The sequence below is a fragment of the Urocitellus parryii genome, chromosome 8 (genome assembly GCF_045843805.1).
Source record: "Urocitellus parryii isolate mUroPar1 chromosome 8, mUroPar1.hap1, whole genome shotgun sequence".
In the NCBI taxonomy this organism is placed as follows: domain Eukaryota; kingdom Metazoa; phylum Chordata; class Mammalia; order Rodentia; family Sciuridae; genus Urocitellus; species Urocitellus parryii.
In genome coordinates this window covers 121,365,046-121,433,256 of record NC_135538.1, presented here as the reverse complement: position 1 = coordinate 121,433,256, position 68,211 = coordinate 121,365,046, and the positions used below count along the sequence as shown (strand labels likewise).

At 46.7% G+C, this 68,211-nt stretch overlaps 5 protein-coding genes across 7 annotated transcripts; 1 reads left to right on the top strand and 4 right to left on the bottom strand.

Moving 5' to 3' along the window:
* Positions 1 to 3,118: 3,118 nt before the first annotated feature.
* Positions 3,119 to 7,227, bottom strand: Cdsn (corneodesmosin). Its single transcript, XM_026414334.1, has 2 exons — positions 7,143 to 7,227; positions 3,119 to 4,656 (listed from the first exon to the last, which is right to left on the bottom strand). Exons 1-2 carry the CDS (start codon positions 7,225 to 7,227, stop codon positions 3,119 to 3,121), a joined length of 1,623 nt encoding a protein of 540 aa, XP_026270119.1.
* A 15,450-nt stretch (positions 7,228 to 22,677) lies between these two features.
* Psors1c2 (psoriasis susceptibility 1 candidate 2) lies at positions 22,678 to 23,684 on the bottom strand. Its single transcript, XM_026414288.2, has 2 exons — positions 23,630 to 23,684; positions 22,678 to 23,033 (listed from the first exon to the last, which is right to left on the bottom strand). The coding sequence occupies exons 1-2, from the start codon at positions 23,682 to 23,684 to the stop codon at positions 22,678 to 22,680; spliced, it is 411 nt and encodes a 136-aa protein (XP_026270073.2).
* Positions 23,685 to 25,629: 1,945 nt separating this feature from the next.
* Cchcr1 (coiled-coil alpha-helical rod protein 1) lies at positions 25,630 to 37,409 on the bottom strand. Of its 2 annotated transcripts, none has more exons than XM_026414307.1 (18): positions 37,288 to 37,409; positions 36,206 to 36,272; positions 35,911 to 36,124; positions 33,808 to 34,111; positions 33,119 to 33,282; positions 32,880 to 33,015; positions 32,586 to 32,696; positions 32,318 to 32,467; positions 31,664 to 31,774; positions 31,463 to 31,569; positions 28,538 to 28,650; positions 28,309 to 28,354; positions 27,994 to 28,154; positions 27,693 to 27,881; positions 27,514 to 27,615; positions 26,379 to 26,530; positions 26,100 to 26,265; positions 25,630 to 25,923 (listed from the first exon to the last, which is right to left on the bottom strand). In XM_026414307.1, the coding sequence occupies exons 1-18, from the start codon at positions 37,366 to 37,368 to the stop codon at positions 25,814 to 25,816; spliced, it is 2,484 nt and encodes an 827-aa protein (XP_026270092.1). In that variant the 5' UTR covers positions 37,369 to 37,409; the 3' UTR covers positions 25,630 to 25,813. The 2 variants fall into 2 exon arrangements, with proteins under 2 accessions (XP_026270092.1, XP_026270093.1); XM_026414308.1 differs by having other exon boundaries at positions 26,100 to 26,223.
* A 357-nt stretch (positions 37,410 to 37,766) lies between these two features.
* Tcf19 (transcription factor 19) lies at positions 37,767 to 41,900 on the top strand. Of its 2 annotated transcripts, none has more exons than XM_026414319.2 (4): positions 37,767 to 37,937; positions 38,266 to 38,826; positions 39,703 to 40,252; positions 41,491 to 41,900. In XM_026414319.2, the coding sequence occupies exons 2-4, from the start codon at positions 38,589 to 38,591 to the stop codon at positions 41,498 to 41,500; spliced, it is 798 nt and encodes a 265-aa protein (XP_026270104.1). In that variant the 5' UTR covers positions 37,767 to 37,937; positions 38,266 to 38,588; the 3' UTR covers positions 41,501 to 41,900. The 2 variants fall into 2 exon arrangements, with proteins under 2 accessions (XP_026270104.1, XP_026270103.1); XM_026414318.2 differs by lacking the exon at positions 41,491 to 41,900 and adding an exon at positions 41,137 to 41,419.
* A 1,721-nt stretch (positions 41,901 to 43,621) lies between these two features.
* Pou5f1 (POU class 5 homeobox 1) lies at positions 43,622 to 48,553 on the bottom strand. Its single transcript, XM_077801985.1, has 5 exons — positions 48,149 to 48,553; positions 45,043 to 45,163; positions 44,635 to 44,765; positions 44,061 to 44,219; positions 43,622 to 43,888 (listed from the first exon to the last, which is right to left on the bottom strand). Exons 1-5 carry the CDS (start codon positions 48,551 to 48,553, stop codon positions 43,622 to 43,624), a joined length of 1,083 nt encoding a protein of 360 aa, XP_077658111.1.
* Positions 48,554 to 68,211: the final 19,658 nt, after the last annotated feature.

Here is a 68,211-nt window from a genome sequence, read left to right as displayed (position 1 = left end):
CTATCTTTCCCAAACACCAGGTTCTTCTCACACTGTATCAAGTGTCTTCCTTTTGCCTCCCATATGCACTTTTTAAAACCTGTGATTATATTGGATCCACCCAAATAATCCAGGATAATCCCCTTAAATCAAGGTAGAATGACTAACAACCTTAACTCCATACACAACCTTATTTTTCTTTGCCATGTAATATGACATATTCACAGGTTCCAATGATGAGAACATGGACATCTTTGGTGGTGTTGGGGGTGTTGGGCATATGGTCAGATATGTTCATAAAATGTATGAAATACTGAGAGAGAGCAGCTGTTTCCAAGGAACAATAGAGCTGGACATTTAAATGCTATTGTCAAATGGCCATGACTTGCAGCAGAGCGGTGGGAGAATAGGGTCTGTTAACTCTTTGTCCATTTTTAAATATTGCTGTTTTACATATGGTTTGAATGTGTCCCCCACAGGTTCGTATACTGAAGCATGGTCCCTAGTGTGGCAGTATTGAGAGTGGTAAACTTTTTAGAGGCGAGGCCTAATGGAAAGCAATTAGGTCATTGGGATGATCAATGTTGGACTCTTGGAGTGAATTAGTTCCCACTAATTCACTAATGGGTGCTTTAAAAAAAGAGTGAGCCAGACCATGGAATTTTCTGGCATCCTGTCTTGCCATGTGATCTCTCCCTCTCACATGCAATTCTGACATGTTGGGATACAGTCAAGGGGTGGGGGGGGTCCTCACCAGAGCCTAGCAGTTGCTAGTTCCATGCTCTTGAACCTAGTTAAATGAACCTCTATTCACTGTACATTACTTAAAGTTAAGTATTTTGTTATGGCACAGAAAGTTGGCTGTGAAATACAAATATTTTTTAAATGTTTAAATAAAAAGTTAAGGGCTGGCCTATAGCTCAGTGGGAGAAATACACTGAGCCCTGGATTCAGTCATCAGGAACACACATACACACACACAAATGCCTTTGTTCTCTTCATTTCTTCTAGGAAACCGCCCCCCCCAACACACACACACACACACACATTAGATAGGCTCACTGGTTGCCTGAGGAAAAATGTGAGCTGTTACACAATTTTATTGATCTGGTCTCATCCTCTGACCCTGTGGGCTAGGTACTGGAAGAGTGACAGAATTCTATAGTACAGGGAGCACAGTACCCCTTTTGGGAAACATCCAGCAATTTTGCAAAACTTTTAACCTGATCCACTTCAGAAACTAGAGTCGCCATATCACAGGGCCTATCTCCCCTACTTTTCCCATCTAGAGAACTTCTGAGGGCCTTTAATCCTGCCATTGACTGAAGTTTGGGGACCAGGTGCTGAACCAAGGGTGACTCTACAGTAATGACAGAAATAGGACTGTTTTGGAGCCCTACTTTGTCTCCAATCAACCCTGAAGTTTGGTTCAGCTGCCCTAAGTCATTTCTAGTCAATGTAACATATTGCTGCTGGTTCTGAACTTGGAACTTCAGCAGTTCTAAATTCAGTACAAGCCTACTCCACTTTGAAAGGAGGAGAAAGGTTAGATCCTAGGATAGGGGTGGATTTCTTTGCAGCAAAGCAGGGGCTCTGAGAAGTGGCCAATGAGGCCTTTCTACGGGGACACATAGTGCCCCCCGCCCTCCTTGGAATGTAAGAGCATCCTCAACCTCAGCTTCTCCTCTGCCATCTCAGGATGTAGATTACATGACCCCGTCCATACTCTCTACTTTCTCTCTCTTTTCCATGAAGGCTACCTTCCCTTCTGCACTTGAGCACTCTAACCTCTTAACCGACCACAGCTCTCACTCTGGATCCACAGCAGAGGCAGCAAGTGTATGGAAGCAGAGAGGACACTGTTGGCTCTGGTCTGCATGGGCTGGGATCTCGTTAAGTGAGTCAACGTGCTTGGCTGCACTTCCTGCCAGCCTCCTATCTTGTCTCACCCTCTCCGCCCCCAGCTCCCAGAACAACCAGGCTCTTATTCATTCACAAGGAATCTGGTCTGAGTTGTTGTATCTAAGCTTCCCAGAGTTCCAGGTGTTCCAGAAACCCAGGAAGTCATCAACGCTGGGGACTCCCAGAGAGGATGGCGTCTAGAAGGTGAGGCACGCTAATGGTAGAGGAGACAGAACTTGGGTGGAGAGGGGAAGGAAATAATGAGGATTTTATATAAGGGAGAAAAGGACTCCAGTGTGAATGGGGAGTAGAGAGACTGGATCTCCTGGAGCCAAGAGAGAGGGGGAAGGTGGATGGAAGGGTCTGGGAAACCAGGCAACTTCTGCTTTCAGTTCAACAAATATTTATTGTTTTCCTTCTTTGTGGGAGTAGCTGTAAGGCATGAGAGAAATACTGGGCCAACTTATGAATGGAAACAGCGACATGGAGACCTCTAGAGGCACAGGAGGTTCACCACCCATGTCCTAGGAGGAGACCCAGGACTCTAAGAAGGCAAAAATTCTGCATCGAGTTCACACAGTTTATTGAGCCATGTCCAGGATCCAGAGAAAGCAGGGAGATGGCTCCATTCTCAGCAGGTGCCCTGGTGTCTCACAAAGGGCAGCATCTCAGCATTGAGAGAAGCGACAGCCAGGGAGAGGGCTGGCTTTTTGATGCAAGAGTGTGTTGGAAACAGCATCCGGTGGTATAGAGGTTTGGTTGAGCAGATGGTGAAGATAGGTCAGTGAAACATGATCATTATCTTCGGGTAACAATTTGGACTTTGCTTTATCTGGCAAAGGAAGGAATAACTTGTTCAGGCATCAGAGATCAGGGGTTTCCTAGTCAAGAACTTGAGTAGGTGGGTTTTGTTAATGGACTATCTCAAAGAAATACCCAAGGAAATTTTAAGGGGTGGTGTTCTGGTAGAAATGGCACTGCAGTAGAATGGGATCTAAGATGTAGGAGAGAATGGGGAAAGGGATTTGGAGTCTACCATCTGGGCCAGTGAGTGATAGGAGATGAAGAAAGAAGAGGTAATAAGGGAGAGTTTGCAACACTGGAATACTGGAGGAGGCAGAGCAGCTCTTCTAGGAGAGGATATGAGCTAACCCCATGTCTGGGCCCCTGGATGTCTCCCAACTGGGAGATGGCATGTGTATATGTGTGTGCCCGTGCATGTGTACAAAAAGCTGACTTATGGACTGTCAAGTGACTCTCCCTGGGGTAGGAAAACTTCAGGGTCAGCTAGCTGGGGCCCTAGAGGCTTCACTTTGGTCAGGATGTCCCGGATAGAGCGGCAAGGGATCCTTCCAGGGCTGCTGAGGCCACAGGGCTTGGCACCAGCAGAGGGATCAGGCTGAGGAGAGCCATCGGGACCCCCACTCAATGTCGAGGAGGAAACAGAAATGCAAGGTTGACCAGAAGAGCTGGACTTGATGCTGCAGGGCTGAAGGATGATTTTGCCACTGGATAGGGAGCTGGAGCTGGAGCTGGAGCTGGAGCTGCCTCCTAAGGAGCCAGTGCCTGGTGGGGAGCAGGGACCCTGGGAAACACCACTGCAGGGGTGGTAGGATGAACCGGAATTGCTGGATATGCTAGAACTGATGTGTACTCCAGAGCCAGAAGGGGAGCAGGGTCCCTTAGGTCCTGTGAAGCCGACTCCACAGGGCTGGACCCCACCAGAGCCCACAGGCTGGAATGCAATGGCTGAGGAGGCTCCTGACTGGTATATGTTGGAACTAGATGAGCTGTGGCTGGGGATGATGGGATTGCTGGAAAAGTATTTTCCCTCTGAGATGGGGGGCCCAGCTGCAAAGGACGGGGACCCTGGAGACCCCTTGACAGGGTTATCTTTGGTGAAGTAGCCCACAGGGTAGATTTTACCCTTGCTATAGGTCATGCCTGGGACCAGATAGCTGTCAGAGGAGCCACCTACCACCTCATAGCCACCATAGGATTGCTGTACAGATGTGATGGGGGGGCAGGGCTTGCCTGGGAGGCCACCATTGTTACAGGGGCTACCTTGAATCACTCCAGGGCCACCAGAGCCATGCTGCTCCACCACCACTACTACGGGCCTCTGCCCCCCTGACACAGAGTGGGAACTGGAGATGTAGGGGCCAGAATGTGAGACAATGGGTCCCCCACTGCAGGGAGAGTCAGGGACATCTGAGCTACAGGGACGCAGGTTGGAGCTGCTGCTTTGACTACTGCTGCTGGACATCTGAGAGGTTTGGGAAAAGGAAGAGCTTCCTCCAGACATGTGAGACTTATCATTGACCGGTAGAGCAGAGCCATCCCCTGTTCCTTTGGGATATCCTGATCCTGGTTTAAATAATGCAGATCCTGCAGAACCACCCTGGTAGAAACTGGATCCACTGGAGCCACCACTGGAGATACTATAACCACTGGAACCACCGCTGGTGCCACCACTGGAGATACTATAACCGCTGGAGCCACCACTGGAGCCACCTCTGGAGCCACCACTGGAACCACCACTGGAGATACTAGAACTGCTGGATCCACCACTGGAGCCACCACTGGAGCCACCACTGGAGCCACCACTGGAGCCACCGGAACTGGAAATGGAGTTGCTGAAGCTGCTGGAGCCACTTTGGCTACTGAAGCTGCTGGAGCCACCCTTTCCAGTGAGACATGGGTTGTTCGGAGAAGTGATTCGTGTGGGGTCCTTACAGGGATCTGAGAGGGTCCCGATGCTCTTAGCCAAAGTTCCTGGGGAGGAAAGTAGCCGTCAGTAAGGGCCAGAGAGGAGCCTGGCTTTCTCTCTTACCTTTCAGACCAATCCCAAGTCCTCCTCCATGCTGATTTCTCCAGAGTGGAGCCTATGAGATTTTTTTTGAGGGCGGGGATACTGGGGATTGAACTCAAGGGCACTCGACCACTGAGCCACATCCCCAGCCCTATTTTGTATTTTATTTAGAGACAGGGTCTCACTGAATTGCTTAGTGCCTTGCTAAATTGCTGAGGCTGGCTTTGAACTCGCAATCCTCCTGCCTCAGCCTCCCACGACGCTGGGATGACAGGTAAGCCACATGAGATTTTGACAGCAGAAGAAAAGGGAGGGAGAAGTGGTTGTTGTCTCTAAAGGATATCAGGATGGCAGAATAAGGGCAGTTTCATTGTTCTGGGAATGTGGTGTTGGGTGGGGAAGAAGTTCAACATTTACTAGAGAAGTAGCCAGCCTCCAAAGGGGGAGGCATTGGAGGAGTAAGCGGCAGAGAGTGAAGAATGTGAACAGACAGGTCCAGGAACAACTAGGTCAAAAAGAAGACAGTGGCAAGGCTGAAACCCTGAGAGGTAGGGAAATCTGGAGGAGAAAAATCCCGGGCCAGACCTTGGGACCAAACAGAAAGAAAAGATAGAAGGCGAAACAATAGAAGGCCAAAAAGGGAAGAGAAAATACAAAAAAATAGTAATAATAATAATAATAATAATGGGAAAAGAGACACCCAGTGGCAGAGGGACCAACACAAAGAAGAGGGTAACACTTGGTCACCAGCTCCCTCCTAGAGAACAGGCTGAGGGGAGGATGGAACTCCTGATTCCTGTCTCAGTGCTGACCATGCCAGTGAAGCTGGGTGGGGGAACGGATGTGGGGGCACTCACCTGTTGCTTCAGAACCTGCTGGTACCAGTGTGACAGGACACCGCGCCCTAAGCCACCCCTGCTCTCACTGGCCCAGCCTAGGGACACCAGCATGAAACCCTCCTTGGAGGCACGTGACCATTATCAGCTTTCCCTGCTCCCCACCCAGCCTTCACACATGTGCACCTGCTGTCCCCACCCAGCCCTGTATCTGACTCCTGCTGCCTTTATTTGCCTCAACTGTGGAATCACTTCTTCTTTAACCAATCCTCTGCTCCTAACCCCCAGGCTCAGCTTACCCCAGTTTGTCTTCACCACTCTCTATTACCTAAATGTCTTCTGCCCACCTTTGTCCTTTTGGGTCCTAGATGGCATGGACAGAGCCCACACTAGCAGATCATTAAACTTTTCTGAGTTTCACACACACGGGGAGGCCAAATCTGTCCTGCCTTCCTTACAGCATTATTATGAGACTGAGTGAGATCACCTACTTTCAAAAACAGAAATCGTTAGACATTATGATTCATTATTTACTGCTACTCATCCTTGAGCTCTCCACCAGCAACCAGACCTCGAGTCTGCAGCATCCCTGGTCTCTCCTCAAAAAGAAATCCCCTCTATGCACCAGCTCTGCCACTGCCCCTCACTCCACGTGAAATCATCTAGCATTCCCCGCCTCCTCCATTGCTCCCCCAGACGCTGTGCACCCTGCTCTCCACCTGCCCACCCGACCAAGGGGGGAAGGTCACAGAAAAGCCTCAAGGGCCATAAACACCTGATGGTCAACAGTACAGGCCCCAAAACTACCCAGCCTGGGGTTTGAATCCTGGCTGAACTGCTTCTAACCATGATCCTGAGCCAGTTTCCTAATCTCTGGGAGCCTTGGTGTCACCTCTAAAAAGGGAACTGTAAATCTTCTCTTATTGTTTTTATTATAATCAAAAATGCTACTATATTTGAAGTGCTAGAACAGTGTCTGACACATTAAAAATAATTCCAAAACAGAACTTGGGGGCACATATCTGTGATCCCAGCAGCTTGGGGAATCCCAAGTTCAAAGCCAGCTCAGCAGTGTAGTGAGGCCCTGAGCAATTTAGCAAGACCCTGTCTCAAAATAAAAAATAAAAAGGGCTGGGGATGTGGCTCAGTCGTTAAGCACCCCTGGGTTCAATCTGCAGTACGGAAAAACAGAAACGAGAACCTCCAAAAATGGTAGCAATTCTTTTTACTACAAAATATCCAATCTTCACCTACTAGTGTTCCATAATGACAACCACAACATTGATACAGCCCTCTAGAGCTTCCAAAACACTTGTCACACACATTAGCTAATTTGAGACACAAGGGAAAATTAGTACTAGGTGTTATTTTAAACCCCACCTTAGAGTGTCAGAAACCAAGGCAAGTTTAAGAAACTTGCCTGAGGTAACAAAGTAATGAAGAGCAGCCCCTAGACTCAAAGGTCAGATTCCAAAGCCCCTGCCTTTCTTCCTCGCTAGGTTCTCTCCTAGACCCTCCTCAGGCACTGGATTCCCCCAGCCTTCCCTGCCCCTGGGTCTGTGTTCCTCCTCTCCCACCCTACCCTCCCACCCCCAGGGCCCCCAGCCTCCTACCTGGCAGGAGGAGACCAGCCAGCAACAATGCCATCATCCCTTGCCCTCCCACACACCCCATCTTGGGTGCCCGAGAGGAGCCCATCTCAGATGGCGTGGCCTTCTGACTGACAGCAACTCGTGGACACCCAGGGCCTTTATGTTAGGGCTGGACATTCTCTGGGCAGGAGTCACTATGGAGAGGGGAGGAGGGGCGGAAGGGGTGGGTGCCTGGGGGCAGTTGGTGTGGCCCGAGGAGCTGAAGTAATCAGCCAGGGCATCTGCCTACTCAGCAACAGCGGTGGCTACAGTGTGGGGGACCCATGGCCACTGGGCCCCAGATCCTGCAGCCCGACCGGCCTGCCCTGGCTCCTCATTGCTTAACCTGGAACCAGGTGCTCTGCCCTATGGCTACCCACTCTGGTGCCACCACTCTCACCCTGGGACCCAGTCTCCGGTTCCTTCACTCGCTGCCTCCCAGGTTGGCCTGTCCGACTGCCATCCTCCCATCCTCCCTCCCCTCGAAGATGTGGGCATTTCAGCTTTCCCTTTGGTGCCTGGGAAGTACCCCACCCCTGCTCCAGCCCCCACCTCACCCTGCTGCATGGTTCTGGCCCCACTGGGTTCCCATCCACAGCCCTAGGTCTGTCCATTTCCTTGGGCTCCTGTTACTCAGCTTCTACTTCCCTTCTTCAGATATGAAGATCTGCCCCCACACCTCTGTCTCTTGCTGCTGCTGCTGCTCAAGTGCCTGCTTGTCACTTACCCATTATGTGTCCTATCAGTGAGTGAACCTTTTCCCTCTCACATCCACATTCTGAAAGCCAGCTCATTGGCATCTCCCTTCTGAGGGGGGTTCCAAGGACAGTATAAGGGGCACTGGGTGACAGGACTCAGCCTGGGAAGAGGCCTGGGCTGGGGACCCCTGTCATAGCTGGGCCTCAGTTACTCACAAGCCACTCACAGCCTCTCCCCCAAGGTGGTGACCTAGACTTCTCAGGGTGAGCAAGAGGCTAATAAGGCTAATTGGAAAGGTGGTGGCCTGGCAGCCCATTAGCTGGCTCTCTGGCCTGAATGAGTGAACAGGAAGCAGTAGCTAGCCATGTCTTAGTGGGATAAAGGAGGCCCAGGTAGTCTCCTGAGTTCATGAAAGACAGAAGGCAAAGAGCCCTGGGATCTGCTGGGAGGTGGTGGTTTCTCCTCCACTGCATCTCCCTCCCTCCTGCTCTGGTCCTGGCCCCACCCTGACCAATTTCTCACCGTTGTTGCCGAGAGTAGAGAGTAGGGGAGTATCAGTATCAAAGGGAGGGGCCCAGGAGGCTGTCCTCCTACCCAGTCTCCTCAAACAGCCACCAGCCCCGTGAAGTCCTCCTCCCCTCACCTGAACCCATTTCTAGAACTTCTTGTCTCCTCACAAAGGTAGCTCTGTCCTTGGAGCCCTTTGGTTGGTCTATCCTGTTCTCTCTGCCTCCTGACCTGCCTTGGATTTGTGGCCAGCATGGCGATGGAAATGTCCTGTATCTGTGCTGTCTGATGCTAAAGCCACTAGGCACGTGGGACTACTGAACTCTTGGAATTCACTGAGGAATTTCACTTAACTCTAATTAATGCCTGCCTTGGAAGGTTTTTGTAAAGATCATATAGGGAATTATCAGAAAGAATGATACAAGGGCACAGTCCCCCTGGCATGGGTACTCAGGAAATGGAGCCCCACTGCTGCTCCTGCCTGCATCCTCCCTTTGGGGGAAAACAAATAGTAGAAGGGTTTACCCACAGCCCAGGCTCTCTCCAGCCCATCCCCCCCTGGGAGATTCTCCTCTACTCCCGTCCCACCTCTGGACATCAGTACCCCTCCCTAGACTCTCAGGCCCCATCTAGGATCTAGGGAAGGGGAAAGGGTGTGGAGCAGGGACAGGAGTGGCAGGGAGAAGAGGGGAAAGGAGCCTTATGGAGGAGAGCAGCTGGGCTGTTCCCACGTGGGTGGGGAGAAGGCAGGAGAATGCAGGGACTCTGGGTCGTTCTTTTCCAGCACATGCTTCCCCTGAGCAGCCAGAGTCTTGTTTTCTTCTTCACATTCCTCCTGGCTGCTGTCAGCCTTTGGCCAGGACAGTCGCTGGAGGAGGCTGTCTCTCTCGGCCTCCAGGCAAGTCTCCAACCACCCACACGGGCATTCCTTGGAGGGCTGCTCCCCTCCTGTTCTATTTCCACTCTTCCTCTCATCCTGCCACCCTGGGCTGCCCAGGTCCCCAACTGTCCTGCCTACATCTGGGCTCTGGAGCTCCAGTCAGCCCTCCCTGAAGTCCTATCAGCTCCCTTGTGCAGTGGTCCCTGTCCCCCATCCATAGTTTCACTTTTCAGTTGCTTTGGGTGGGTAAATATAAAATTCCAGAAATAAACAAGTCGTAAGTTTTAAATAACTTTTATCATAAAATATAGTTATAATTATTCTATTTTATTGTTGTTAATCTTCCTGTGCCTAATGTATAAATTAATCTTTATCATAGATATGTATAGACAGGAAAAATCATAGTATAGTACACATAGGGTCAGGTACCAGCCACTGTTTCAGTCATCACTGGGGGTCTTGGACTGTGTCCCTTGCAATTAGGGGGCGTAGCTCTATTTTACTCTGCTGTGTTCCTTGTCCTTGCCATTAGCCTTTCTCTCAGCTCAGGCAGTGAAACCCTGAAGTTAACGGGCTAAGGAAGGGAAGGGACATTGGTTGAGTGCCCACATAGGGCAGGGTCATCCTGTGGGGAGCTGGTCAGTCTGGGGATGTCCGCAGTAGTACAGGTAGTTCAGCTGGATTCCACAGTGAGACTGTACTGACTCCAGCAGAAGGACCCAGAGCAGAGGGAGGCTGGGTGAGAAAGTGTGGGTAGAATGAGCATCCCCCTCCCCCAGAAGGAAAATCAAGTTCAAAGTGGTGCCTTCTGCAGACAAGAGATGGGGGTCCCTGCCTGGCATCTGTGAGGAAATGTGGGAGACCAACCTTACACGTAACTAGGTCACACTCCCCAGCTGGGTGCTGAGGCGCTCAGTCACAGAAATGTGGTCGGTGAATGGGTGTATCTTGCTACAGCCCCATGGGTGAAGCTATGCTCACCTGTTCCATTGTAATATAACCCCTTGCCCTGTTTAGGATAGACTCTTCCATGGAAGTGCCTTGTATGTGTCCCCTTCTCTTACTGTGCCCTTGGGTGTGGCCTACCCAGGTGTCAGTCAACCTGCTGACAGTGGACATCATGAAGATAGACTCAGCCCCCTGAAACCTGACCCCTGGTCTCATTTAAATAACTTCTATTGGGAAAAGGTATAAAAACCCCAACATGGCGCCCGAGGAGCTTCTCTTCCTGCTTTCCCCTTTTTCCACTGGTGCGAAAAGTTCCCACAGGCATGAACTCTCCCACCGACGCCAATATTTCAAATCTCGCTGGCAGGGAACCTTAGCCCCAATAAGAACTAATTTTGTGTGCTCCAGAACTGATATCTGGAAGAACTTGCCAATAAACAGGTGGCCCGCCATTTATCTAAGCCCTGCCATCTCTCCTTAGATCTATATAAGCACACAGCCTTTTGCAATAAAGTGGAACTTTCTCCGGTGGATTGTCTCGAGTGGCTGCTTCTTTCAACTTCTCCTCGATAAAAGGGGTCAGTGTGTGCTCTCGCTCTCTCTCTTTCTGCGGACCTTTAAGGTCAGAGGAGCCGTCACAGCGACCCCAAAGAAAAAGGTATTTGTGTCTCTTGTGTGGTTATTTCGTGCAGCCCAGTTAGCCCAGTTGAACTGGAGTGACCCTGAGCCTTTTAGTCCTGAGAACAGAAACCCAGCAAGGAAGAAGGTGGCTGTCCACTCCAGTCTCCTCTCTACCAGGAACTGGCTCACCACACCTGTGCTTTGGAAGTTCAATGAAGAGGAAGATGGATTATTCCTTGCCCTGAAGGAGCTGCAGACCAGTCGGCGACATGCAGCACAGAGAGAAGCCTTGAGTGGAAAAGACAGGTCCTTGGCTTTGAGTAGTGACAGAATTTCCCTGCGCCTTGAGGAGTGATGAAAAGAGCAGGAAGCTCAGACCCAGGGCCTGGTGGTGGATCTGTGGGGTGTACTGAGAATGAGTGGATGACGGGGCACATGCACAGGAACAGTAGGATGGATGGACAGCCAGCCTGTTAGCACCAGGCAAAATAAATTTGGATTTTATAGAAAATGGAGTAAATATAGAGAACACAGGGAACCAAAGGCTTTTGAATAGACTTGTATGGTCAAAGAGGAAGCCAGGGGAGGAGAGCCCCATTGATTGACTGCCCAACTTGGTACTGGATCTTTATTGTCACGTTGAATCTTCACTATGGTTCCTTGGGGTAAACGCTTCTCTCCCTTTTTCCCAAAGGAGGAAACTGAGTTTAAACAATATGTCTGAGCCAGCTGCTAAAAAGCAAAAAAAGAAGTCTGGAAAAGACTCCAACCCAAGCCTGCGGGGCCTCCAAGCCCACCGAGATCCCTCCACTCTGCACCCCAGCGCTGTGCCCCATGCTATGGCAATGCTTCACAGACAGGCTTCAGAGCTTCCTCACACCCTGTAAGCATGTGTGCGAAATTCCTCATGCATGTCTCTTTCTAGAGAGAAGGTTCCTGCTTCTCTCCAAGTCTCAGAAGTTAAGGACCTTTAAGCCAAGGAATAAGGGGCACACGAGGTCCCTCCCATGTAGCTTTTCTCCCTTCCATTTCACCAGTGGGTCTAAATGTCAGGGCAGAGTTCTAGAACAAGGATTCCATGGAGGGAAACATTGTAGACTTGGGATAGGCTGGGAAAAAGGAAATGGAGTAGACAAAGATGAGGGAAAGCTTGAAAACAGATATAATTTGTGACAGGAGAGGTGGACAGAGGACACCCAGAGTCCCTCGGAAGCCCAGGACCCAGGCTCCTCCCTGCCTCTGCTCCTCTCAGCTCAGGCAGAAGGCCTTTCCCCCTCCTCCCCTCTCTTTCTCCATCACCTGTGTCACCTGTGTGGACTCATCTCCAGTCACAACACCCACCTCTCCCTCGAGTGGGAGCTGACACTCTTGGCCCACTCCCGCTGGGAATGTCCTCTGAGTTGTTTTTCCTGTAGTGAGGACGGGTGGCCCTGAGTCATCTACGTGCTTCACTTGGCTACTCTCGTGACCAAAAGGGCAGAGAAGGAGAGGACTCATCTGCATGTGGAGTTCCTGCTGGTCTGTGCAGGATGAGGCAGACCCCACCTGTGCTGCCCCATGTGACCAGGGGAACAGCTCCCCTCAGTCCTGTCTCTTAATTCTCTGCCTCCCTCTGGGGAGCACCCCTCTGCCCTCTGTAGGAGTGGACCATGGTAGACGGGCAAGGGTGAACCATTTGGCGCTCTCCCTGGCCCTGACTCCTACATCCTCTTTTCAAATAGATTCTACGGCATGTAATTTAGACTTCAAAATGTGGCAGAAACCACTTCTCTTCACCCGGAGGGTTTCTGAACAGTGAGCACAGCACCCTTTGTTCCTTGAGCTCCCTGATCTCAGCTGTGATAGGTACTTGGTGATTTTTTGGAATGAAAGAATAAACAAATGTGTCCAGGCTAACTTTCCTCTTTCCACCTTACTCAGGAAAAAGTTTCCCTCCTTTCTGGCTTCTTTGTCCTCTCCCCTAAACACATTCACCATGTGCAAAGACCCCAAAGGTACTGGGGTGGGGGTGGGATACACTATGGCAGTAGCCAGGCCCTACCTCCAGGAGAGCCCTGTGTGGGAAGCAAGGAGACTGATTTGTGCACCTGGCTCTAAAACAGAGCCATTCACCAACTCCCTGTGTTCTCTCTGTCTGTCCAGCCCTCATTCCTCATGAGTGACTAACTCCCCTGAACCACTCTTCTCTCTACTGGATTTTTTTTTTTTTTAAGACGCAACAAACTTCCATTAACAAATAGCAGCGTTCACATGGCTGTGATGAGGAAGTGCAGGGATTTCCCCTTGGACAAGGCATTCATCTTGTGCTGGGGGTGGGGTAGGACAGTGCTGGGTATTTTAACAATTCCCTAGGGAGTTCTGCTAGGGGTCCCCACCCAGGTAACATGTTGCCCCTGGCTAAGAATCACTGCTCAGAGGAGCAGCCTAACCCCTCAATCCTTCTCCTTCAGAATATCCAGTGGTATGGCTCAATCCTTCCTTCCTTTTTCCCTGTCTCCCTCTCTGTCCCTCTTACCTCCAGAACTGCTCTCCTGAGTTTGGCCTAGTCAGCCTCCCTTTTCCCTACCCCATCCCCTGTTCTCATCCTCTTGGCAGGACCCAGGGCCCATGGGAGTAAGGACTGGGATCAGAGTCAGGTGCATCTTCAGGCTTAACTCCTGAAAGAGGAGGAATTGACAAGTGAGGATCCTGCCCATCAGGCTATCTGCACCCCCATCTTTTTAAAAATATTTTTTAGTTGTAAATAGATCTTTTATTTTATTTTATTTTATTTATATGTGGTGCTGAGGATCGAATCCAGGGCCTCACACATGCCAGGCAAGTGATCTACCACTGAGCCAAAACCCCAGCCCCTGCACCCTCCATCTTATCCCTTCACCCCTCCTTCCCCAAAGCAGCAGGGAGTCAGCTAAGGGTCAGTCATGCTCCCCGAGCTCAAGACTTCATGGCCCTGTTTAAGTGACATCTAATTTGGCCACCACCCCACTCATCCTGTGAGGAGATGCAGATAGAGGCTGTGATTAGCTCTCAGAGTAACAAAATATTTTTCCCTTCTCTGTTCTGTGGAGCCAGCATCAGGGAAACCAGTGCTCCTTGTCTGCGCATCGTGTACATCTATTAAATAGTCCTTCTTTCCACTTACTAATGCTTTTTATTGTTATTGGTCACCCAGAATTACAGATCCAGTTCCCTTCCCCATGGAGGAGAAACTTGCAGGAGAGGAAGAGAGAGGCCCTGGGCACAGCCTGACTGTGGTCTCATGGTCTAGGGAGAGGTTGGGGGACTTGTACCAGGAGAGGGACTTTTAGGCCAGGGACTGGACTTCTGTGCTGTCTTCTAACCTGTCTGAGCACCTCTGGCCAAGGGTTCCTCATGAACAGCTTCTCCAATTGGCTTCCCCAATTCCCCAGTTCCCCTGGTACCTGATATACCACTCAGCGCACAGAGGTGACCAGTAAGCATGGACTCCTATTGGAGAGGCTGATCCCAGGACTACACCATCTGCACCAGAGAACAGCTCTGATTCCTGGACAGTGCAAGACATTTAGTTCATTACTAACATTTTCTTGTGCAGGATTTATCAAGAGTCTCTCATGATACGAGTTATTATCTGTCCTTTGGACAAATAAGTTCAAGGAATTAAGCATGATGCCTACTACCAGTAGCTGGGGTTCTGCATCCTGATGCTGCATTCTACAAGCTGTTTTTTTGTTTGTTTGTTTGGTTGGTTGGTTTTTTTTTTTTTTTCTTTGCCTCTTCTCCCCAGATATTCCCATAAGCCTGGTTTGCTTGCTTATTTCACTCAGTTCTTGTTATCTGTCATCTCCTTAGGTACATCCTCCGTGATTTTTCGTTTTTTTAAAACTTTTTTTATACTGACAATTGAATTCAGGAGTGTTTTACCACTAAGCTATACCACTGGTCCTTTTATTTTATTTTGAGAAAGGTCTCCCTAATTTGTTGAGAGCCTTCCTAAAGTGCTGAGGTTGGCCTTGAACTTGCCATCCCCCAGTCTCAGTCTCTCAACTCACTGGGATTACAGGTATGCACCACTGCTCCCTGTCCTCCATGAATTTTCCACTTTAAAGTATGACCCAGCCCCACACACAAACCATCATTCTCCTTCCTCTGCCTTACTGTGTTTTATAGTATTTATCACTACACAACCTCGTATTACAGATACCCTGTATGCCTATTGAGCCTTCACTTCCCCCACTGGGAGGTAAGTCCTGTGAGCATAGTAACCCCATTCCTTTGCCTCATAGCGGCTTCCACACCCCTAGAGCACCTGCTTTTGAAGGAACTCAATAAATAATATATGAAGGCTGAGGATATAGCTCAGTTGGTAGAGTGCTTGCCTTGCATGCACAAGGCCCTGAGTTTGATCCCCAATACCACAAATAAATAATATATGAGAGAAAGAATCAATAGTGATTGTTGGACCACTGGCCAAGCAATCTGAGGGCTGCATTTTACTGGGGGCTCCTGAGACTGCCTCACCTCACTTTAGGTGTCTGGCTGACCTTGAGGGGTCACTTGGTGACTAAGAAGATTCTTGTGTGTGCTGACAATGGCCAGGATCGCAAGATATTAATAAGACCAACAACTGGCAAGGAGGGAGAGCCAAGAGAAACACCTGAGAGGAGCCTCTAGGCTGCCCTCTGGTGGCAGACTGAGAAACACCCACGCAGAGAAACCAAGCATGCACGCGGCCCGGGTTCGATCCTCGGCACCACATACCAACAAAGATGTTGTGTCTGCCGAAAACTAAGAAATAAAATGTTAAAATTCTCTCTCTCTCTCTCTCTCTCTCTCTCTCTCTCTCTCTCTCTCCTCACTCTCTCTTTAAAAAAAAAAAAAAAAAAATTAGAAGCCATGGGGAAGGGAATGTAGCTCAGTGGTAGAGTAGTTGCTTAGTATGCACAAGGCCCTGGGTTCCATCCCCAATGCAACACACACACACACACACACACACACACACACATACAAGAGAGAGAGAGAGAGAGAGAGAGAGAGAGGAATCAGGAGCCAGCTATGGTAATGCACACCTTGCACACCTGCCATCTGAGTCTTAGCTACTTGGGAAGCTAAGGAGAGAGGATCACTTGATCCTGTGAGTTCAGGAGCATTCTGGGTAACATAGCAAGACCCCATTTCAAAATAATAAAATAAAATAAGGGGAGGTGATACTGGGAGTGTGACTCAGTGCATAAGGTCCTGGGTTCCATCCCCAGCATCATGGAGAAAAAAAGAGAGAAAGAAAATAATGTACATCAAGAGAGCTTAAATTTATACCAAAACAAATCTTTTTTGGTCAAATGAATTCCAAACATAAAACTGGCAGAGGACTTGGGACTTCTCTCCTGGGCTCTTGCCTCAGATGTGCCCTCTTTTATCCCATCTTATTGCCATGATAGACATGCTTGTTTCCTCCCTAGAGCCAGAGCTCCTTGAGGGCAGGGAGGACTGAAACTGCTTCCTGGGATTGTCACCGTGACCCAGCATCCCACACAGCAGAAGCTCAATAAATGCTGGATGTATGGACAAATGAGGAAACAAATGGATGGTTTGGAGTTTCCCTGTCTGGAGATCTTCAAAGCAGGGCAGACAACCATCTCCTCTGTCTAGTCCAAAGACATGATTCTCCTGCCCAAAGGCTGAGGGCTGTGCCCGATGCTTTCTCAGGGTAACTTGGCTTCTGTAATTAGACTATAGCAGGACACTAGTTCTAGATTCTTTTCTTTCATTGGCAAACATTTATTGACTATCTGCCGTGTTCAAAGTAACTATGCTATTGTTCTGTAGATCTGTGATCCTATTCTATTATTTAATTCCATGACTCCTTGTTGACATAAGATGTGAAGCTGTCCCCACTGCATTCACTCCCAGGTGAGGTCAGCCAAGGAAGACAAAGAGCAATTGGCATTGTCTAACCTGATGGATAAGGTGACACAATGGGTTTCCCTGTGTTAATACTCCATACCATCCAGTCTCAGTCTCCCCAGCTAATAAACATGGCATGTTTGAGTGCCAATACCCACTGCTATTAATAGGTACTAAAATCCCTAATGACCTCATGCTTCCTCCTTCTCTCTCCCTTTCAACCCACCTGTTATATCAAACTGAGAATTGATTTGAAGCCAGGCAGTCTGACTTTGGCACATGTAATATGTCTTGCACAGGTGAGTTGCCTCTGTTAGTACTTAGTGAAGTTTCTTATTTTTTTCTATTATCTTTTATTTATTTATTTATTTTTGATGGTACGAGATGATGATTTAACAGAAGGGCACTTTAGCCAGGCACTGTGGTGCATGTCTGTAATCCCATCGGTTCGGGAGCCTGAGGCAGGAGGGTAGCAAGTTCAAAGCCAGCTTCAGCACATTAGCAAGGCCCTAAGCAACTCAGGGAGACTGTCTCTAAATAAAATACAAAAAGCGTTGGGATTGTGGCTCAGTAATTAGGTGTCCCTGGGTTCAATCCCTGGTACCAAAAGGAGAACACTTTACTACAGAGCTACATTCCTAATCCTGTTTTGTTGTTGTTATTGTTTGTTTGTTTGTTTTGTTTTGTTTTATTTATTTGTGTGTTTTTTGGTTTTTTTGAGACAGGGTCTCAATAAATTACTGAGACTGACCTCAAACATGCCATCATCCTGCCTCAGCCTCCTGAGTTCCTGGGGTTACAGGGTTGTATCACTGTGCCTGTCTAGCATAGTTTCCTAATCTGTGAAATAAGGCTAAGAATTTGTTTTATTGAACATCTTCTGGACCAGAGACTAGGAGAAAAGTAAGGGATACAAAAACAGCTCCCAGTCTCTGCTCTCTTTCTCTCTTTACAAGGAGAGAAAGACATGGAAACCAACATAATGTTGAAGAATTAAATAAAGTAGCAGGATGTTGCTAGGGATGGTGGCCCACACCTATAATCCTAGTGATTTGGAAGGCTGGGGAAGGAGGCCAGCCTGGGAAATTAAGTGAGACCCTGTCTCAAAATTTTAAAAAAGACTGGGTACAGTAGTGTATGCCTGTAATCCCAGTAACTCTGGAGTCTGAGGTAGAAGGATCACAAGTTCAAGGCCAGCCTCAGCAATTTAGTGAGACCCTTCTCAAAATAAAATAAAAATAAATAAATAAAATAAAAGGAGCTAGGAATGTATCTCAGTGGCAAAATGTCCCTGGGTTCAATCCCCAGTTATGAAGGAAAAAAAAAAAAAGGAGTAGCAGAATGTTAAGAACTGCAGATGTAGCTGGGTACAGTGGCATATGCCTGTAATCCCAGCAGCTTGGGAGGCTGAGGCAGGAGGTTCATGAGTTCAAAGCCAGGCTCAGCAAAAGTGAAGTGCTAAGCAACTCAGTGAGACCCTGTCTGTAAATAAAATACAACATAGATCTGGGGATGTGGCTCAATAATCAAGTGCCCCTTATTTCAATCCCTCATAACCTTCCATCCCCCCCCCAACAAAAAGGTACATTAAAAAGTGATGAGAGCCTGGCTAGATATGATGGCACATGCAGCTCAGGAGGCTGAGGCAGGAGGATCCCAAGTTCAAAGACAGTCTTAGCAACTGAGCAAGACCCTGTTTCAAAATGGAAAATAAAGTGGTCTGGGGATGTGGTTCAGTGGTTTAGCGCTATTGGGTTCAATTCCTGGTACAAAAAAAAAAAAAAAAAAAAAAAAAAGAAAGAAAAAGAAAAGTAAAAGAAACAAAGAAAGTAAAGAAAGTGATGGAGCTAGGGCAAGCCTGATGCCTGTAATCCCAGCAAATCAGGAGGCCGAGGCAAGAGGATGGCAAGAGGAGGCCAACCTGGCCAATTTAACAGAGACCCTATCTCAAAACAAAAATTAAAAAGGGCTGGGGATGTAGCCTGACAGTAAGAGCTCTTCTGGGTTCAATCCACAGTACTGTGTGTATGGGGACTGGAGGGGTGGGGGAGGTTTGAAAGTGGGACCTGGAAGGGAAGGAGGCCAAGCAAATGAGTAAAACCATTGGAAGTCTCAGGGAGGGCAACTTTGGTACAGGGGACTGAAGTACTGATGCCTTTATATCGTCAGTTATTCACATTGTCCCCTGGAGTGGGAGTGGGAGTGGGTGTGGTTGTGTGGGAGGATGTGGAGGGAAACTTCCAGCAGGAGGCACCAGGCAAAGTTCCCCTGCAACCCAGCCAGAGGCATGGGTAGGGCTACTGGGAATGATACAGCACACTGGGAATCAGTCACTAGGCACTAAAATGGTGGAGTCTACAAAGAAGAAATGTACCAGTGTGTGTGTGTGTGTGTGTGTGTGTGTGTGTGTACCCTGGTGCAGTAAAGCCTCCCCAGAGGGGGAACAACTGGTTGGGGAAAGGGCTAGGGGAGGAAGTCCTGATCTTCCAAACAGAGGAAAGGCACTTGCACAGGCAGAGGCCTGCAATTGCCTGGCCACCCAGGCTCCTGGGTCCTTCTGCCGCTTGCTTAGCCTGCTAGCCCTGAGCTGCCCTGTGAGCACCAGCTGGCAGCTTCCTCCTGCCACAGCCTGCCTTTCCTCCAGGTTCTGCAAGGGAAGTACTTATAGGAGTCTCCTCTGACTATTCCTACCACGGTGGTGACTCTAAACTCATAGTGTTTACTGCCAAAGCCACTACTTTGGTTCTTATTCACATACTTAGTTATAACTCAGCGGTAGAGTGTTCACCTAGCACGCGGGAGGCGATGGGTTAGCTCCTCAGCATCACACACACACAAAAATAAACAAATAAATTTAATTTATTTTATATAATAATTTAAATTTATTTAATTTAATTTAATAAAGGTGTTGTGTCCAACTACAACTAAAAAAAATTAAAATAAATAAATGAATCCTGTCTCTCTTGGCTTCGTTTTAAATTTCCTTGAGAAGAAAGTACAAATTTTTATTGTTTATATTCTTATAATCTCCCATGGCTCCAGGAATTGGAGGACATATTAAGGGTGTAAGATAATAAGTGAATGGGTAAATTTGATCTATTTGGGGGACTATTGAATCCTACTAGGGTCCGGGGCAGGTGGCACACTCCTGTACTCCTAGAGACTGGGAAGGCTGAGGCAAGAGAATCTCAAGTTAGAGGCCAGCCTGTTAGCGAGATTTGTCTCAAAGTAAAAAAACAGAAAGGACTAGGGATATAGTTGGGTGGTAGAGAATCTCTGGGTCCAGTCCAGAGTAATCATCCTCCACCCGATGTCAAAAAAAAAAAAAAATCCTCTCAGGCTTACCCTTATAATTCTTTTATGTTATAAAATTATTACTAAACCCTAAGCTTATTTTTTATTTTTTTATTTGGGTCATCTGTAGGTTTCAATGGGAGTTACCACATAAGCAAACGGGATACTAAGGGGTAAGTTTAAGGTCATGTACCTCAATTTCTTTTAACCCCTCCTCAACCCTCACCCTGGTCAGCCACTTGATTAACACTAGAGTTAAGAATTTGGGGTCTCTGAACCCCTGCCTTTTAAAGTAACTATTTCATAAAAGAATTTTGAAAAACTATGTACTCCTTACACATTTTTAAGACAACATCTAACAGTTTAAATATGAAACTAAATTTCAAAGGATATACTTTCCAGGGATTTGAAAGTACTTCCCTTTGAAAAATCACTTCACTCTTTTAAATGTAGCAGATGGAATATAATACCATAGGCTTTCATATCTATTTAAGAAATACATGAAGAAGCCCTTGTAGTGGCACCCCCTTTCTCTACAAAAAATCTTAACTGGGCTTCTCCACAAATCTTTACCATGGTTGATTTTAGGAGTGTCAGCAAAAGAGTCTCTACAAAAAAGTTCAATGTAGTTAAACTTCCTATTTTCCTGTTGCTCTATTTTACTTGGCCATTGGCCAGGAAGAAATCAGCACTTCAGGTGCTGAAAGCCCCTTTACTTGTTTTTCACAAACTTGTATCCAGTATAGTAGTTTGTAGAAGTGTGTTTGCAAATGAAAGATGTGATTTTAAAAAAGGACAAATCCTTTAACAAGGCCTCTGGCCTTGAGCTGGAGCTTCACAGAGATGTCTACATTTCTATGATAAGACAAGTTACCAATTGGGCTCCGTGGTAACAGCTAACAGGGGAAGGAAAGAAAGGGGAGAAGAAATTCTCCCCTTCTTAGGTGTTGTCCTTGAAGGGTTAACTTGCCCAGAACAGTGAAAGAAAGAGCTGCTTTTATGTGAACTTCCACAGACTATGAACTTCTGAACCCCTCCCTTTACATGCTGGGTATAAAATTCTGAAACTACCTGAACTCGGGGTTCAGGGAATTGATTAATTATAGTAAAAGCTGTGCCCTCTGAACCTAGCTGCAGCCAAATAAAACTGTTTCCTGCTGTCTTTGATGCCTTGCCTCGTCTGTCCCTACAACACTCTTTATTTAACCAAATAGAAATTTGCCTTGTTCCTTTTTCTCTTTAGTTCCTTTTCCAGTCTCCTTTTCCTATAGAATCTCCCCTAATAAAATTTATTTTTTATTGTAGATCTCCTTTATATTTTGTTGTATACCTTTTTTACTAAGTCTTTTATTATATATCTCTGACAAAATGTGCATATAAATTGAAATTTATTTCTTACAATCAAAAGACTCTGTTAAATGGTTCTTCTTTACTGGGTTATTGTAAGACAATTGGTCAAAATAACAAATATGGCAATATTTAGACATTAAAAAGTAAACTTTTATTGAAAATGCTTCTCTTAATGAGATGAAAAGGGCTGATTTACATTTCCCATTGGCTTCTTTTTTCTTTTTTGGTGATGCTGGGGATTGAACCCAGGACTTTATACATGTGAGGCAAGCACTCTACCAACTGAGCTATATCCCCAGCCCCCCATAGACCTTAATTTGGCAGCTCCAGGAAGAGTACCCTGTTAGGCTCAGGGTGAGCAAGCGACTTACTTATACATCTGGAAACTGATTCCCTTAAAACTGCCCATATGCACTGGTTGTGGTGGTGCACACCTGTAATCCCAGTGGCTCGGGAGTTTGAGGCAGGAGGATGGCAAGTTCAAAGCCAGCCTCAACAAAAGTGAGGTGCTAAGCAACTCAGTGAGACCCTGTCTCTAAATAAAATACAAAATGGGGCTGGGGATGAGGCTCAGTGGTTGAGTGCTCCTGAGTTCAACCCCTGTACCCAAAACAACAACAAAAAACTGCCCACACACCCTTGGGAAAGTACTGCCAGAGGCATGCAAACTATGAGTCATTAAAGAAAGACCTAACTTCCTTTCTCACTCTTCAATACAGGGGTCCCATAAATAAAGGAACTTGGGTCTGAACACCATTGTGATTCTGCTAGATGCATTTTCAAGGCAGAGTCCTACACCTTTTTGCATGACATGTAGGAAAGATAGAAACTCAGATTACTTCCAGACCTCTGCAAATTGAGGGCTGTGAGAAGGGCATCTGAATATTCAAAAACATAATCAATGGTAAAGAAGTGGCCTAGATTCAGAAATAAGAAAACATGGTTTTTATTTTTCTATTTCAGGGAAGCGCCATCCTTGTCTACTGATGGGTCCGTCATATACCACCAGGTGGCAGCAGAGAGCACAGTCTGCTCACCTGGCCCCAGAAATCCCAGGTCCCAGGGATGAAGAAGAGAAGGTGGAAGGTAGGGGCAGCGAGAGAACTGGGTGAGGTAGGAGTGTGTGCTTATGCTGTCAAAGAAAAAGAGGGAAAATATGGGGACTAAATAGGGATACCAAGAGGTGACAAAACATTGATGATTCCTTCTGAAATCAGAATAAGTTGAGAGAATGCGGAGTTAGGCAAAATTGGGGAAATTTTAAGGGGAAACAAAAGGGTAGAGATGAGCTTGGGAGTACTCTGCCTAGAGGCCCAAGTCACCTGGGGATCCCTGTTATCTGTACTCTTCCCGGGGAGGGTCAAGGTCTGGCTCATCCCGAGGGCCATGGTCTACCTCAGGGGCAGGTGGCCATGGGTTTTCTGGGGGCTGGGGTCCTGCTGGCCAGGGGTCATCAGGCCGGGGAGGTTGAGGAGGATCAGTGCTGGGTGGCTCAGGGGGCCAGACACTAGTTTCAGGCAGGTCTCTCCAGGGACGGGTAGGGCTTGGAGGTGTAGGGTCCTCAAAGAGAGGGGGTGCCCCTGGCCAGGGGTCACCAGGTATTGGAGGGCCCCGAGGCAACGCTGGGGAGCTCTCCTCCTCTCTGCCCTCTGTGGGTGGGGTAGAAGGTTGGTCTTTGCTGCCTGAGATTCCTGTAGAAGAGGAAGGAGAAAGGTAAGAGGTGAAGAGTAGTAGTTACCCCCCACCCCAGCTACAGAACAGGAGACAGAACCTCTTTGGGATGGACAGTCTGAGCTGTCCAGCTAAACCTCAAAGTAATTTTCAAAGCACTCTCCATACATTTATCACAGTCTTAAAATAACATGAAAATTGATTTTGAGCCATTCATTTGCCCAATGTTAAGGGCCTGACACCTCCCCCAAATAATCTTCATTCTATGCCCACACCTGGCTAGCATGGGCCCCACTGTACCCCAAAGTGGTCTACACTTTGGCCACATGTGGCATCCACATCCCACCTCCACAATGATCCCACCATTCCTAACACATTTCTTCCTCAGCCAACATATCTGAACTCTGAAACAGCCACATGGTCCCACCCGAAAGAGCAAAACATTGATTCTGAACCAAAATGCTCTGAACTATACCCTTCATATAAATTTTCAGATTCCCTTCCATGTTTGTGTGCCTGATTCACCCCTTTCATTTTTAGTGATTATCTTCACTAAGGGTTGGTCATCTTGGCCATCCCCCTTACCCCCGATATTCCTGGCCTGCTCCCAGCTCACCTCCAGTAAACAGGCAAAGGACCAGGATCCCCAGTAGCTTCCAGTTGATCATCATGGCTGTCTACTGGCCCCCAAAAGTGGGGTGCTCTGAGTCTGGGTGTCTGGGAATCCCAAGAGGCTTTATAGGGAAAGATGGAGAGGAGGAGGCTAGTCTATAGGGAGGGGCCGGCCCAGTGACACAAGGAATCCCATCAGAATCAAACTGGTCAAACCCGTTGGGAAGGCCCTGGCTAACATGAAGCCTGACTATGGCGTCTCTCATTTTAGTCCCCTAGCCCAAGACCTAATCACTGGCTCTCACTGTCATTGACCCAGATGATCACCCCACCCTTGTTTTTACATCAGCTCCATCCACACTCTGCAAAAATCTATACCCACCTGTCATCTTCATAATCACAGGGACCTCCACCCTTTCATCCCTGGTAGCTATCAGAAGCCAAAGAATGGGAGCAAGCCCTGCTTGGGGAAGCACCATAATTATAAGGCTGTGAAGCAGGACGCTTGAGCTGACATGGGGGGAGCCTTTGAAACCTGAGATGCAGCTGATGCAGTGTCCACTAACATGCCTGCCTCAGCCCCCTTACCCTTCATTTTAAGGGCTTCCTTCCTCAGGACCAGGCATGCTGCTTTCTGGCATGTGCCTGCTTAAATGGGACCTCCCAGTGACAGCCAAAGAATTCCATGTGGGAGGCATCTGGGGTGACAATGAAGAGGAAAGACACATGAGGATATCCTGCTTCCCTTTCCCCACCCAGAACTGGTGGCATTAGTCTCCAGCCAGAGGTTCAGGAAGAAGATGCCCCTCCTGTAATCCTGGCCTCTTCCTCCTTCCTCAGGAACTCTTTGCTCCAGCTTTTTCTGTCCCCATTTTCAGGTCTCAGTTCAAAAATGCATCTTCTTACAACATGCTAATTGAGCTGGGCATGGGGGCACATGCCTGTACTTCCAACTACTCTAAAGGCTGAGGTAGGAGAATTGCAAGTTTGAGGGTAACTTCAACAACTTAGAGAAACCCTGTCTCAAAAATATAAAAAGGGCTGGGGGAGCTGAGGGGAGCTCAGTGGCAGAGCACTTGCCTAGCATGTAGGAGGCACTAGGTTCGATCCTTAGCACCACATTAAAATAAACAAAGGCATTCTGTCCAACCACAATTTTTTTTTTAAAGAGAGAGTGAGAGGGACAGAGAGAGAGAGAGAGAGAGAGAGAGAGAGAGAGAGAGAGAGAGAAATTTAACATTTATTCATTTTTTTTTTAGTTCTCGGCAGACACAACATCTTTGTTGGTATGTGGTGCTGAGGATCGAACCCAGGCCGCACGCATGCTAGGCGAGCGCGCTACCGCTTGAGCCACATCCACAGCCCCTACAAATTTTTTTTTTTTTTTAAATAACTAAAATAAAAAGGACTGGGGATGTGGCTCAGTATTAGAGTTCTCTCTGGGGATTCAATCCCCAGTACTACAAAAAAAAAAAAAAAAAAAAGTAAATTGAAACTGAAGCCCCTAGAGCTTTCTATTAACTTTGAATAAATTTTAAATTACTTGCCAATATTGGCCTCTTCCCCAACATCCTCTGTCTGGGTCCCCTTAATCTTTCCTGGCCTCAGCACAAAGTTCCTTGCCTTTCCTGGCCCCTCACCTAAAGCTGCCCCTCCCAGAGTCCCCTTCTATCATATATCTGTATCTTACTTTCTCTTCCTAGCTCTCCTTTGAAGTACTCATTTATTCTGAGGTCCTTGTCTATTTGTCTCTCCCATTAGAACATAGGCACCTGGGTGCAAAGGCCTTGCCTGGATCTAAGATTCTTGTTGAATGAATGAATGTTTATCTTTCTCTCTCCTGGCATTTATCACATTCCAGAGGAAAAGAGTTTTAAAACAAAAAGTGAGAATAAAAGAAAACAGGAGCTTCTCAAAAGCTTCTAAAACAGGATAGAAAAGATGTTTGGAAAGAGGCACCACTTTTCACAGCCTCAGGAAGAATTCCCCAAGATAACACTTCCAGACAGTGGTTCAAGTGGAGTCATCTTTATTTAGTGTAGTGCAGGAGAATTTAGACTTAGAGGAAGTTGGTGTCTGTGAGGCTGGAAGGGGAAGTAGACTGGGCTGGCCCCCACCCATTCTCCAGGATCTTTCTGGGGATTCAGCCCTTAGGCAGGCTTCACCTCCAGCTCTCAGCTGTAGCTGCTCAGGTGTGGACTGGAGCAGAATTCTGGTTGTCTCCTTGACAAATAACTTCCTCCTTGGAAATGGCCTCACTCAGGCCCTGTAGACTATCAAGCAGGACAGAGAGGGACTCTGGGAAAAAAAGACACCCAAGTATAGACGCTGGTACTGGATATGATGGTATGAGGGACAAGTTTCTTGGGTCAAAGGTGGGTGTGGATGGAAGAGGCCAAGGCATACACACACAAAAGGGTCTGGAGTAGATGCCAGGCGTGCCCCCATTTGTCGTTTTATGATTAGTCCATTACCTTTTGTGGGCCCCCTGGACGACAGAGCTGCTGCCGGTGGTACTGAGGATCCAGGAGGCCTGGGGCTGGACTCCACAGATTTCTCCTTATCCAGTATGGAGGGAAGAACTGCCAACAGTCGCTGCTGCTTGTAATGGGAGAGGAGACCCGCCTGCTGCAAGGTGGCCTGGGAAGGAGAGGGTTAAACGCCACCTAGCCCGGGGAAAGCCTTCCCTCCTTTTTCCACTCCTTTACCTATCAACCAGTAAACCATGGGCCCTGGACTCTTCAGTCTCCTACCAGCATGATGTTCTTGTCCCTCTCCAGGTCTTGCACTCGCCGGGTCAGCCGCTGCCCCTCCTCCTTCCGGGCCTCATCCTGCAGACGCCTGAGCTCCTGGTTCCGCTCCTTTTCTCTAGTGGCTTTACGTTGGATCTGGCGCAGAGACACCTCTGTGGAGAAGCCAGGGTGGAGAGGGAGGGTGTGGGTCATCCTAGAGGTGGCCAGGCACCATGAAAACAAAACTGAAATGCCAGGGCAAGTGCACATATGGGAAGTTACTCTACTCTGTAGATCCCAGTGTCTCTTCCATTCAGCTGGAGAGGTGGGTTGATGCTCCAGGTTCCTGTGTATCTGTGAACCCAAGTACCTCTCCTATCCCCCAATCCACCCAGGAGTTCCTTAGGGGAGAACTGAACATGGGCTAGATATTAGATTTTGTGCAATTAGTACTCATATTCTTATAGTATGATCATAGTATTGCAGTTACACAGAATTCCTATTTGTGGGTGATTTGGCTGAACAATCATGTTTGCAATCTACTTTAAATAATTAAAAAATGTATATATAAATATGTGCATGTATACACAAGAGCAAATGTGGCAAATGTTAACTGCCATCTCTAGTTAGAGAAGATACATTCAATAAAGGACTTTTTTTGGGGGGGTGGGTACTAAGGATTGAACTTACACTCTACCACTGAACTACATCTCTGGTTTTGTGCGTGCGTGGTGTGTGGTGTTTGGTACAGGAGGCTGAACCCAAAGGCCCTCTACCACTGAGCCACCACCCTAGCCCTTATTTTATTTTGAGAAAAGATTTTAGTAAACTGCTGAGGCTGGCCTGGAATTTGCAATCCTCCTGCCTTAGCCTCTCAAGTCACTGGAATTACAGATGTGTACCCCCATGCCAGGTACCCAAGTACTTTTTTATTTTGAGACAGGGTCTCCTGAGTTGTTGGGATTAGAGGATACACCACTACACTCAGTGTGTGCTGTTTCTTGACACTAAACTTCATAGTATGTCCACAGGTAATGTGCCATTCCTATCCCTTCATTTGTGGCATGCCTCAGCAAGTTTTAGTGGGGAATAATAACTTTCTGTCTCAACAATTCCTTCTTCCTAGAAGGCCTACATCTACCCTGGCACATCTCACCAGCCTTGGCCTGCTCCTTCCGAGCCTCGTTCAGTCTCCTCTCTGTGTCTGAGAGCTGTTCCCGAAGTCGAGTCTCCACCTCAGCCACCTTCTCTTGCAAAGCTGGGATGAAGGTGCAATGAGTGTCAGAAGGAACCACCCCAGACCACAAAGGGGTGCACACTTCCCCTCCCCCACACCTTGCCCATAGATCTTCTGCTGCTGAGTCAACTCCTTTCGGAGACTGGCAGCCTCTTCAGTGCTCTCCTGCTGGCCCTGGCGAGCTGCTTCCAACTGTAGTCCTAGGCTGGCCAGAGACTCCTGGGTTTGCTGTAATTCCTGCTCCAGCTGCTGGGCCACCTTGCTCAGCTGCTGCCGCTCTGCTTCCCCTTAGAAGAATATGCTCACTCAGACCTCTTCTTGTGCATGTGCTCTAGATGTCAAGTCTTCCCTCTTCTTCATCAACGTCCCCCATCTATTTATCCATCCATCTACATGTACCTTGCTCCCGGGCCCGGCCCACTTCCTGTTGTATGACATGAGCACTCAGCTGCAGTTCTGAATCCAGGCGATTCCGTTCTTCCCGCAGCTGCTCCAACTCAAGGTTTAAATCTATGTCAGGTGGGGGTGGAGGTGGGGGAGGGGGTGGAGGTGGAGGGCAGCTAAGACAGAAGAGAAACAGAGTCAGCTGTTGGCTAAGGAATTTAGAGCCCCTATCCCTCCTCAGTCCTCATTGTTTGGGATTCCAGCAGCCAACATCCTAAAGCTTCACCCCCCACATAACACCCCCTTCACCTTAAAGTGCCCAGACTTTACCTCTCCAGGCGCAGCTGGGCCAGAATCAGTTTCCGAGCCATCAGGCCTGGGAAGAGGCAAAAAGAGATGAGTACACAAAGGAAAAAAAGGACAGACAGGGGAGTAAGGGAAAAAGAAATGCTGGGGCTGGCAAGAAGGAACCAGGAGGATGGATGTGGGATCAGAAAGAGCTGGACCAGGAAGATGATGGACAAAGCAAGCAGGACACACTCACAGTTTCTCTACCCACCCTGAATGGTGTGGACCTTTCGGACAGCATAGCTAAGTCGGTTGCTGAGGCTGGGAAGCCGGGCTATAGCCTGTTCCACCTTAGTCAGAGTGTTCTGGAAGCAGATCTGAGAGCTGGAGAAGGTACAGGTCACTAACCCTCCACCCTCACCTCAACACCCAAAGACCTGCACCTCAACACCCAAAGACCTGCAGGGTCTTGTACAGACAACACTGTTATACAAGTGAGAAAAGCAGAGAAGGGGAATATGAGAGAGGAAAAGAGAAGCTGAAGCCACTGGGAAGGGTAAGACCTTAGTGCCCAGCCACTGTGCCCCATAATGGAACCACCACGTAAATCATATCTAAATTCGTTAGCCAACAGAAGCAGAGAAACTGAATGCTTAAGGCCTTTAGCAACTGTCAGATAAAATAATCCAACTGCTAATAAAACACAAATATTCACCAAGTTATTCCTGGTAGCAAATGCTACCAATAAGCTACTTCTACAGCACTTTTTTTTTTTTTTTTTTTTTTTTTGGTACTGGAGACGGGACCCAGGAATGCTTTACCACTGAGCTACCTCCCAGACCTTTTTCTTTTTTTATTTTCAGACAAAGTCTTGCTAAATTGCTTAGGGCCTCATAAATTGCTGAGGCTAGAGTTGAACCTGTGATTCTTCTGCCTCAGCCTCCTGAGTTGCTGGGATTTCAGGAGGGTGCCACTGCATTCAACTCCTCAGTACTTTTAAATTTTTATTTATTTATTTACTTATTATTATTTTAAGTTATAGATGGACACAATACTTTTATTTATTTTAATGTGATGCCAGGGATTGAACCCAGTGCCTCATGCAGGCTAAGGCAAATGTTCTACCGCTGAGCCTGGCCCAACTTTTTTAAAATTTTATTTTGAGACAGAGCTAAGTTACCTAGACTGCCCTCAAACTTGTGATCTTCCTGCCTCAACCTCCCAATTGTTGGGATTATAGGCGTGTGCTACTGTGCCCAGCCTGATCAGTGTTTTTAATAATAGCCCTGTAAAAAAACAAAAATAAAAATGACAACATTTACGAGGTCCTATCTCATCTTGAACTATAGCCCATAATTCAGGAAAGTGTTCAGTAACCATTCTGTAGGGGAAAGCACAGCTGGTACCATGAGGCTGGATAATCGCAGTTGAACTAGATTTTATTACCCACAGCCATTGCTCCAGAAATTTGGTTGTTTGGTACTGTATGCATCACACTCACAGTATATGAACTTGAGTGCATTTTTCTAAGGATAAGGCCCATAGTTTCCATCAGTTTTCTAATGGACCAGTTCTCTTGGCCATAGTCCCAAGAAGACATCAAATGACCATATAGATTTTCAAGTAACTATAAAGTTTATTTCTCAGAACCTATTTTTTGATTACTATTATGCAACAGAGACCAGTTACCCTCAGGCACAAGCCCAAGAATGGAGATTCCCTGATACCAATGAAGGGCAAGTCCATATGCTTTATCAGGGGGCTAAACCAGAGCCACGACCAACATGACTCAGGAAAACTGAGAAGTGAAAAGAGCCCCCAAAGAGGGACCAACACTGGAACCTTCTTAGGAGAGTATGAGTTCCCCCTAGCAGAAAAACAAATGATGACTTGACAAAGCTGGCAGCAGAGCAAAGACCACTCTCATCTGAAAACTATTTGAGAAGGTGGTTCCAACACCTACAGTGGCTCTTATTAAAACCATTTTCTGGTAGTTTCCGGTCATCTAAAGAGTTGCTAACAAATCTGGCAACAACCCACCTGGACTGCTTTAAGCCTGGAGGGCTCTTCAGTAATAAATCATTAACAAAAATCATTTTTGTGATCTTATGAGACCAAAGTAAAAATCTGTCCTTGACATATCTCTCTTCTCCTATAAGTAGAAGATTGATGCAATGGACTGCATCTGGATAATGGCTCCTCAGAACTAGTCTATTTCTGTGCAAGTTTAAAACTCTGCATCTTTTTTTAGTGGGAGCTGGGGATTGAACCCAGGGTCTCACACATGGTAGGCAAGCATTCTACCACTGAGCCACACTTCATATAGACTACCTACTTCAGTTATTGCACAGATGAGGACTAAGGAGAGGCTGTTACCATTGCAAAGCAATTCCTTAGAGGTCTCATTAAAGATTATGTAACAATTATCAGGGATTAAAAAACCAAGAATTTGGTAAGAAACATAAGCCTGCAATTTATTTAGGACTCTGATATACATTTTAGATGGACATCCAGTAAGCAAGTAGGAGACAGATTTAAACAAAATATTTTCTAACCAGCTAATAAGCACAATGGCACATGCCTGTAATCCCAGGGACTTGGGAGGATTATAAAAAACGAGGCCAGCCTGGGCAACTTAGTGAAACCTTATCTCAAAATTAAAAAAAAAAAAAAGTGCTGGGGATATAGCTCAGTGATAGAATGCCTCTGAGTTCAATTTCTAATACTGCAAGTTAACATACTAATAAAAATTATTTCAACCAAACAGGGCTTGCCAGGCATATGTGAGGCCCTGGGTTTGATCCCCAGTACTGCAAAAGAAAAAAAAAGGAAGAAGTAGATCATATATTTCCATACCCATCCCTGAACAATTATAAAGGTGGAGATCTTCCCAGCTGCTCCAGCAGGTACTACACTAAACTATAGAAGGCAACAGTGCCTTACCTCCCACCCAACATAAAGTGGAAGTTCACAACAGAGCCTGTAGTACCTACCAAATGCTGAGATGTGGCAACACCCCAAGAGAAATCAACACAGAAGATTTCAGAGGGCTAAAGGCTTTCAGCCCTGTATCTTCCAGCTGCCAGATTTTTAGATTCTCTCACCTGATGCTTTTCAATTCCAAAGGTGCCCCCAAAGCTGGGGAAATAGCTGGAGAAGCAGAAATGCTCCTCCACCTGCCCTCCATCCCAGATACCTGCCCACAGCACCAGCCACAAGCTTCAGCTGCTCCTCAGCCGAGGCTGCCTGCTGCTGACACCGCCGCCTGGCCTCCTGAGCACGGCTCAGCTCCAGCTGCAGGGCCTAGAGAGGATGAAGTAAAGGAAAGGGTCCCTTCCTGGGGCCCAGCCCACAGACTGAAGCCCTCCCTTTGTCTCTGCCTGTCTCACACACTAACCTTGGCACCCGTCCGCTCCACCTCCACCTCTGCAGTTTTGTCCTGCAGGGCGCGCTGCAGGATGGCCTGCTCCTGGCTCTGGGCTGTCACTTTTTCCTGGAGCTCAGCCATCTGGGGAAGAAGAGGGCAGGGAAGTCTAGAGCGAAAGCTGTGGGGGCCACTGGGGACAAAGGGATAGGGGACAGAAGTCTTTGAAGGAATGCCATATAGAGAAACAAGTGGCTAGGGTTTTCCTGAGAATAGAGTCTGAGTCCAGTTGACCTTCCAGAAGCATGTTTCATGTACTCTCGTACTTTGAAGAATACCTCCTGATCCATCTACAAACACCCACCATCTCTGACCAAGAGACCATCTCAAAGATGCTGTCATCTTGTCAGAGAAGCCATCCCTGACCAAACTACCTAAAGCAGACCCACTATGGTCTCTTTGTTACATCATCTTTAAAAAGTTTCTTTTCAGCACATATGCTTGCTTGACATTACCTGGCTGTTTACTTGTTGAATCTCAATTCTAGCACATAAACTCTTTGAGATCAGAGTTGTCTTGTCTGCTTTGTTCAGGTTGCATGTGGTAACCACTCAATAAATATCTGTTGAATAATTGCCATCCCTGTGCAAGGAGCTGGGAGGAATGCAGGGAGAAACAGCCACTGACCTGTCCCTTCAGCTGCTTCACACAGTCTCTATGCTCCAGCTCCTGGGCTTTAAGCTGCACCATGAGTGAAAACACCTTCTCCCGCCAACGGTTTAGTAGAGACTGGCACTTCTTAGTATACTCAGGTTCCAGTAAATCTGAAGGTTGAACCTGAAGATGGAGAACAAGTGTGGGCTCCTGGGGCAACAGAGTAAGGAGATACCATCTTTGGCTTTTCTCTGTTCTGCCTAAGCAACAGAGGCCAAGGGCTGCCCCAGGAGGGCCCTACCTTCCTGAGCAGCTCCTCCTCCTGTAGGGTGAGCATGTGCATGAGGCTCTGCACACGCACCTGCATCAGCTCCACGGTTGTATGCAGGCCATCTCGGTCCTCCTCCAAGTTCTGTGAGGGAGGAAGAGTATAGAGTGTCTTAGGGCTCCATGCCTGCTCCAGGGCACCAGCAGTTTGGGCCCTGCAACATCACTGCCTACCCTTTTAGGTACTATACTCTCCTCCAAGGGTGACCACATCCCCTACCCTGATTCCTGGTGTCTCCCTCCAGACCCACACCCTGTATTCTCCCACCTGCACAGTGTCCAGAAGCTCCTGTCGCTCTGTTTCCCATGCCTGGCTAGGGGTCTCGAGAGGGCCTTGTTCCCCTACATATTTCCTCAGATTCTCAACCAAGGTCACTTGAGCTGTCAAATCTTCTTGTGTCTTGCTAGGATTAGCAAGGGTGGAAACAAGGCAGTCATTAAGGGAGCACTGTGAAGAATCCCACATCATCAATCTCTGGGCCCCCTCAACTGTCCCTGTCAATTTACCTGAGCTCCTTCCGCAGCAGCTCAGCCTCCTTCTGGGCCACAGTCAGCTCCTTAACTTCCATTGCCCTCCTGGTTTCCAGACTATTCAGAGACTTCTCCAAGCCCTCAGCCTTGTTGGTCAAACTAAAAAGAGCCTCCTGGTGAGCCTGTGTCAAGGAGGATAGCTGTGGAGAGAAGAGTGGGCTCAGCTCAACCTTATATCAGGGTATTCCAAACTATTCCTGTGTTGGCCTTGTCTCTCCACTCCCACTGTCTGTGACCTCAAAGAAAGACAGATCAGTTATCAGTTTCATCCATGAGGACAGAAACTCATAGGCAATTTGGTTATCAAGTCCCCAGCTCCTATCTCAGGGATGGCAAAGAAAAGTATTGGGTTTCCCGACAGAATTACCTCCCCTTTTCCATTCCTCTATAGGGGCCACACCCACCTACCTCACAGTCCCCCACCACATTGGAATCAAGGTACCTACTTCCTTCTGGTGAGAGGCCACCTGAGTCCTGAGAAATAATCTGAATAAGATCAAAACACCTAGATTCTCTGTCTTTCTAAGCTGCCTGCTTCACTCCTTTGCCAAAGATCTCATGGCTTAACTGCTCTTGGGGATCTCTTCTGATAATGACTCTTTGCTAGGAAGTTCCTGCCCAGCTACCCTGTTATGAGTCTGAACCCATCCTGCCCCTACATTCACCTGCTCTTGGTGCAGCCTCTGAACTTCCTCCAGCTCCTGTTGGCTCTCTTCTTCTAGTTTCTTACGTACAATCTCAGCCCCAGTCAAGGCAGCACGCAGGCCCTCAGCCTCAGCTCGGCCAGCCTTCTCTGCCCGTGCCAAAGCCTCCAGTTCCATGGCCTGGGCCTCCAGCCTCATCTTTTGTTGCAGTGAGGTCTCCCGCAGGACCTGGACTTCATCCTCTAGCTGCCGTAACTCTTGAAGCTGCTGAAAGATCAGCTCAGCCTGCTGGCTCAGGGCATGACACCCCTGCTGCTCTAGGGACCTTCAAAGACAGGATGGCACAGACAAAAAGGTGTCTCTTGTACTAAGAGGGAGGCCAAGGGCATAAATGGAGACAAGAAGAGGACCCCTCTGTCCTTACATGGGGAGGTGGGAGATGAAGTTGGGGCATGGGAATCTCTATATTCACATCATCATTGTCATTCATTGAGGCCCTACTAAGCATAATAGATCCACTATCTGGATTCACAGGACTTAATGGCTAGTGAGATCATGGAACATGATTTTTCTGGAGACCTACATACAGGCAGATGTAGCAAACATCAAATGCACACATCATGAGGCCACAAGTTCTGAGTGAAGAGGTTAGAAAAACATGTAAGACTTCCGAATTTTGATTTAAGACTAGGAAAAATGAGGGAAGCATGGGCGTAGGGGTAAATTTTCCTGGGCTTACAGTATCAATATGGCAAGTCCAGATGCTAGGTATAGGCTTTTACAGAGTGTTTGGCCTACTGTATGAGGAATCTGAGAGGGCAGAATAATAAATGAGACACTCCCAACCTTTGGAGAACACTTTACTGGTGTCATTTAAATTTAAACCAGCTCATAACATGGCTGAGACAACTCCCTCACTAAGAACCATACTTTACTTTTTTTATTTTTATTTTTAGGCTAGATCCTTAGGCTAAGGAAAATAAGTGAGTTGCCAAAAATCCCCTACCTGGCAGCCATACTAGAAATAGAATCTGTCTCCTGATACCAGGCTAGTACTCCACCTTCATCATGCATCTTTTTCCTTGATGTAATCCTCACTCTGGATTGATAGTACATTTGGGAAACGAGATATAAAACTGAAAGAGTAAGAATTATTTCTGGGCACATTAGCACATACCTATATCCCCAGCAACTCAGGAGGGTGAGGCAGGAGGATCACAAGTTTGGGGCCAGCCTGGGCAACTAAGAGAGACTCTGTCTCAAAATAAAAACTAAAAAAGAACACACAGTGGCGCATGCTTATAATCCCAGAAACAAGGATTGCAAATTGGAGTCCAGCCTTGGCAACTTAGCAAGACCCTCACAACCACAACCTAGTGAGACTATCTCAATAAAAAATAAAATGCACTGGGCATATAGTTCAGTGGTAAAGCGCACCACATTCAATTCCTAATACCACAAAAAGAAAAAAGAATTTTCACAGCACATTCACAGAGAGTGCATGCCAGATCAAATGGAATGTTCTCCAAAAAGGCTTTCTTCAACTACTTCATCAGAATGAACCCATGCACCACAGCACTGGGTCTACATATCTAGTCTGCACTTCACCTTGTTTTATCTGGTAGTTTCCAAATATTTGTAATCAACCTATCTCCTCCCTTCGAAATTTATATTCTTTTTAAGTTGAAGATTTAAGGCAGGCTCTCATTTATTTTTTAATCTCTATTCTTGGAGTCTAACACTCCTTATTATATATGCATTGTAGATACCAATAATTGCCTATGTAAAAATGTATGTTTTTTTTTTTAATTTTTATTTTATTTTATTTTTTTGTGTTTTTTTTTTTTTTTTTTAAAGAGAGAGGTGTGAGAGAGGGAGAGAGAGAGAGAGAGAATTTTAATATTTATTTTTTAGTTTTCGGCAGACACAACATCTTTGTATGTGGTGCTGAGGATCGAACCCGGGCCACATGCATGCCAGGCGAGCGTGCTATCGCTTGAGCCACATCCCCAGCCCCAAAATGTATGTTATTGAACCAAGGGCCAAACAGGGCAAGGAATCTACTTCAGAGAGGAAGGGTCACAAGCAAGCACCAATGAGAAAACAGAAACAATGGATCCCTACCTGCCTCTCCGCCCTGGCCCTTGCCCATTTCCAGAAACACCCTGTTCCCACGTGGTCACTGGAGACCTCTGGATGTCTAGTCGCCTCTCTGAGACATCCTGATGGGCTGGTGGTTGCACCTGGGGAATGTCTGAGACCCAGGTGGGAGCCATTCTTGAAAGAGTTGGAAGGGGCTTGGCTTGGAAGTGGGAGGGGGGAATCAGCCCAGTGAAACCTGATGAATCACAAGAGCAAAGATGGTCATTAGTTTCCCAGGAAAAGGCAACCAATGGACCCCTTGCCTGGCCCCACTGACCTGAAGGTGGCAACATCTCCTCGTTGGCTGATGGCTCTACATTCTTTCTCTGGCCATCTTTCTTCCCCTGGACAACAGGAGAAACAAGGACACTCCAATTTAATATTCAAGCCACCTTCAAAAGCCAAGCCCCTACAGTAACAAAGTCATAGTCCTTAAATTACAGCCAGTTTTAGCAACTCTCAGTTTCTTTTTCCTGGGTCCCAAAAAAGATAGTGGATACCCCAGGTCCATTTGCTTGTCCCAACCTGCCTCTCTATAGAACTGGGCAATAACCAAGATGTGGAAAGAATTTACTGAAATAGGCCAAGTTGAGGTTCTTAGGGCTTTATTCCTACTTTTAAGATTCTAGGCAAGGCCTTTACCTTCTTCCTCTGGGCTGGAGGTGAGAAAGGAGGTACACAATGTAGGGGCCCTGAGCTCAATTTCCAGAGTTCTTTCAATGATTCAGCAAGGCCTTGGGGAAGACCATCAAGGCACCACAAAGCCATGACTTCTGATTCCTTCACTATTAAAGTGCTGACCCAAGGTCTGGCCCCACAAGAATGTGGCACATACAGGGTTAGTCGCCTCTCCAGGACCCCTGGGAATGCAGGCAGCCTAGAGCAGGTGGCAGAAAAGCCAGCTTCCTGATATCTCATCCAAACCTCTCTTACTCTCAGTTTCTCTCTACTATCCCATCAGTTTCAAGTCCTGTTGCCCTTCTCTGGAGGCCCACAGCCCACAGAGTGAACTCTTCTAAGACTTTCCCTGACCCTCCCACCCGATTTCATCCACTGTTTATCTAACCTGGGATGCCTACCCACGACCCCTCTTACATCCTATCTGCTTTTTTCCTGAAGGGATTATTGTGGTCCCTCACTTTCACCCTCATCTCTCAGATTATTATGCTTTGTTCTCTTTACTCTCTCCCAAATACCCTGGTCTCTTCATCCTGCGAGCCTCTAAAGCTGTTTTTACCACCTCATCTTTTCCTTTACCCCGGCCCCTGTGACCTTCTTCCCCTGTGAACCCCGTGAACCCATCCCAGAACCCCTTTAGCCCTTCCCACCCCCAACCGACTCTTCTCGAACGCCCCTTACCGAGCTCGAGAGCCCCCTCAGCCCTTTGGCCACACCCCCTACACCTCGCTTGGGGCCTGGCCTCCTCCCTTCAGTGTGCATGCGCAAGGCGGGTGTTTTAGCGGGTCTCCCCAGTTTCGCTCTGGAAGGAGGCGGGGGGGGGGGGAAGGTGCACGCATGCGCAGTGGCATCTAAGGCTACGCCCAATCAAATCACCGGGGCAACTCCGCGCCCTGTCGGCTCCTCCCCACTCCGGGAACCCGGGAAAACTCCTAAACTAATCAAAAAAGGCGGAAGGCGGGAGATCGGGGACCCACCCCGAAGGCCGCCCAATAGAGAGGATGAGGGCAAATAAGAGGGCCAATCAGGAAGGGCACGGGGGGCGGGCACGCTCGGCGCGAAGTCAACCCGGGAATTCCGAAGGAGGGGTCCGCTCTGCCCGCGCTCAGAGGCTTAGCCCCTCCCTGCCTCAGCTTCCTGGCTGTCAAACTGCTGCGAGAGCGGGAGCAGGATCACTGGCCTTTTTGAGAAGAAGGATATTGCCTGGAGCACAGACTGCACTACGCGGATAGATCTGAAACTGGGCTGGTGCCGGGACGTAAAAGGCCGTTTTGCCTTGCGGAATTTCAAGGAACTTCTTCTCGTTTGATCCCATCCAGAGAAGCCGGGAAGTAAGGAGTTCGATCCATTTTGTTGAACCATTTAGGGGCCCGTTTGCACTGTCCTTTAGAGTGACAGTGAATTCACTTGGGTTGGAGCTGAGCGAGGAATTGGCCAGAAGAGCGGGGCGCGGTCGAATGGGAGGGGTGCACTTATCTGGAGAAGCAAGTCTGACAGCAAGCTTCTCTTCTCCCGATTATACTGTGATACGTTCGTGTTGCATTTTCATGTTTGTATAACAGGATCGCTCCCCCTGCCACCCCCCTCACACACACACGGTACACCTCAGTTTGCATTTTCCCAGAAGCTGCCTAACATACGATTCGTTGCCTTGCACAGATTGGAGGCTCCTCGGATGTTTGATGGCCTAAGGATCCAGCTTAACTGAGGTGTCATAGGACGTGTTCCTGTTTTTGCGTTGGGCCAGCACCCTCCCGGAATTCTTTAGTTGCAAATTTGCTTGATAATCAACTTTATATTGCATTCAGTCTACTTGAGCTCTGAATTTTCACTATTCGAGCTTTGTACTCAAGGTTGAAATTACACACAACCCAACTCACTTTTCAAACTGAAAAGTTAACTAAAGCTAGAGGTGCATGTCTGAGAAGTGGAAAAGGTGATGGATTCCTGAGAAATAAGGTGGTGTGGAGGGGGCACCGCTCATGCTACCCTGCTTCCAACTACTACGCATAGGGGGTGGCAGGGGCGGTGATCTCTACACCTTCCATCCCCCGACTGGGGCTGGCTGCACTTATCGCTTGGGCTGCAGGGCCGACCTATGTGATGTGGCCCTGCGGCCCCAGCAGGAACCTGGCCTCATCTCTGGAATCCACGCAGAGCTGCATGCTGAGCGCCGGGGTGATGACTGGAGGGTTAGTGTGGAAGACCACAGCAGCCAAGGTAAGCCTTGAGAGGGGTAGCTTTTCCCCAAGGCAGTTCCAGGTTGGAATAAGGGAACCTGTCATCTGCCTCCCCAAATCCCTATCAAGTTGGACAGTCAGTCTAGTTCTTGAATTTCCATCAGAAGCATGCACTGTCAACTCCGTAGAACTTAAATGCTCTGTTTAGGGCTTGCTGGATCAAGGGCACAGATCATCATCAGGGTAGTGTCACAGGGGGCAAGTTTTGGGGCCAAGCTCAGGCTCGACTGTTTTCATCTTTGCTGAGGTATCTTGTTCCTGTTAGATGACTCATAATGATGATCTGCACATGTGTCTTTCCTTTCTACTAAAGGCAGCCACGGAAGGCTAGGGCTCAGTTGTGTTCTGCCACTGGCTCCTGGTAAAACCCTGATCAGGCCTGTCACTCCACTTCCCCAGGTCTTAGTTTCCTTTATATAACAAAGTTTGGTAATGTTTTGGTAAAGTCAGTGCTGGGGGTGCTGTAAACATTAGACTATAGTAACCAACATTCATTTAGTCACTAGCTAGATATTTCTAAAGCACATTCTATATGGATGACACTAACACCCTCAATTAACAGCTGAGGAAAATTAGGCACAAAGGTTAATAAACAGCTGATAAATGGCAGAGCTAGAATCTGAACCAGTCTGAGGCTATACTAAGCAAGCATGAGAGTTGGACCTAAGCACTTTGGGAGGAGCTTCCAGCTAAGGAGATTACAGGTGGTGTTATTTGCCAAGAAGTTTAGAATGTGAGGGAGAATTTGATTCTCTTTCCTGTGTCCCCTGAAAAAAAAAATCAAACAGGTCCTTTTTTCTCTACCCTGATTGGTCATTTCTGTTCTTGTCATTGTTTCATGCCCCACCATCAACAGGGACTTTGGTCAATAATGTCCGACTCCCAAGGGGCCACAGATTGGAGTTGAGTGATGGTGACCTCCTGACCTTTGGCCCTGAAAGGCCTCCTGGAACCAGCCCCTCGGAGTTCTACTTCATGTTCCAACAAGTCCGGGTCAAACCTCAGGACTTTGCTGCCATTACAATCCCACGGTCTAGGGGAGAAGCCAGGGCTGGTTTCCTGCCCATGCTTCCCTCCCAGGGGGCCCCACAGCGGCCCCTCAGCACCCTCTCCCCTGCTCCTAAGGCTACACTGATCCTCAACTCCATTGGAAGCCTCAGCAAGATCCAGCCCCAGCCTCTCACCTTCTCCCGGAGTGGGGGTGGGCCACAGAGCCTGCCTATTCCCACTCCAGCTGGGGAAGTGGGTACCTCGCCTGCCCCACCCCCAAGAAATCGGAGAAAATCAGCTCACAGAGTGTTGGCAGAATTGGACGATGAGAGTGAGGCTCCTGAGAGTCCCCAACCAGTCCTCACAGAGCCCAGGAAGAAACTCCGTGTAGAGAAAACCCCACTGACACCCAGTGGGTAAGTGGCACACTCAAGTGTCTGCCTGCTCTCAGTATTTCACTGCCTTTGATTTCTTTTTAAGAGTCTCAGGCTGTGGAACCCCACTGCTTAGGAGGTGAACAGATAGAATTGGTCTTAGAATGGCAGGAGCTGGGTTAACTCTGACATACATTATATATACACACACAGGAGGAAGCAAGTTGGTATTGCGTCACTGGTTAAAATAGGAGTGTAGGAAAAAATAAAACTTGGCAAAGGATGGTAGTGCACACCTGTAATCCCAGTTACTTGGGAGGCTGAGACATGAGGATCAAATTTCAGAACAACCTGGGCAATTTGACAAGAGCCACTCTCAAAGAAGAATCCTGGTCCGCTTAGTGTTTTCCTAGTGTGTAGGAGGTCCTGGGCACTACCCTCAGCACAATAAATAAAGTTACGAACTCCTTGTCTACTGACATCCTGTTGTTTCGGGTCAAATTTGGGGCCTCAGGCATGCTAGCTAGGCGCGCACTCTACTACTAATCTATACCCCAATCCTAAATATTTTTTATTCATTTATTTTTGGTGCTAGGGACTGAACCAAGGGGTACTCTTACCATCAAGCCACATCCCCAGCCCTCTATTTTGATACAGGGTTTCATTAAGTTGCCCAGGCTGACCTGGATCCTCCTGCCTCCGCCTCCTGAGTAACTGGGACTACAGGTGTGCACCACCATAGCAGAAAGGCCCTTTTTACATTGAGGACTTGCACCTTTCTTCTAGTGCTTAAAGACAGGGAATTAAATTTCCAAGGCTCACATTATCTAGTGAGTCTTTCTAGATCCACCCTATGTTATCCAGGGCCAAGGTCTAGGTTTTTCCTACAGGTTTTCAATGACCCTGGTATTTGTTGCTTCCTTTAGAAATCGACGTGGCCGTCCTCGGAAGCACCCAGTGAGCACCCCCATGACTCACCCTGTAATTGGGGATGGGGAACCTTGTGCAGCCCCTTGTTGCAGCCTGCCCCAAGAAGAGACAGTGGCCTGGGTTCAGTGTGATGGTTGTGACATCTGGTACCATGTGGCTTGTGTTGGCTGCAGCATCCAGGCTGCCAGGGAGGCAGATTTCCGATGCCCAGGGTGTTGTGTTGGGATCCAAACCTAACATCCACCACCAAGGCACTAGAGGACAGAACTGGCACCTCCTATCCAGGATTGAACACAGTAGTGTCCAAATGGATCCTAAGAAATGCTTCCCTTCTTTCCTTCCCTCCACAGGAGGGAATGACCACAAGGAGAGGTCCATTGCTATGGACACTGATTCAGGGCCTGAAGCAGGCCCTCATGGCCAAGGTGGTTTCCTGCCAAAGAAAGTGCTGCCTCTACCAGAAGTTGCCAGTGAGCTGGAAATTCCCACTGTTACAAGCTGTAAGGCCTTGTTGTCATGGACACCAAAATATATCATCCAGCACATATCATCTGCAGAAGCTATGCCTGGGAAGAAACAAGAGGGAGTTGCTAATGTCCTTGAATGGCATCTACCTAATACACTCTAAGAAAACCAAGGGCACAGTCCTGCCCACCCCCAACTTCCTTATACTGCTTAGTCCTCTCCCTGACCATATCTCTGATCTGGATTTTCAGAGCTTTGCTTTTATTTCCAAATAAAAATCAAGCAGCTTCATTCACTCTTTGTTGTTTGCTCTTCTTATGGCTCTGATATTGTTTTCCAACTTTGGGAAGAATAGACTTGGTAAGGTCTTGGAGAACTAATCCAGTTTCTTAAGGGAAGGAGGGAAGAGAAATACAAACCATACAAACCTGTTCATTGGAAAGGCTGGAATATGTGGGATAAGCTAGAGATAGGAAACAGGGGAAAAAGAGGAATGGAAATTACAGGGAAAATATCTACTTCCATTAAAATAAGATAGTTGAGATTTAATTCACAAGGATGAATTTTATAGGCTTCACCAGGAAAAAAGAAAAGCTGGTGAACCAGCTATAGCAGAAGCCGATCTGGTCCAGTGTGGATTAACCTCTTAACCCATGTACATATCATACATGTGATGTATAAAATGGGCCTTGCACCAAGCCAAGATACTGCTGGAGTCTATGGCCACCCTGAACACGACCAATCTGGTCTGATATTGCTGAGGGTTGCATCCTTTCTATAATTTGTATGAGAAAAGCTGTATTTTGACCTATTCTCTTGCAACCTGTATGTCCATCCTCTTTCTTCTGAGACTCACCAAACCCACATTTTGCCCACATTAAGAAAACCATTCCAAAGTCCCCTAATTAACTAGCGGCAGAACCAGGAATAAGAAGGTATATAGCAAGTTACTTAGGAATAGTATGTAAGTGGAACCCAAATGGACTCTGGTAACAAGAAAATACAGTGGGCTGGGGTTGTGGTTCAGTGGTAGTGTGCTTGCCTAGCATGTGTGAGGCACTGGGTTCGATTCTCAGCACCACATACAAGCAAATAAATAAATAAAGGTCCATCAATAACTAATAAAAATATTTTAGAAAAAGAAAATACAAGGGGGCTGGGCACAGTAGCTCATGCCTATAATCCCAGCAGTTCAGGAGAATGAGACAGGATTGGCTAGTTCAAAGCTAGCCTCAGCAAAAAAGCAAGTCGCTAAGCAACTCAGGGGGAGTTTTTAATTGGGGTGACATGCAGTGGAAGTTGTACTGGGAGACTTGATTTCTTAGTATACAGCCACTGAGGATTTCCAGAGTAGCACAGGTAAAATCAGCTCCTAATAGGTAACAGGGAACATGGTACCTAATAGGTAACAGGGAACATGGACCCCAAGGACTAGCTTAAGCTTTTAAGATCCTCTACAAAAAAACAGGGGTTCCAATTTCAACTCTCAGGCAGTGAGAAGTTAGTTTATTCTAGAGATTGAATCCAGGGGCACTTCACCATTAAGCCAGTCCATTTTTATTTTGAGACAGGGTCTTGCTAAATTGCTGAGACTAGCCTCAAACTTGTGATCCCCCTGCCTCAGCCTCCCAAATTGCTGGAAAGACCCTGAACAGTTGAAATGGCACGTCAGTTTCAGGGTCACAGGTATGACAACAGTTAGTATCTAACACAAGATTTCTCTGCTCTTCAATAATTAAAAGAGGATAAACCAAAGACAAATTTATCTATCTACTGTGTCCCAGGCTTCTTTATTATTTAAGAACAAAGTATGAGTGATGTGGGGATTAAAATCAAGAGCATGATTGAACTTCACCTTCCCTCCAACCAGTTCCCCAACTCCTCACCCCACCCTTTGTGCTTCCAATTCCTTCCTTAGTGAATGAAGAACTTAATCCCAAAAGCCCTGGTCCATACTCCAGGTTCTCTCCCTAGCTCCTCTTTCCTCTGCCCCCGTACCTGGGAAAGGCAGGTACCTCAGTTTGAATGCATGGGAGAGCCCAGAGTGGTGACAGAGACAGAGGGAAAGGCTTCCCCCTCAGGAAAAGGAAGCGGGGAATAGAGTGTGGTGAAGTGAGGGCTTCCATAACCTGAGGTACCAAAATGGGGCCCTGGGGCCAGAGGAAAGGATACAGGTCCCCCTGAGAAAGGAGAAGCTGCAGCTTCAAAATCCTCTCGTTGGGAATAATCAATGCTTGATCGTTTGCCCTTCTGGCGCCGGTTACAGAACCACACTCGGACCACCTGGGAGTGGACGACACAGGAGAGTGACATTAGACCATAAGCTCCAGGAGTTGGGTCTGGCTTTGCTTGTTCATTTCACCCAAAGCCCAAGTGGCAGGAGGAGGAGCTAGAGAAAAGGGAGTGGCAACTGGGGAGGCAGAGAGATGGCATGGACAGGGATAGGTGCACTCACATCCTTCTCAAGCCCCAGCTGTTCAGCAATGTGGCTGATCTGCTGCAGGGTGGGTTTTGGGCACTGCAGGAACATGTTCTCCAGGTTGCCTCTCACTCGGTTCTCGATACTTGTTCGTTTTCTCTTCCGGGCTTGCAGTAGGGCCTCCGCTTTGCATATCTAGGCAGGTAGGGAAGGGGTGACAAGGTCAGGCTTTGAACCTTCTGAACAACAGCACCACATTGAGGGGTCAGTGACATGAAAGCACATTGCTAAGGAGACAGTGACTGGATTGGTCTCCAGAGCTAGAGGGTATGAAAAATGAGGAAATTGGAAGGGAGGGTTTAGATCACCTAACAGAATGAAAGGATTATACTCCATCCCATTGAGAAGTGCTGCCCTGGGCTGGGGAAGGAATTGTAGCTCAATGGTAGAATTCGAGGGCCAGGCTCTGGATTCAATCCCTAGCAGACAAAGAAAGGAAGAGAGAGAAACTGCTGCCCCCACGTGGTAGAGCAAGAGCTGCAGGCCAGGGAGGGAAGCAATGGAGACTGGGCTTACTCAACAGGTCCCAGTGCATCCTTCCCACTCTTACCTCCTGAAGGTTCTCATTGTTGTCTGCTTCCTCCACCCACTTCTGCAGCAGGGGCCGCAGCTTGCACATGTTCTTGAAACTGAGCTGCAGAGCCTCAAAGCGGCAGATGGTCGTTTGGCTAAACACCTTCCCTGGGAGAGGCCAATTGAAAAAGAAGCACATTAGGCAGAGTCCCTGGTAACCTCAAGACCCAGGTGGTCCTCACAAGCTCCCAAACCAGAGTCCAGCTTCTTCCCAGAGGCAGCTCAAGACCAAGTGTCTTCTCCCTCCCTCCCTCCCCCATACCCCCAGAGAGGAGTGGGGATAGGAATTGCCCTGACACCCTGCCCACACTTTCTTGGTGGAGAAGACCTAAAATTCAGGGGAGATGAGGTCCCTGTGGATCAGAACATGCTGAGGGGGACCCACCAAAGAGAACCCCCAGGGTAAGCCCCACATCGGCCTGAGTGTATCCCAGATTGATCCTCTTCTGCTTCAGCAGCTTGGCAAATTCCTCAAGTTCTTTCTGCAAAGCTTGGATATCTTGGGACTGCATAAAAAATGGCAGAGGACTTATAAGAACATAGACACACTCTAAACAAACAAACAAAAAAACCCCCAAAACCACACAGGGTTTTTGAATCTGACTGAGGCCCCAAGGAATGGTCTGTGAAGTATCTCAGCCTCCCAAGACACCCACATAACCTCTAGAAATAACTCATTTATAAATGTCTAGTCCACCCATTTACTGCTCTTCCCCCAGAAACTGGCACATCTAATAGATATTAAACACCATGCAAGGGACAAAAAGACGGGCCTAGGCTCCATGAGAACACCTGACAGATTATGTAATGACTCCTGCCTGCCAGCTCTGGCCTTAGGACGGACTCTGACTCACAAATCACTCCCCCCAACCCCCATTTGAGAATAGAGAAATAGAGGATGATATCTGTCTGAATCTAAGTTCAATACAGCCCCTCTGTTTTGTTTCCAGGGCCCCAAACTAGGACATGACATGCAGACACAAACATACTACAGTAATTAGCCAGGTACAGTGGCATTTGCCTGTAATGCCAGCAACTCAGGATGCTGGGGGCAGGAGGATCCCAAGTTCAAGGCTAAGCCTGAGCAACTTGGCAAGCTCCTGTCTCAAAATAAAAAAGTGCTAGGGATATAGCTTAGTAGAGTGCCCTTGGTTCAATATCCAGTGCTATAAAAATAAAAAGTCTTGGGGAATCATTATGTACAACTATAATGCACCAATAAAAAGTGTATAAAGATTTTTTTAAAAACACACAAAAAAAGACCTGAGGATGTAGCTCAGCTGTAAACCAACCCCCTCCCCACACCGGATTTAAACACCAGTTCCACAGCACTGCAAATAAACAAACAAAAAAAAAAACATGAATAGTATTTTCTATATACTTGATTACCAATCTTAAAGTCTCATTTATGCTTAATTTTTAACTTTTATCTTTTTTGTAATATATAAGCACTCTCACTGGTAAATCAACAGATTTATTGAGTACCTTCTATAAACCGGTAGTTACACAAAGTCGACAAAAAAGTCTTGACTTTATAAAGTTTACATTCTAATGTGGCAAAATAAATTACTATCCTACATAGAAGTGCCAAGGAAATAAATCAAGTAGGGGTAGGTACAGGAATGGAGTACAGCAGGATAGGAAATTATCTTTTTTTTTTTTTTTTTTTTTTGGTGATGCTGGAAATTGAATCCAGAACATTCTGAATACTGGGCAAGTGTTCTACCACTGAGCCTTATTTTAAATTGTCATCCCCCAGCCCTGGAGGATGACAATTTAAAATAAGAATTCAAAGAAAGTGACATTTGATGAGTTCAGAGGAAGAAGAGCTGGACAGATCTTGCAGATGCAATAGCAACTTCGATTTACCAAGTGAAATGATCCAACTCTTCTTGGGTATTTTAAAACACTGACTCAAACTGATGGGTTGTACAGAGACTATGAAGAAGCAAAGGTTTAACTAGGAAGGCTTTTGCTGTGGTCCCAGACATTAGTGGCTGGAACCAGAGAAGTAGGACATGTTAGACGCAGGATGAACTTCGCAGGATGAACTTCGAAGGTAAAGATAACATTGTTTCCTAAGTTGTAGGATGGGAAAGGAGCAAAAACAGCCGGTTCTGGCCATAAGCAACTGATGAGGTGGGGCGGTGGGGGCCAACAAAGAAGACAAAAAAATGCAGTTGTCACTTGATGTCTAAATGGCACGTGAGCCTTGAGGGTGGGTGAGAGGAAGGAAGGGTAGATAGAACAGAAGTTGAGGTTTAAGGACTGAGCCCTGGGGCACTGCAGTGTAGGAGCAGAGCAGAAGCAGCTAGTAAAAACCTACATAGCCTTTGCAGTCTGGGAATGCTTAAGGAAAGTATTTCAATGGTGACTGTATCAGATTCAAACAGACAAATTTTCAATCCCAGTTTCTGCTCAGCCAGTGTCTTCTTAGCTTTTCCAAATCCTATTTTTGCCTCATGTAACAGTTGGGACACGTGAAATAAGCGAATAATGCCTCCCTAGGAATTTCTGTGATAGCTAATGAGATAATGATGTATAAACTGAGCACACAGCCAGGTATTTAGGAAGTGGACCCCAATTGCCAGCCATTATTATTCAACAATCACCTCCTGTAAAGAGACTAGGGCTACTCTCTCACACCTGAATCCACTTACACCTACTCTGAGGGCGAAGGCTTTATACTTGATCTCTCTAATAGCTTACACTTGTTGCTCTGGAGGACTGGAAGATGCTTAGTCCCCAGGGGGGCTGGAGGCCTTCTTCTCCCTCAGCAAACCCTGCGAACTTTACAAAAAGGCCTGTAGGGAACTTCTCCCATGATTTTCTTCTTCTTTATAACTTACGGAAGTGAGGCTGAAATTGATCAAATTAGTACTTCCAGCTCCCTACAAGGGGACACCAAGGTGTTTGTTTAATATCATGGCGACTCACAGGCAGGAGGGAGAGGTCAAAGACCTACAGGCCCTAAATTTGACTGGAGGTAAACCATACTCCACAAGTCTACACAAGGCCCAAACAGGACCTCCTATCAGAAACTAGGCACACCCTACCCTTTCAAGAACAATAACTCTGGGATAAGCACTGTTTTTACCTTCAGGCCACGCTCAACCTTAAGGCCAAGATCCTAGATTTGATAAGGATCAAGTTTTCCAAAAGGGCTAAGGGCGGGAGAGTCCAAACCTACCCCAGGCCCAAGCCGGTGCTAGCCTGGTATTGAGCGAGTGAACTGACCCTGGGCAGATAAGGGCCAGAGTTTAAGAAAGGACCAGTCTTGTTCAGCTGCAGATTCTTCCCGGTAATTTCAACTTCTAGTTTTCATCTTGCCTCTCAGGAGTGCCTGCAATCACCACACCCCCCCTCCATGCCTAGGGTAGACAATCCTGCCTGCACCCCTGAGGTTCCAGGTCTGGGCAGCTGCAGGTGACCACTTCCCCCTCATCTCTGCCCTTGCCAGCCCAGCCAGTTCCCCACTGCATCTCACTCACCTCCTCAGGGTTTTGATCCACCTTCTCCTTCTCCACTTTCACAACAGCAGGGTGAGCAATGCAGGGCTCGGGGGAGGTCCCCTCAGAGTTGCTCTCCATCCCAGCTCCCACCTCGCTCTCAGGCTGAGAGGTCTCCAGGCCACCGTGGGGAATCAGGCCCTTTCCAACCTGAGGTCCACAGTATGCCATCCCTCCACAGAACTCATGGGGCGGAGGATATGAGGGAATCCCCCACACCTCCGAACCTGGCCCAACTCCTGGCCCGATTCCTGGACCACCAGGAGGGCCTGGGAAGCTTAGCCAGGTCCGATGGTCAATCCAGCCCGGCTCTGGCCCTCCTGGCCCATCACCCCCACCGCCCGGAGGGGGCGAGAAGGCAAAGTCCGAAGCCAGATGTCCGGCCATGGGTTAAAAGGGCACCCCAAACCGGGGCCCTGAAAAAATAAGGGCTCACCAAGAAACAGCTCAACACCTCTCTCCCTCCCCAATCCCACCCACTAGCCTTGACCTCTGGCCCCGCCCCCTGGATGGGTGGAGGAGAGAGTGGTGGGGGTGGGAGAAACTGAGGCGGAGAATGTTTGCCTTTTGGTAGAGGTGCTGTCAGTGGTAGGAGAAATCAGGGGATATCCAACTGGGCACCCCTCTAAGACCCCCTGGGGCCTTCCCCTTCAACTCCCAAGTAGCTGCCTGGCCCTCTCAGACCCGGTACATCTCAGAGATGTCTGGGATCCCCTCTTCTGTATTCTTCATGAGCCAGGTGCTTGACCTCCTCTCCAAAGACCCTCCACATTGCCCTCTCATTGGGGTTCACCCAGCCACATTCTCAGCTCTTTAAGCACTTATTGAACACGAATGTGCCAAGCACTTTTAGGGGCCACCCTTGATTCATTAACAACCACAAACACAAACACACTGGCCAGCTGCCCTCTAGCTCCCCTACCCCCATCCAGAAACCTAGTCCTTCCTCTGCAGATACTGGCCAAATCCAGCTATCCTGCAGCCTCAGATGCCTGCCACCAATCTACCTAGCCTGCCACCTATTCCACAAAGCCTCTATTCCATACCCTGGTCCTGTGGCTCCAGTCTCCTCACCTAACAGGTTCACTGATTATTTTCGCCTCAAACACACACTTCCCCTTATAGGGACCAGGCTCTGGATTGACTGAGCCTGTTTTCCAACCCAGGTCCAGACGGAGGGAACTGACAACTAAAAGACCTGAACATCAGGCCCCCATTCCTCCCGGCCAGAGACTCAGACATTTAATACAGCAGCAGGCCCAATTCCCCCTCCCCCACTTCCCCATCCAGGCCTCCAATCCTAGTTCCTGGGTGGAGAAAACCAAAGGGGTGGGGGGTATGTGGAGAAAAAAAATATCTGACTTCAGGTTCAAAGAGGCCTGGGAGGCACTGGGGGAAGGGGCAGGACAATGGCCTTGGCTGTACAATCCCAGTCCCCAGAGGGGGCAGCTCTAACCCTAAACAAGTGCTCAACCATTGAATGGACCAGGATGGCTCCCCTGGGGACAACTTCCTGCTCCCCAACCCCCGCCCAGCTCCAATCCCTCACACACAATCCCCCTCTGAGCGCCCCAGCAAACCGCCCCCCACTATCCCCTCAAAGACTGAGCCTCAGACAGGCAACAGGAGCCTCCTGCCAGGACCCAGGATTCAGTACCCTCTTCCTCTGGAGACTAGGTATCCAGCCTCGGCACCCACCCATCCCCCAGCCCCCCAGGTCACGGGATGTGCTTTGTTTAGGGGGACTGGCAGGCAGCGGAAAGACATTGAGAAGATAGTGATTTGGAGGAGGGGTGCAGGAAACCTTCCCTAAGCTGTGCTCAGTCTATTTTTCTGGGCCTATCTGAGCATCTTGAGGGCTCATGCTGCTGGCCTAGTGCTCCATTCGGTTTGCAAGAGAATAGCCATTGGAGTGCCTGTCTGCACGGGATAATATTTGTCTGTCTACTCCTAAAACTTGCCTTAAATGAAGAAAGGCCCCAGAATAAATCAGTGGGATCCAGAAAAGCTCTGGACCAGAGTTCCCCAAAGCTTGAAAGGCCAGAATTTTGAGTGTGGGACCTCTACCGACTCCAGGCCTAGCCCAATTTGGTTTTATTTGCTAGGGTCAGTGGCTCTGTCTGCCTTCTGGGAGACTGTCCCTTGGGAGCCCCTTGACTGTGGCCATCTATCTTTATCTTGGAGGTATCTATGAGTCTTTTGAATTTGTCTTGTATTTTTCCCTCTGAGTCTGTTATATTGCCCCTGCTTATGTGCCCATTCTCCCTTCCATGTATACTTTTTGGGTGTCTAACCATAGGCATGCATATCAGTGCTTCCCATAGGGCAGTTTGAAGATCTACAGGGCTGTGGAACTGCAGCCACGTTCACATCTCAGCCATTAACTTCCCCAAAGGCAGTTGATTAAGGGGCCTGGCGGGGGTGAAGAGATGAGTTTTGAAACTGGAGGAGCCCCTCCCCTGCCATCTCCTCAGCCCCCAGGACCGAGCCATCAGGGCACCTTTGTCATGCATTTTTCTGCTGTCTGCCTAGAAGACGGCCTCCTGGAGGAGGGGGAGGGGCAGGCTGAAATCCCTACACCAGAGCTTGCCCTTCTCTTAACTCCTAGAAACCCCCACTTGCTGCCTCTGCTTTCCAGGTGCCCTGTGCCCCAACTTCCTCATTTAATACCACCCTTGTTTTTTGGATTATAATTTGTGGTTGTTCTAGGCAGTGTTTCTGGCTAGGGCAAGAGGCCCTGGCTGCCTTGTGACTGGATATGTGAAGCAGGTCAGCCCATGCTTGCTGGAGTCTGACCTGGAATTTGGGAACTGGGCTGACAAAACTCTTCACATAAATCATTTAGCACACTGTCAAGGACCTTTGGCTGGAGACCCAGAGACAGTAGGTGAGTTCCACCACACCTCATGTGGCACACTGGCATGACTGTAAAATTATGAGGGTATGATGGGTGGCTTTGCTACCAGGAAACCAGCCACCCCTCCCTGAGGTTAAGGGCTGTGGTTTGACTGGAAAACCAGTTGAAATGACTCAGAGAGGGCTAATCGAACCAGAGCTAGGAAACTGCTAATTTTGACTTCTGGGTTCTGTAAATCTGAAGGCAAAAAAGGGGAAGACATAGGAGTTGAGAAGAGAAGTTTCAGGCGTGGCCTACCTTGGAGATGATCTCCCTTAATCTCAATTTACATAGCTTCCGCTGCTCACTGCAGACCAAGGCACGACTTCTCAGCGACGGGCTCCCCCTGGGACCTGCAAACTAAGCTCTTTTCCCAAATCCAGATACTGTGACCTAAATGGAGGAGTCAGCCCTCTGGTTTTAGTCTGCAGGGAGTGAGGAGGTGGGGAAGCTGAGAGGAACAGTTAGGGGTACACTAACAGGCCATAGACCAGGGTTCTAGGCTTCCCAGTCTGGCTCTGGCTTCCCAATTAATAAGACCTCCTTTTCTGTGCCTCAGTTTCCTCACTGAATTTAGAGGACTTGGAATAAAATGAACTCTAAACTTCCTTCTACTCAGAAAATGCTGCTCCACTCCTATACACCCTCCTATCTTCCCTTTTCACTTAGATGACTCATAATATAGATTTCTCTCTGTGTACCTGTAAAAAGAAATGGTCTTGGAGAGGTGAGAGAGGGGGAACCAGCTGGTACAGGCCTTCCCCACCCCTCACCTACCACTTCCAGATTGAAAAATCTGGCAGGTTTTCCCCTCAAGGTTGATTAAACTTCATAAGGAGTTTGTGAATCCAATTTGGATTTGGTTCTCAGTGCTCAGGTGTCAATAAGAAACACATTCCATCCGGGCTTGGTGATGCAGGAGAGGCTGAGGCAGGAAGATCACAGATTGGAAGCCAGCCTCAGCAAATTAGCAAGGCTGTAAGCAACCTAGTGAGATCCTCTCTCAAAATAAAAAAAATAAAAAGGGCTGTGTCTGTGGCTCAGTGGTTAAGTGCTCCTGAATTCAATCCCTTGTACTAAAAAAAGAAAAAAACAAACAAAGAAAGAAAAATACATTCCAGGAGGTAAAACTCCTCATGGATAAATGAAGGGTAAGAGTGAAGGAAGAATAGAGGGAAGGAGAAGAGGACATGGATGGAGAGAAAAAATAGAGACAGGGATGTCCAATAATCCCTAAAGTGGCTTCCATCTTTAGTACTGTGAGCATCTCTGCTGACCTGCCCTTTCTCAGAGGAAGGTAGCTGCGGCTCCAAGTGACCTCTACAGAAGCCAGAAACACACAGACATCCAGGCGAGGGGTTGCTTAGCTTGGGGAACCTGTTTGAGGCAAGAAAGCACATGGTAGGCGAGCACTGTGGAGCACACCTGTAATCCCAGCATCTCCGGAGGCTCAGACAAGAGGATTGCAAGTTCAAAGCCAGCCTTAGCAAGGGCAAGGTGCTAAGCAACTCAGTGAGACTGTCTCTAAATAAAATACAAAATAGGGCTGTGGTAGCTGAAGTTGTAGCTCAGTAATAAAGTGCTTGTCTAGCATGTGCGAGGCACTGGGTTCAATTCTCAACACTGCATATAAATACATAAAAGAAAGGCCCATCAATAACTAAAAAAAAAAAAAAAAAAGGGCTAGGGATGTGGCTCAGTGGTCAAGTGCCTCTGAGTTCAATCCCTGGTATCCCTCCCTCCCCTGCCCCCCCCAAAAAAGAACAAGAACGTAGTGATCAACAGACCAGCAGGACTCCCCAACCTTTTCCTAGCCACACTGGTTATTCCCCACTAGACAGGAGAGTCTCTGCTCATGTCCAGGGGTATCTTAGGACCTGAAGGTGCTACTCAGTGGTAGAGCACTTATGTAGCATGGACAAGGCCCTGAGTTCTATGCCTAGCATCACACACACACACACACACACACACACACACACACACACACGGGGGGGGGTATTGTTGGGGGATCACAGTGAACAGCTATCTCTGAGCAGAGTCATTCCCCATGGATACTGAAGGCTTAAGAACCAGGGACTCTGGAGTCAAGGCAGCCCATGACCTAATTAAGTTGGATGGACTATTGGAGGATGAAAGCCAGTGACCCACAGGTTAGGATGGGAACACTTCCATGGACTTTATAGGAAGCCACATGCATGTCCCAGGTGCAGATGGGGCTAAAAGGCTAGTGGGAGAGGAAGGAGTGATGGCAAAGGAGACCTTAAGACCTTCTAGACAAAGAGAAACTGGCCCCATTTCTACTGCATTCCAAGGTCACTGTAGGTAGATACCGTGCCCTGAGTCAGACCTTGAATATCCAGAGGAGAAAAAGCTGACCAGGTGTGTGAGAGAAGCAGAGCACATGGCCAGGTGGCTCATTGAGGGAACTGTGCTCACATTAAGACACAGCCAATCAAATGGAGTTTCTGAGACTCCCCAGACCTCCTCATAATGCCATCAGCTTCTCCACCTTCCCTTCTACTGGTCAATCAGTCCCCACCTGTCACATGTATTATAGATCACGGCCCCAGCCCAGCTGCCAAGTGTTTCCACAGAGAATGGATACAGCTTTGGCTTGCTCCCTCCACCCTTCCACTGTAGTTTGACCTTTTTTGATTTGTTTTGCTCGAGTTGAAAGCCTGAAATGTGCTGAGAAGGAGGTCCTGGCCATCATAGTTGTATTGCCAGTGTACCCTCAGGTTCTGGTTCCCCAGCCACTCACAGACTACTATGGGCTGGAAGTTTAGATGACTCTAAAATGCCAAAGTCCCAGAACTCCAAAGTTTAAAAAACAGCACAACTGTGGCCCTCTCCATCTCCACTCCCACCACTTTCCAAAATGCCTGGAATTCTCTTCTCCTGATAAACCCACACTCATTCTTTAAGATATAGCTTCTCTGTCATGCAAATCCCCAACAAAATCATACTGCACCCTACTCAGTAGCCCCTGCAACAAGGGCTGCACTCCTATGTCCCCAGCAGGCATCACTCATGCCATGTTACTGCTCTTGCCCACACTGTCTCCTCATTAGCTATACACCCCACCACATAAGACCTGTTGAAGGCAGGGACTATGCCCTGTGCCTGACACAGGATCACATTTAACCCTCAGCTCTAGGCCAGGCATGGTGGAATAATCCTAATAGCTCAGGAGGTGGAGGCAGGAGGATTACAAGGTCAAAGCCAGCATCTGCAACTAAGTGAGGCAATTATCTTAAAATAATAAGAACAAAAAGGGCTGGGGATATGGCTTAGTTGTTTAGTGCCTCTGGGTTCAATATCTGGGTTAAAAAAAATCACAGATCTAAGTACTACGTACTGACTATAAACCCATGGTGAATGTAACTGAACCTCACTTTTCTCATCTGGGAATTGAAAAAGATAATAATTCTTACCTCCCAAGTAAAGATTAAGCCAGGCATAGTGGTATGTACCTTTAAACCCAGCTACTCAGGAGACTGAGGCAGGAGGATCAAAACTTCAAGGCCAGTCTAGGCAACTTAGTGGAGACTCTGTCTCCAAACAAACAACCTGGTAAGATTGTTATTTCCATGCCTGTAATCCCAGCTACTCTACTCAAGAGACTGATGCAAGTTCCAGACCAGCCTGATCAATTTAGGGAGACATTATTTCAAAATAAAAAGGAATGGCGATGTAGCATAGTGGTAGAACACCCCTGAGTTCAAGTACCACACCAACCAATAAACAAAGAACCAAACAAATAAAGGTTAAATGGAATAACATATATGCAAGTGTAAATGTAAAACTTACCAATAAGAATTTGAGATGGGGGCTGGGGAATGTAGCTAAGTGGCAGAGCACTTGCCTACCATGCAGGAGGCCCTGGTTCAATTCCGAATATGGAAAAAAAAAGGAAAAAAAAAAAAAAAAAAAGGAATACAAGATGAACCTAGTTCAGTTCAGTCAAAGAGCACTTGCCTAGTATTGCAGAGGCCTTGGGTTCCATCTCCAGTACTGCTAAATAAATAAATTTAAAAATTACCAGGGGTTGGGAGTGTGCTCAGTGGAATATAAGTTTCCTGTATGTGTGAGGCCTAGGGTTTGATCCCCAGCCTGCAAAAACAAACAAAAAGGAACTAATAGCTGCTATCAGAAGGTATATGGAGGCGGGGCGGGGGGGGGGGGGGGGGGACAAAAAGCACACACACAAAGAAAACAATGTATATTGGAATATCCTTTGCTTAAGACCTTAACCAGATTTCTAGTGGGGGTGGGGGTGGGAAGGTGAATATGTCAGAAAAAGTCCAGTTGTTTCCCAGTTTCTAAATGTGAAAAATTTGGATAATTTTTTTTTTCTTTCATCAGAAGGGAAGGCTTGGGAGTTTTAAAGACAATTGATAATAGCTTAGAAACTTATTCCCTGAGTGGGGAAAGGGGGAGTCTTATACTTATGTCCCATTATTTCCAGCATCAATATCCAGAGCTTTGGCACCATTGGTTAGATAACAGGGTTTGAGTGAGTGGTGAAATGCCTCAGAGAGATGGAGAAAATAATATTAGAGTCTTAGTGACGAGTTCTCGCACAGAACCTGACACAGCTTTTTTTTTTTTCTTTTTTCTTTTTTCGTGGTACATGCTAGGAAAGTGCTCTACATCTGATCCATATCCCCAACCCACAGAGCAAGTAAATCTTATTTGAACAATAATGAATGCATCTCCACATCTTTAACCCTCTATTGCGTTCCCCCTCCTTCTGCCTTCCTTGCCTTCTCCTAAGCTCCCATCCCCATCACCTTGGCTTTGATTGTTCGGCACCATGATGCTCCTTAGGATGATGACAAGGTGCTAGCCTCTGCAAACTTGCCACTCTCAAGCTCTTGGGTCCCTGACCTGGAACCAGGACATCCAGGGTTCTCCCACTGGTTCTCTTTGGCGAACCATAAGAAAGGGTGGGGCCTGGGGTTGTGGCTCAGTGGCAGAGCGTTTGCCTCACCTGTGTGAGGCACTGAGTTCGATCCTCAGCACCACATAAAAATAACTAAACAAAATAAAGATATCGTGTTCATCTATAACTACAAATAAAATAAAAACAAAGGATGGTCACCCAAGTCACCTGAGATTTCATAAGGGGCTGGCCTGGGAAAGAACAATGAAGGTGTAACCTAGAGAAGGAGTTACTAAAGGAAAAATAAATGAAGGGAAAAGGTTATCTGTAACATGAGTCTTGCCTGGGAAGGCATAAGTTTTCTGTGAGTAAAGGAGGTTGTATGACTATTTCTTAGGATACCAAAGGAAAGTGTAAAAGGAATAGGGAGTGAATCATGGGAAGGAAAAATGTTGTCTGTGGGTGTCATACAGGCTCATTGTTTTATTTTTATTTTTAAAATATTTAAATATTTCTTCTTTCTTTCTTTTTGTACTGGGGATTGAACCCAGGGGCGTGCTTTGTCATTGAGTTACACTCCCAGTCTTTTTTTAAATTTTGAGACAGGACCTGACTATATTGCTCAGACTGGACTCCAGCTTGCAATCCTGCCTCAGCCTCAGTTTGGGATAAAAGGCAGGCTTATTATTTTAAATAGTAATGATTACTGGTCACCATAGCACATGCCTACAATTCCAGTCAGTCCCCAGTATAGGGGAGAGGGGAGTAAATGTCCATAGACCAAATTTAGAAGCTCAAAAAACATGGTTTAGGGCTGGGTGCAGTGGCACATGCCTGTAATCCCAGCGGCTCAGGAGACTGAGGCAGGAGGATAGTAAGTTCAAAGCCAGCGTCAGCAAAGGTGAGGCACTAAGCTACTCAATGAGACCCTGTCTCTAAATAAAAGAGAAAATGGGGCTGGGTATGTGGCTCAGGGGTCGAGTTCTTGCCTTCATGTGTGAGGCATTGGGTTTGATTCTCAGCACTGCATATAAATAAATACAATAAAGATCCACTGACAACTAAAAAAAAAATATTTAAAAAAAACAAAAACAAAACATGGCCTGGAGATGTGGCTCAAGTGGTAGCGCACTCGCCTGGCATGCGTGCGGCCTGGGTTCGATCCTCAGCACCACATACAAATAAAGGTCCGCCGAAGACTAAAAAATAAATATTAAAAAAATTCTCTCTCTCTCTCTCTCTCTCTCTCTCTCTCTCTCTCTCTCTCTCTTTAAAAAAAAAAAAAAAAAAAAAAACATGGTTTAGGGGCTGGGGATAGAATGCCATGGTTAGTATGCATGAGACCCTGGGTTTGATCTCCAGATATGCAAACACAAACAATATAATTTATTAAGTAAATGGAATATATTGAGGAGATAAAAGGAAGTGCTGGGGGACTGGGGATATAGCTCAGTTGGTGGAGTGCTTACCTTTCATGTACAAGGCCCTGGGTTCCATCCCCAGTAACACACACACACACAAAAAAAAAAAGAAAGAAAAAAGAAAGTGCTGGGGCGGGCTGATGCATTTAGGATGGGGCACAAGTTGGGTAGAAGGATCACAGAACTGAATTCTGGATATACAATGTCCATCTGTCCTGTCAAATTGAGATGTTATGAATGCTGCATACCACATAAGGTATCTGGAATATTTTAGTAACTTCTTGGTTTTTCTATTTCTCTTTTTATACAAACATTCTATTTATCGAAGTTGTCTATGTGCAAAACTTCTTTTGTATTCTATTCATCCCATTTGTTTGGATAATACCAAACAAACAGCCACCAAGTGTGATTTACAAGGATGTTTATCCTGGAATGCTGCCTCCCTCAATATCCCCCAGTTTCACGCAATCACCAAGCCCTGCTCATTTTTTACTACTTATTTCTTGAACCTGGACATTTTTCTACCCCCACCAAACTAACCCTTAGGATAGCTGACTTAGCAGGCCAAAGACCCCTCAAAGCCTGCCATCTGAACCCTCACCTCCCACCACCCCCATGGGCCCTTGAAGATGGAATGTTTAAGCATCTCTGAATTCCTTGTGTTGTTATTCCACAACCCTGGCCTTCTTGAGGCTGTATTTTTTTTTTTTTTTTTTTTTGTACTGAGGATTTAACTAGGACACTTTACAACTAAGGTACATCTCCGATCCTGTTTGTTTTATCTTTTGAGACAGGGTCTCGCTAAGTTGCTGAGTCAGGCCTCAAACCTGTGATCCTCCTGCCTCAGGCTCCTGGAGACCATCTATTCTTGAGGGAAGAAGGTCCATCCTTTTTTTCTTCTCCATATACTAGATAATCCTTTCATTAAACCCTTATCCTGACCTTCAACCAGTGCCTCTTTTTTTTTTTTTTTTTTTTTTTTTTTTAAGAGAGAGAGAGAGAGAGAGAATTTTTTTTTTAAAGAGAGAGTGAGGGGCTGGGGATGGGGCTCAAGCGGTAGCGCACTCGCCTGGCATGCGTGCGGCCCAGGTTCGATCCCCAGCATCACATACCAACAAAGATGTTGTGTCCGCCGAGAACTAAAAAATAAATATTAAAAATTCTAAAAAAAAAAAAAAAAAAAAAAAAAAGAGAGAGTGAGAGAGGAGAGAGAGAGAGAGAGAGAGAGAGAGAATTTTTAATATTTATTTTTTAGTTCTCGGCAGACACAAGATCTTTGTTTGTATATGGTGCTGAGGATCGAACCCGGGCCGCACGCATGCCAGGCGAGCGCACTACTGCTTGAGCCACATCCCCAGCCCCACAACCAGTGCCTCTTTATTTCAGAGATGACCTCTGACTTACTCAGAGAATGGTGGGCTTACCCCCAACACATATACCTGCCCCTCTCCCAATGATTGTACTCTGCATCCCTTTTACTGTTCAAAATTCCTCTAGAGTCCCTTGATCCCAGTATAGGGGAGAGAGGAGTAAATGTCCATAGACCAAATTTAGATGCTCAAAGAAATGCTAAAAAAAAAAAATTTAGATGTTCCCCTCTGCCCAGCAGAGAAGTCCTCTCCTGAATGTCAGCTCTTGAGAGAGGTAGGAGGTAGGAGGTAGAAGTAGGAGCTATAGCTCTGCTCACTCTGCTCCTTGTTCCCTGAGCTTGTCAGAGCCCAAGAGTCACTTGGGTGGTTGTTTACCAGTCCCTCCTCTTGAGAGCCTGACTCTGGACGGTTGGGATCAGCCCAAGAACCTGTGCTCCCTTTTGTTTGTTTGTTTTGTTTCTGGAGATTTAACCCAGGGGTGCTTTATCACTGAGCTACATCCCCAGCCCTTTTTTTGTTTTTTATTTTAAGACAGGGTCTCACTAAGTTGCTTAGGGCCTCACTAAATTGCCACAAATTCTGTCTGAGCCTCCTGAGCCATCAGGATTACAGTTGTGTGCTATTGCACCCAGCTTGATTGATTCTTTTCAGATAAAAGTAGTATGAGCCAGGCGCAGAGGTACAACTGTAATCCCAGTAGCTCAGAAAGCTGAGACAGGAGGATCAGCTAGTTCAAAGCCAGCCTCAGCAAAAGCAAGGTGCGAAGCAACTCAGTGAGACCCTGTCACTAAATAAAATGTAAAATAGGGCTGGGGATGTGGCTCAGTGGCCTAGTGCCCCTGAGTTTAATCCCTAGTACCAAAGGAAAAAAAAAAAAAAAAGGTAACATGAACTATCTCAGAATATTATTGTAAAGAAAACTATAAACTGTAGGCCATCCCACACTGGCCTACTTCAAGATCAGCTTGGTGAATGTTCTTCTAGATTATTTTCATAAATTTAATGACTTGCTTTAAACAAGAATGAAAATTTATTGTTATGCAACTTTTTATTCACTTAGTAAAATTTTTTTTTTTTTTTTGTATTGGGGATTGAACTCAGGGGTATTAAACCACTGAGCCACATCCCCATCCTATTATTTTTATTTTTTTATTTTTTTTGTATTTTTATTGAAAGACAGGGTCTTAGTGAGTTGCTCAGCACCTCCCTGTTGCTGAGGCTGGCTTTGAACCCATGATTCTCCTGCCTCAGCCTCTCCAAGTCACTGGGATTATAGACATGTGCCACTGCACCTGGCTTCACTTAGTAAATTTATGTCTCACCTAATCTTGCTTTTGCCCCCACCTCAGCGTGCTCATCTGGCTGAGGCCCACAGCTATTTCCTAATGGCCAAAGCCACTGCTAGCTCTTTTCAGCCTTTGTGAGGTGGTGTGAGGTACCATGACCCAAGATTTCTCTTCTTCTTGTCACCCTCCTGCTTTAAAACTGACTGCACTCCTGGTCTCCTTGACTGGTTCCAGTGTGTGAACAGTGACTATATGGGATTTATGGAGTCCTTCCTCAGCCCTTCTTTCTGCTTACTCTGCAAGTATTGCCTGAACCAGGCATGGGACTTGGGAGGCTGAGCAGGATTACAAGCTCAAAGCTAGCCTCAGCAATTTAGTGAGACCCTGTCTCAAAATTAAAAAAAAAAAAAAGAACTGGGGATATTGCTCAGTGCTGAAGTGCCCCTGGGTTTAATCCCTAGTACCAAAAAAAAAAAAAAAAAAAGTATCACCTGGAGGGATTCCACCTTCTGGGTCCCCTTCTTCCGCCGGGAGAAGTCTTTTCTTCTGTCCTTTAATAAATTTCTAATTTCTACTCTGAAAAAAAAAAAAAAAAAGTATCACCTGGAGAAGCCTATGTACCTCTGGACTCCTTCAATACTCTCTTCTTTCCCTTGAGGCCTCCCTCCACACAGGTGTTCAAGTGGTCTTTCTCAAAGACAAGTCCAATCACTATACTGCCCAGCCAGGGATTCTTCAATGAGACCCTCCCCTATGCCTCCCCAAACTATAAATCCCTTTGCCTGGCTTATGTGGGAAATGTCACTGGCCTAGGGTTTGTTATCAGAAAGAACTAGATTGACATCCCTCACTCTGTAACATATCAGTAGTGGGAATTTAGGGCAATTACAAACATTTAAGCTTCTTTTTCTCATCTGTAATCCAGGAAAATTAAAACTCCTTGGGTGGATACTGCTGATTCAATAGGTTGGTAGTAAATAACTAGAAAACAACAATATACACAAGTGCTCTACCAATCAATTTGTGCTCCCTTCAAGTCACAGTTTTATATATCTCTCTGTGGTTCCCAGAATTTACTGGCTGTTCCAGTTGCCTGGATAGACCTCTCAACTCTGGTTTGCTTATCTTTCAACACTGAATGTCAGCCATCTGTCTTAGTTTTTCCTGCACCTCCCAAGGTGGAATTCATCCCTTCCTTTGGGATGCAATAGCCAGCTATAACTTTGTGTGTATGTGTGGTAGTAGGGATGGAATTCAGGGTCTTGCACATCCTAGGCCAGTGCTCTACCACTGAGCTATCTCCCCAGCCCCTTTACATTTTTATTTTGAGACAGGGTCTAAATTTCCAGGCTGACCTCAAACTGGGGATCCTCCTGCCTCAGCTTCTGAAGCAGTTAGGATTCATAGGCATGCACCACTGCACTCATTTTATAGATATGATTAATATTTCTCTTTTACCAGAATGGATGTCTTTTAAGATCAGACCTTAACCATCTTTGCATCCCTGGTGCCAAGGAGAAAGTAGTTGATCACTAAGTAGATGTCAAAACAATCAATTGAATATAAAATTCACTTGTTCTCTGTTCATCTCCTGCCATACTGAACTAATTGAAGGTAGAGTTGAATTTAAGTTTCAGGTATGGATGGGGAAGAGGATTCAGGGCAATCTACTTATAAGAGGCAACCAGTCTCAGAGAAACCCTACCTTATCATCTTTCAGACTCAACCTCCATTTCCCCTGTCTTCCCTGTCTGGGCTCCAGGTAATGCACACAAAACACCCCATAAATATTAGAGTTTGGGGAAAGGTACTGTTCCAGGGAAGGAAAGGATTCTACACAATTGAGAACTCCCCAGCCCTACCCCTACATCCTAGGTTGAGGGTGTCACCTGGCCTCAGTCTCCCTAGAAGCAAGGCCTCTCTTGTGAAGATGGAGGTTGGGCGTTGGCAGGGCTGGGGCATTCAGCAGATTTGGAAGGTTTAAGCCCCCACCCCGACCCCCGCCTCACTCCCTCCCATACTTGACATCTTGCATCTTGCACTCACTGGCCTGACTTCCTGAAAAAGCCACCCCTAGCAAGCACTAGGGCAAACACAAGGGAGGCCAGGCACCTGTGCGCACACCTGGCCAGGGCCTAGCCCCCTGCCTTGCTGCCCACCGCCACTAAATGTGCAGTTTTCCACCGGTGCAACTGGACTCTGCCCCAGAACAGCGCGTCTGGGAAGGCTCCCACCAGGCCGGCCACAGCTGCTTGAGATGAGGGACTTTCCCTTTTCCTCCACTGACATCTGGTTAAATTTGGTCAGAGACAATGATTTGGTCCTGGTATACTCCGCAGCTTCGGGTTTAGTTTTTTCCTCTATCACTGTGGAATGATGAGTGTTTGTTTTATGTGCACACTCCTCCGCACCGATTAAACAATTAAATATTATGTTTTTTCCCCTTCTGTGCTGAGAGTGGAGACTTTCCCAACAATTAATAATTAAATCATGGGGCTGGAGATGTGGCTCAGCGGTAGCGCGCTCGCCTGGCATGCGTGCGGCCCGGGTTCGATCCTCAGCACCACATACCAACAAAGATGTTGTGTCCGCCGAGAACTAAAAAAAAAATAAATATTAAAAATTCTCTCTCTCTCTCTCTCTCTCTCTCTCTCCCCCCCTCTCTCACTCTCTCTTTAAAAAAAAAAATAATAATAATTAAATCATCCCCTCATCCCCAACTGTTTTTTGTATTTTATTTATAGGCAGAGTATGAGTTGCCTAGCGCCTTGCTAAATTGCTGAGGCTGGCTTTTTTTTTTTTTTTTTTTTTTTTTAAAGAGAGTGTGAGAGAGAGAATTTTTTTTAATATTTATTTTTTAGTTCTCGGCGGACACATCTTTGTTGGTATGTGGTGCTGAGGATCCAACCCGGGCCGCATGCATGCCAGGCGAGCGCGCTACCGCTTGAGCCACATCCCCAGCCCGTGAGGCTGGCTTTGAAGTTGAGATTCTCCTGCCTCAGCCTCCAGAGCTGCTGGGATGACAATTGTGTGCCACTGAGCCTAGTCTTGCTTTTGTTTTCTTAAACCTGCTTTTGCTTGACACAGTGGCACACACATCTGTAATCTCATATGTAATCTCAGCGGCCCTGGAGGCTGAGGCATGAGGATCCCAAGTTCAAGGCCAGCTTGGACAATTTGGGGAGACCCTGTCTCAAAAATATAAAATAGAAAAAAGAGTTGGTGGTGTAGTTCAGTGGTAAAGCTCTTCCCCACCCCCCCGTTTGATCCCTAGTACCACAAAAATAAAAATAAAAATCTGCTTTCATGCCTGATTTCTATTTTCTTTGATTTATTCATTTATTTTAATTAGGTATATATGACAGCAAAATGCGTTTTGAGTCATTGTACACAATTGCAGCACAACTTTTTATTTCTCTGGCTGTACATGATATAGTGTCACACCCTATGTACAGTCTTACATGTATCTAGTGTAATGATGTCCATCTCATTCCACCGTCTTTCCTGCCCCGTGCACCCTCCCCTGATTTCCTATTTTTTTTTTTTTTTAGAGAGAGAGAGATAATTTTTTTAATATTTATTTTTCAGTTTTCGGTGGACACAACATCTTTTTTTTTTAATATTTATTTATTTATTTGTTTATTTATTTTTAGTTCTCGGCGGACACAACATCTTTGTTGGTATGTGGTGCTGAGGATCGAACCCCGGGCCGCACGCATGCCAGGCGAGCGCGCTACATCTTGAGCCACATCCCCAGCCCCAACACAACATCTTTATTTTATTTTTATGTGGTGCTGAGGATCGAACCCAGCGCCTCTCGCATGCCAGACAAATATGTTACTGCTTGAGCCACATCCCCAGCCCTGATTTCCTATTTTCTAAGTAGCCCCAACTTCCATTCCAGTCACATAATTGTTTAAAGATGCATCAGCTGCCTGTTTATTTGATTTTTAAAGTTTAACTGAATTTGTTTTTTTGTTCATTTGTGAGACAGGATCTTGCTATGTTGCTCAGGCTGGCCAGAAGCTCTTGGGCTCAAGGGGTACTGCCTCGGCCTCTCAAGTAGCTGGGGCTACAGGTGAGTATCCCTTCTCTCTTCTCTCTCCCTGTTTTATTTCTCAATTCTGTGGATAAGTCCCAAAGCCTTGCACATACTAGGCAGGTAGTCTACCCTGAGCTACATCCCCAGCCCTCTACTGTTCTTTTTTTTTTTTTTTTTTTTAAGGAGGGAATTGAACCCAGGGGCCTTAACCACTGAACCACACCCCAATTCCTTTTTAATATTTTATTTAAACAAGGTCTCATTGAGTTGCTTAGAGACTTGCTAAATTGCTGAGGTTGGCTTCAGGTTAGCAATCCTCCTGTGTCAGCCTCCTGAGCCACTGTGATTACAGGCATGTGCCACTATTCCTGGCTCTACTTTTTAATAACTATATAATATTCCACAGAGCAGGTGTATCATAATTTATTCAGTTTTTGTACTTTTTTTCTTTTTTTTTTGTTTCTTTTTTTATTATTAGTTGTTCAAAACAATACAAAGCTCTTGACATATCATATTTCATACATTTGATTCAAGCAGATTATGAACTCCCATTTTTACCCCTTATACATATTGCAGATTCACATCGGTTACACATCCACTTTTTTACATACTGCCATACTAGTGTCTGTTGTATTCTGCTGCCCTTCCTATCCTCTACTATCCACCCTCCCCTCCCCTCCCCCAGTCTTTGTACTCTTGATGTACATTTTATTTTGCAATTGAAACAATAGGGTTGGTAGAGTACTTACCTAGTATGCACAAACCCCCTGGGTTTGATCTCCAGTACCAGAAAAGTACAAATAAAACTATAATAATCAGTCTTACATGATTTTAGCCTCAGCTATTTTTATTTCTGGAGCCACATCCTACTGCGGATTGCCATGGGGTGGGAAGTATTCTAATTTATGTTATCAGATTACCTTTACCTTTACAAACAATGGAAGCAGTTTCCAATCTCCACAGTTTCCTTTCTCACCTCCTCACCAGCAGAATGCCCCTTTCTCTGTATTCTTACCAATCCTAGGTGTTAAGACTAATTGAATGACCTTATAAGGTTTGTAGTCCATTGGGATTTATAATTCTGAGGCTGAAGTGCCAAGTTTATTTGGACCTCTGGGAGGTAATTCATCACTTCACTTGTCAACAGTCAGGCTCTGAGGCTGCCTGCAGTTCTGCCATCCACAGCCAGGATCACAGGAAACCAGGCAAGGACTGTGAGAGGCTGCGAGAAGCTTTGGCCTGGGGGAAGTCTGGGTACACAATGGTAACTCATTGAACTTGTGTCCTGGGCCAGTCTACTCCTGGGGACTATTCTTATTCACCCTAGGTGTTTTTTCCTAGCCCTCAGGAAGACTGAAAAGAATTTTGTCAAAATGACATTGCTTACTTGTGTTTAGACTTGAATTCAAATAAAGGGAGTTCTGGGACTGACATACCCTTATGTACCAGCTCTATCTTGTCCCCTTCCCTGAATTACCCCTGCTTTCCCTGCAGTGGCCAGAATGAACCTATTTTTTTTTTTTTTTTGGTAGTGGTGGGGTGCCAGGGATTGAACTCTGGGGCACTCAGCCACTGAGCCACACCCCCAGCCCTATTTTGTATTTTATTTAGAGACAAGATCTCACTGAGTTGCTTAGCAACTTGCTTTTTTTGCTGAAGCTAGCTTTAAACTAGCTGATCCTCCTGTCTCAGCCACCCTAGCCTCAGGGATTGTAGGTGTGCTCCTTCAAGACGGGCTTAGAATGTTTTCCAGAAAGTTCCTTTTGCACACTGCCATTCAGCCCCCCTGCAGCAGCCGCTGATTTGATGACTATTGCTATAAAGTAGTAGTTCATATAAATGCACTTTCAGAGTACATATGACTTCCTTTGTGTCTGGCTGGTGTATGTGTTTGTGTGTGTTTGGGGTGGGGGAGGTACTGGGGATTGAACCCAGAGCTTTTTTTGCATGCTGGCCAAGGGGTCTACCACTGAGCTACATTCCCAGCCTTTATTACCAATGTTTTTTACATGATTTTTTTTTTTTTTTTTTTTTTTTGTGGGGCTGGGGATTAAACCCAGGTCCTTGCATGGGAGGCAGGCACTCTACCAACTGAGCTGTCTCCAGCCTTAAAAGAACTCTTTGTTAAAAAAAAAAAAAAAAAAAAATCCCCTTTTGGAGCTGGAGATGTGGCTCAGTGATAGAGCCCTTTCATGCATGAGGTCCTGTGTTTGATCTCCATAACCCAAGGTCAAATCTACTTATTTTCTTTCACACATTATCCAAAATGTTGTCTAGGGCTGGGGTCGTCTCGTGGCCCAGTGGCAGAACACTTGCCTAGCATGTGTGAGGCACTGGGTTTGATTTTCAGCACCACATAAAATAAATAAAATAAAGGGCCATCGACAACTAAAAAAAATTTAAAAAACAAAACAAAATGGCGATCTAAATTGTGAGGGCTAATTCCTAGGAATTTCATAGGATTGTCTTTTTGTGAGAAACTAGGCCAAAGTGATTTCTCTGAAGCACCAAGAACTCTTGGGACAAAATTCATTTTTTGGTTTGTAATACCTATTCAGATGGTTTCTCTGAGGATTGTGGAAAGAATGAAATAAACAGGAATTCAGGAATTCTCTAAGTACTGGAGCTAAAGAAGAATGCTCAGAATCCAGTCCTACCTCTCCTACCCCACCCCCACCCTTGAAGTTTGTCACCTTAGGCCTCTTTGCCCCCTGAAGCCCACACTTGTATATCCTCTCTCATGGTTCTGTATCTACTTTGTTTTGGTTCTGGCTCCAGCTCACATTCCTCCCAGAAATCTGATTGAGGTCACCCACATGCTCAGAATTGTCAACTCTTCATTTTTTTTTTTTAAACCTCTCAGCAGCTTTCCCCACAATCTATATAATTTGCTGTATTTCTAGAATTTGTTAAACAAATTTTATTAGGAAGTAGTTCTCTCAGGAAGAAAAGAATAGAGAATTATAAGAAAGCTTACGAAGCCACCACCCGCATTTATCAATTCATAGCATTTTTTATTATTAATGACCATATGCATTATATATAGCAAATAATAGAAACATATGCAGACAGCCCTCATTTTGCACAGTTCTAATATATGAGCATTTCAAGTAATACTGTACTGAGCCAGGAAAATATTGCCTGTGGAGCTCCGTGCAGTGGCACACACCTGGAAGACTTGGGATGCTGACAGAGGATTGCAAGTTGCAGGCTAGCCTCAGCAGCTTAGCAAGACCCTGTCTCAAGATTTTAAAAAATAGAAAGGGGTGGGGGTATGGCTTGGTAGTAAAGTGCTCCTAGGTTAAAACCCCAGTACCCACCCCCCACAAAAAAAAAAAAACTACAAATAATGTATGTGGAAGATGTGTCCTTTTTCTAAAATCTGATTATGTATTCATTTTAGTTGTTGATGGGCCTTTATTTTTTATTTATATGTGGTACTAAGAATCGAACCCAGTGCCTCACACATTGGAGTCAAGTGCTCTACCACTGAGCCACAAACCCAGCCCCAAGATGTTTTTTGTTGGGTTGAACCTATTGCCTCACACATGCATGCTAAGCAAGTGCTCTACTACTAAGTTATATCCCCAGCCCTGAGGGTATGTATTGAACCTCATATGCCTTTATATATATTTTTACAGGTGTGTGTGTGTGTGTGTGTGTGTGTGTGTATGTCATTTATTTGTTGGCTTTCTTTTGGTTCTGGGGATTAAACCTAGGGCCTCAAATATGCTAAAAATGTACTCTACCACTGAGCTACCCCACCACCAGTTCCCCTAAATTTCTTTTTAAAAAATTTCCTCAGTAATAGGGATTGAACCCAGGGGTGCTTTAAGACTAAACACATCTTTAGCCTATTTTAAGACAAAGTTTCCCTGAATTGCCCAGGCTGTCTTGAACTTGACATTCTCCTGCTTCAGCCTCTAGAGTAGCTGGGATTACAGGTGTGCACCTTCATGCTTGGCTTCACTTCCAGGATTTTAAATATCTACATACAAATGAATCCAAAAAGTGTATCTCTACATAATTTTATACTTTAAAAAATTGTACCCATATAGGCCCTTCCTTTTTATCTTTTTTTTTTTTTTTTTTTTACCAGAGATTGAATCCAAGAGCACTCAACAACCACTGAGCCACATCCTAGG

What these genes read in the sequence shown, in the direction of transcription:
- Tcf19 (XM_026414318.2), top strand. Translation starts at nt 38,589, where the DNA reads ATGCTACCCTGCTTCCAACTACTACGCATAGGGGGTGGCAGGGGCGGT. An exon ending in GGAAGACCACAGCAGCCAAG is followed by an intron (nt 38,827 to 39,702) that starts GTAAGCCTTGAG and finishes CACCATCAACAG; the next exon opens with GGACTTTGGTCAATAATGTC. An exon ending in ACCCCACTGACACCCAGTGG is followed by an intron (nt 40,253 to 41,136) that starts GTAAGTGGCACA and finishes TGCTTCCTTTAG; the next exon opens with AAATCGACGTGGCCGTCCTC.
- Cdsn (XM_026414334.1), bottom strand. Translation starts at nt 7,227, where the DNA reads ATGGGCTCCTCTCGGGCACCCAAGATGGGGTGTGTGGGAGGGCAAGGG. An exon ending in GGCTGGTCTCCTCCTGCCAG is followed by an intron (nt 4,657 to 7,142) that starts GTAGGAGGCTGG and finishes TTTCCTCCCCAG; the next exon opens with GAACTTTGGCTAAGAGCATC.
- Cchcr1 (XM_026414307.1), bottom strand. Translation starts at nt 37,368, where the DNA reads ATGCACACTGAAGGGAGGAGGCCAGGCCCCAAGCGAGGTGTAGGGGGT. An exon ending in GGGCCAGGGCGGAGAGGCAG is followed by an intron (nt 34,112 to 35,910) that starts GTAGGGATCCAT and finishes CTGTCTTTGAAG; the next exon opens with GTCCCTAGAGCAGCAGGGGT. An exon ending in AGAGGCTGCACCAAGAGCAG is followed by an intron (nt 33,283 to 33,807) that starts GTGAATGTAGGG and finishes TTCTCTCCACAG; the next exon opens with CTATCCTCCTTGACACAGGC.
- Pou5f1 (XM_077801985.1), bottom strand. Translation starts at nt 48,553, where the DNA reads ATGGCCGGACATCTGGCTTCGGACTTTGCCTTCTCGCCCCCTCCGGGC. An exon ending in TGGATCAAAACCCTGAGGAG is followed by an intron (nt 45,164 to 48,148) that starts GTGAGTGAGATG and finishes TTTTTTATGCAG; the next exon opens with TCCCAAGATATCCAAGCTTT. An exon ending in TACCCTGGGGGTTCTCTTTG is followed by an intron (nt 44,766 to 45,042) that starts GTGGGTCCCCCT and finishes GGCCTCTCCCAG; the next exon opens with GGAAGGTGTTTAGCCAAACG.
- Psors1c2 (XM_026414288.2), bottom strand. Translation starts at nt 23,684, where the DNA reads ATGATGATCAACTGGAAGCTACTGGGGATCCTGGTCCTTTGCCTGTTT. An exon ending in CCTTTGCCTGTTTACTGGAG is followed by an intron (nt 23,034 to 23,629) that starts GTGAGCTGGGAG and finishes CCTCTTCTACAG; the next exon opens with GAATCTCAGGCAGCAAAGAC.